Below are 72,089 nucleotides of genomic sequence, written 5' to 3'. Positions count from 1 at the left end.
ACCTACCTCAAAAAAGTGATCAACAATAGATGTCAGGATATATATTATTATCTTAAAAATCGGTCCCCTGAAGATGGGTTAAAGGAGCTCAGGGATGAAGATGATTACGTTAGGTTCCTTGATGTTGGGTTTGATGATGATGATAATCAAATCAATATCTACATTGATGACTATCATGAACCCTTACTAGATTGGATTGAAGAAGAGAAAGCTGAAGAAGGGGACAATAATACTGATACATATGAAGATGATGTGAACTCGGTATTTTCAGGTGATCTATCGGTGGACCATGAAACTGATGATGAGGACATTTAGTGGCTTGAAATTGTTGATCCTTTTTTTCTCATAAGAATCTTATTCCAGAAAGAGGCATAGACGTCGAAGCTGTTGATAAGGTAAAAAAAACATCCTATTCATGATCCTAACCAAAAATGGAACACTATGATGCCTGAGTTATGTCACAACTAGGAATTTTGATGCCTTGTAAACATTGAACAATGATAACAAATGTGAACCAACAATGTAAAAGCATGTAGGATGCTTATTCAATAACAACAAAATTTCAATCAAACATTTCATACAAGCACTGCAAATAGTCAACAAAGAATTGGAAACCCTAGAAATCCCGGTTTAAGTCCATTATGGACTAGGATTTCTTTATTGGGCCCAATGGGCCAATAAGCTTCCAATTTGACTATATTGGGCTTAGAACTCTTAAATGGGCTCTAATTGGACCCACTTCCATATATTTTAAATATTTTTGGCCATATTGGGCCTAGAATGAAATAAAATACCTAAATGGACCTTATTGGGCCATAACTAACCTAATTTAGCCCTAATAGGTCATAAAAATCATATTTTTATTTATTTGGGCCAAAAATCACCTAACTTAACCACAAAATGGGCTTAATCATTTAAAGCCCAAAAATCTTCTCTTTCCCTCTCCATTTTCGGCCCAAGCCCACAAAGAAAGAAAGAGTTGACTTTGTGGTGCCAACTCATTTTTATTTAGTGGATTTCCATGCATGCTCTCATACTTCCATGCAACAATGCCATCACCCTTCTCTCTTATTCTCCCTCTCTTCCTCTCAGCCGAACCCAAACAAACACACACACACTTCACTCAAAATTCTCTCAAGAAACTCTCTCCATTTCTCTCCAAATTTTCGAGATCTAAGAGGCTTTCAAAGAGATTCTTCCATAAAAATCAACATCCAAGGTAAGTTGATGTTTGATCCATGCTTTAACTCACTTCTTTTCATCAAAAATCATCTCTTAATCCATTCAAATTCATGATCTTGCATCTTAGAGCACACTAAGTTCGAGATCAATCCAAGAAACTTGCTAGGACCGAAAATAGCACCAAACTTCTCCCAATTTTCTTCAAAACCGAAACCACAACTCAAGGTGAGCTCCATTCCCCTTTCTTTTCGGATTATATGAGTTTTATGGGGAAGAATACAAGAAAATGTGTAGATCTATGTGTATGTGTATGTTATGTGTGATTTGATGCATGTATGTGTGTGATTTCAAGTGTTTTGTGATGAATATGTTACCAAAAGGGATGTAAACCCGAGATCTATGACATGAGAAAGGAAACAAACATAATCTAAGCTATTTTACACATAACAAGTCAATAATAATAGCTTATAAGGTCATGATGAACATATTCTAACATAAAACCCAATTTTGGGATTAAATTGTCAAAAATACAAAACTTGGGATACAAATCGACGAGTCACGATTTCTTGAAGGTCAAAAGGGTCAAAACAGTTTCTATAATCATTTTTATGAACATTAGAATTTTCAAGGGACTTAAAATGTTAATTTTTAGCTTAATGGGCTAATTTTGGGCTTTTCGGCCCAATAAGCCTCAAAATGCGAAAAATGATAAATTTTAGGGGCTTAAGTGAAACTTTATGTAAAACAGGGGGTAATTAGCATGAAAAAATAATTTTATGAGTCAAAAATACTTTTCACTATCAAAAAGGACCAAAAATGTAAAGTTTTTAGATTTTGGGCCAAAACTGTAAAAGTTGTGAAAAATGGGGCTCTAACCGAGAAACACTATTCTGGAAGGGCTGAAGCTGTCAACAAAATAAATTTTGGGTTAAAATTGTGTTTTCATCAAATAAAAATTACAAAAGTGTCAAAAAAAGGTTTTAAGGACTAAAAATGAAATTCTTTTATATAAGAGGACCAAAAGTGTTATTTTTATAAAAGAAGAGTAGTGAAAAGGTCAAATTCCACTTTTAAACAAATAAATTCATTAATACAAAATACAAGATCCACGACTACTGACGAAAAAGAAAACAAATACACTCTCAACAACAAATATCGTTACAAACGAAGTGATTCGGTCTCGAATCAATACAAAACAACAAGCGTTAAACCAAACCATCTAAATAAATACGCGATAACTACGATGAGCAAACTTACAAACTTTGGGCTTGGAAGTTTAAAATCATGCTTGTTGGGCCTTGCTAGCCCATTAACATGATCTTTTGGCCCAAAGGGAATATGCTTATGTGCTATTGGGCCTCCTATGACCCGATTTCATATAAAAGGACTTTCAATGGCTCTAATGTGTTATTAGGCCCTAGTGGCCCATTAGTATTGCTATTGAGGTCAAGAAATCAAATGCGAGTTGGGCCAACGTGCCTTTCGCATTCCCGACAGCCTAAATAACTCACGGAAAATAGCAGGATTTCGTACTCCCTTTTTCCTCGTTTGTTAGGCTTACGAGTAATCAAGGTAAATAGATTCAGGACGTTAATCAAAAGTAATCATGGTTGTTGGATTAAGTGAGTATTAACGGGCGATGCCTTTAAGGATCATTCGAAACCTGTAGTTATAAACTAGTCGTTTTCAAATGCATGATTATAACGACTCACAAACCCTAATTCATCCAAAGCCACCCGAGTAATAAAAAATCATTCGTCGTGACGGTATAACAAATTGAGAATTCACTGTGTTTTATGTAATAGGAAAACATCGGGTTTTCCTGGGAAGTTCAACATTTTCACTTGCGCGATCATTACAGAAGTTCAACAATTATACATGTTTTGAAAATCAACAAGCATATATTTACAGATCTTCACACTTTTTTTAAAACATTGATCTTTTCAGAAAATATCGGATTTTTTGGGTTCTACAAACTACAGCAAATCATTTTATCACAACATTGCTTATGAACTCACCAACATTTCATATGTTGATGTTTTTCAAAATTAACTTGTATTCTCAGGTAACACGTAAACCGAAGAATAAGTAACAAGTAATGTCTGGATGTTTTGCTTTTGATATCTTTCAGACAGTTTATGTTACGAAATTGTAATGTTTAAGACAATGTACTGGATGTAAACAATATCAGTTGTATTATTCCAATGCATGGTGATGATTTATGTTTTGATTCATGTATATTCATTGTGATGGTATTCAATTTAAGTCACCAGAGCCCTCGGACGTTTCCGCCATCTGGTTTGGGGGTGTGACTGTAGGGTTTTGAGCATTCTAACACTCCTAAGTGTACATGCAACCCTAAATACCTTGGATCTATGTTTTCTCTATTATACATGCAGATAAGAACTTCCAAGGTATTATTCTAATCTAGCATACAAAACAATAACTATAGCAAGATAGAATACATACCTCTTTGATGTAGAAAGTCTTCATGAAGCTTGAGTGCCTAGTGCCCCAAGTGTGACACCTCAAATGGAATCACAATCATCAAAACACTTAGAATAACTTGAGAGAATTCTTACAACTCATGAAATCGGCTAGCCCTCTCTAGAATAATACTAGTGCCGATTTTGCCAAGAATAATATCTTTATATAGTGTTACAATTAGGGTAAACTCTTAATTGTCATGGCTTTCCATTTCCTTGGATCCATGGGTTCAAATACACCATGGAGCATCCATGAACCATCTTATGGGTTTTAGCCCAACTTGATTATCCATGGAGCATTAGCCCACTATACAAGTATGGATGATTTACACAATCAACCCATATATTTAATTAGTCTTCTTTTGATCACTTAATTAATCCTAGATTAATTCTTGATCAATACTAATTAAATAATCTCATTATTCTTATTATTAATATACTAGAACTTATAATATATTAATAACCATAAGTGTCTTATTTCTCTCATTATAGTCTATCCAAGTGCATGATGGTATGCAACCCAAATGGACCATGCCGGGTCGGGTCAAGTCTTACCAATTATAGTTATGGACTTAGACATTAATCCAACAGTCTCCCACTTGGATAAGTCTAAAACTATTATTGCGTATGACTTCAGGAACCAACCGGCAATCGTAGCTCTCAAAAGCTTCTGTCGAACTCTGACCTTGTCGATGAACTCTGACCTTTGTCAATGACTTGTCCATTAGATAAGGGATCATATATTCCTCCATTCTAGATATCATATGGACTGAGACATGGATTATAATCATTCTCTCTGTCCATTTGTTGTTTCCCGATTTCCAATTTATGACGACTGACTAATTGAACAAATCAAATCAGTCCTGGCCCGGCCGAGCACTTCCATTTGTCATCATCAAATCATCGAGGGGCCCACAGATATCGCTTTTATCCCGAAGGTAAAAGGAATGGATAAACTTTGACTCATATGGCTTGTTCTACTACTTGTTGAATCACACACAAAGGCACGTTTTATAGCACAGAGTTACCAAATGCGGTTTCGTGCAATCAATGTACTATCAACTCATAGTAACAACTCATATCTCTAGGTTTGAAGAATATAAGATATTATCGTCTCATGATCACTCGTGATAAAATCCATGAAGTGATTCCAATGAGCGCGGGTTGAATCCAATACTCAGAACTTATGAGCACTCATGATTGCTGTAGCCTTGTCCAACACCTTAGACCTCTACAACCCATCATGACAGTCTTAATTCATATCTACTTCCAACATATGACCGACTGTGGATGGTTTGAATAACTTAGTCATTCCGGAAGAATAACCCAGTTTATTCGGGAAGTCAAAACATGCAAAGTGAAACACAATAATAATAGAATCCAATATGGTATCAACCCTTTGAACATAAATAAAACACCTTTTATTTATCACCATATGATTACACATTATTCATTGTATACTGTTTCAGCTATCAACTTTATTCTTGAATTTAAAACAATAGTTGTCCCATGCTCCAAGCATGTACACTATGTTTTCTTAAACACTAGTTATGCCATACACCAAGTATGCATACTATGTTTGTCTATGATCTTTACTTTGTGAACTAGATCCATTGAACATAACTTCAATGATTCTCTTTTCACACTCCCAAATCCTTACCGCAAATGCAGGAATTCCAAATTCATGCCATTTACTGAAATCTGTTAGATTCTAAACTTATATGCATTGATCCTCTCGTAATGATTATGCACAAAGTCATAAAGACTTGGCAACAATCATTACAGAGTATTCCAAAGGAGATCAACTCCTTGGAAATATCCTTCTTGCATTAAGTTTCCTTAATCTTACACAGATTTGAAAATCCTAACTTTGAAACATTTCCAGATTCCATTTTGACTATCACTTCTGAACAAGAGTTGCCTCCTTACAGATTATGTCAATATGGTCCTTCCAGAATTATCACTATACTTCCAATTGTCCTTGAGTAACCAATCTTTGGTAAACCTTAGATTGTCCTCGACAATTGTTTAATCCTTTTAGTCATATCCAGTTCTAAACCTTTTCCCTTCTTAATGCCCCAGGCATTTGGAAAATTTTAGAAAGGATGAATATAGCACATGTAATCGATCCTATATCCGAAGCATATGGGACACGATTCATGATGTCTCACATAAAGACTAAACCAGTCTTTTGCTATAACATTTCCATTTCTATTTGCCAAGTTCTCACAATTCAGATTATGAAAAGGGATGCCGTAATCATAATCGAATTTTAGAACGCAAATAATGGACCCGTATACAGAATTTCCTTATGTTGAGCCATTCCAACATGAAATTCATATATATCCTTGACTAAATGATTAAAACCTCACAATCTAAGCTTATAGATTTGAGATGAAGTATAATTTCCTCTCCCTTAATTATAGCAAAACAACTTTTTCCCAATTGAGACTTTTGTTTTCTATAATTAACATTGCTAGCTTGCAATACTTAACATAATTATCATTGCTCCCACTAACATGATGATTATTAGCATAACACTTATGCTCCCACTAGCTTTGACATGTTCTCAGAAATCAGCTGGACTTCTAGAAATCAATACTTCATTGACTTTCTTACCAAAGTTCAGATTTCTGATACTAGATTGTTTTGATAAGTCTTTATCAAAATCATACACCTTCCCTTAGATAGCACACTTGTGTATCTAAACAATTATGAAGAGGGATGCCGTAATCATAATGTTTAGACCTTTTTGCCACTTCTCACAAGTCCAGGTTAGTGTGCCGGTTAACCACACGCGCTCCACTAACGACTTTGAGAATGCAAATATCACAATTGCTATCTAGCTAAAATCTACTTAGTGAAAGTGTTTCCTCACCATCATTTTCATGAATCGGAGAGAAACCTTATGACACTTAGATTTACTGGTGTATGTGTTCTTATCCATGTGAATTGTCAAAATCATAGACACAAGACAAGGATAATGACAAATCCAAACTCATATGGACTGAACTCAATCTTAATTTCTTGCCACCTGGCAGCTCAAGGGCCTGCCATTGCTTCCAAGTTGTTATGCAACTAATTGAGAACTCTAAGAACTCATATGCAAAGCCAACTTTAACTGGAATGGGCACAGAATAAGTCAACACGATAGGTTATAAACCTCAAGTCGTGTGCTAGTGAAGAACTTCAGGTTTTATTCTTGATTAGTTCTTGAGACTTTCAAGACCTTTAAGACTCCCACTGTCCTCTTGACCTATAAGACTCCCTTGTCAAATATCCAAGAGATAGTGCGGATTCTAATCAAGACAAACACTTCACACAATTGGCCTAAGTTGGTCTTTGTTTTATCCAAAACATCACAACTTACCAATTTCAAATGTACAAGAGTAGAAAACTTTTACTCCTACATTTGACAAGTGTTTTAACCTTCTTTAAGACATGTCACTCAAAATACAATCTTAGAGTATGACTCTTAAGACTTGTATTGGAACGAAGTATGACTCATCTTCTTGATTTAACCATTTCAACAATTCAAGTTCCTCTTCTTAGTCATAAGAATGCACTAAGACTTCCTTAGAGAACTAATTGTGCTATGGTATCTTAATCATTAAGATGATCACAAAACTGATACTAAAGTACTCTCCCATCTTTTCAGATTTGAGAAACTTTTATCCTTCTGCCATATTTGATTCTTCTTATTCGCTCTTTTGTGGTGGACTTAATCAGTGCACAAGAATGTGTACTCGATCCCTAAGTCCTTTACTTGACTCACACATCCATGTGAACAAGTAATTAGTCTTAATTTTCCAAAACTTGAAAATTCTCATTCATCATGCTATACAACTTGCATGATTCCAAGTTCCGGTCCAATTGAAACTTGGGTGATGAGAATCTTTCCTTATTTGGTAAATCTAGACATTACCACAAATGAAAGACTCAATTTCATATTTCCACTCTTGCTCTTAATGGAATTATATAAGCAACAATTTTTCCTCAAATGCCATTGTAAGGATATTTTAAAATAAATAAAATCAAAAATTTTCCTTTTATTTTAAAACTTTGCGGAAAAACTTATCCTTACAATCCATATGAAAAACTTGTTGTTATCTATTCCTTAAGCAATATCTCATAACTCCTAAGAAGTAGCTCAAGAATCCGATCTTCAAACTATGCGATAGAAATCCATCTACGCCATCAGATTCAGCATATTCTTTCTTTAAGTTTCTTCACTTTTTCTTTGATTCTTAAAACATCACCATGTGACCCAGTCACATCATGTATCAAGAATCTCAGAATAGAAACTTAACAGAGTTAGATAGTGGAATTTACCTGAAGTAGAGTCAAACTTATTGACTTTAACATCCTTAGGTAAATTTGGCAGCTTCGTGACCAATGCCCCTTCCTTTGGCAATATAAACATATGAACCCTTTGATAATGGTACACGGGACTATCACAGACTTAGCTTTTTCTCTTTACCATTTGGTCAACCGAGTTGACTCTGGCCGATCCCTTTCCATTGGGAAGAGAATGCTTTACTGGATATCCAATGTCATCATTGTCAATGTCCATAAAGTTTTAGGAAGTTGATCTTAACAAATAGATAAGATCATTAAGGGTCTTGTCATAGTCTTTTTCATAGGTGTTCCAAAAGAACTCACTATATGACTTAGAAAGTAGTTGAACCACCAACTTTCTCAAGACTTTGACACCCAACTCTCCCGGCTTGTCAATATGTGACTACATCTCCAAGATGTGATCACACCTAGACCTTGCCTTGCCAATAGGGCTTGAGTGACCTTAAACTTTTTCAAGAACTTCTGGGTTAGGGAGAATAATTGGAGGAGGTGAAAGAAGTATGATATCCATGGGACATCATCTTTATTAGGAAACCTTGTTTCAAGAGATTTGGGAAGATCATAGGTGTCTAAACCAGACATCTTTTGGGAGATATTCAAGATAGTTGATTTAAAGTCCTTAATATGACACCCAATATGAAATATTAAGGCTAGGACCCAACAAACTATTTTATAACTTAGAAGAGGTATGCCGTAATCCAAGCTATAAAATATTTGAAGGTAGGTGAATGACGATTCACCAATTTCCACCAAGATAAACGAAATGTATTATTAGGTTTTAATTGGTTTTTGAAACTCCTAGATCTTTGAGATTCATTGAACTTTTCAAAGGCATGTTTCAATCTCGAGTGTGCCCTTCAGGTTTTGTGACTGGGATGCCGAGGATCACAAAACAAGGTGTGAAGTAACCATGCAAATCACTTGGTACCCTTAATAAATTACCCCTCAATCAATGTGCCGGTTAACCACACACGCTCCATCGATACTATGATAAATATTAAGTCACCCTTTACCTACCTTGTTAAGTCCAAGTTAGTGTGCCGGTTAACCACACACGCTCCACTAACGACTTAGACAAAGTGTAAAGTGTAATTTCATGGGTTAGCACCTTATTCACATTTTTCCTAAGTAACTAAGATTGGGTATTATTAAGAGTTTAGTTACTTAGTATTATCATTAATACTTTTAATGAAGGGAGAATTCTAGTCCTGTCAAACCCGTTCGGCTAACGACCCTCCACCAGTCAAGCAAGCGGTGGGTGAGAGTGGACACCCATTAAGTTGCCATTTTATAGGCAACAACCTTATACCCACCTTATAGACCGGCTTCGTGAATGAGGCGTACTAGCGGTAAGACTGACTTTACTCTTATACATATATATATTATTAACTTATAATATTATAAAGTATAAGGGTTGAATTTTAACTTTTAAAATTCTAAGGGCTAACTTGGAATTAAAGTATTCATAAGTGAAAACTTTACAAATTCCAAAACTTGAGGGCAAGTTTTGAAACTATTCAAAACTAATTAATTCCATAACTTATGTGTTTAAAGTAGTTTTAATCCAAAAACTCTTCAAGTTCCATAACTTGAGGACAAGTTATGGAAGACTTTAAACTAATAAAAGAATTAACTTTTCTTTATTTTATAACTTATGGAATTAGTTAAGGTTACACCTTTTTTTTATTTTATTTTATTTTATTAAATGAAGAGACTCTTGGTCCTCCATAACTTGAGGACAAGTTATGGAGTCATAAAACCATTTAATTAGAACTAGACTCTTCATTTTTGTAACCTTTGCCAATTTTTATGAGTTTTATGATTCTTAAATGTGACTTTTCATATAACTTGATGACAAGTTACAAAAACACATTTTAGAATCAATTCTTAGATTAATTTGGATTAAAACCAACTATCACATAATTTTATTCATTAATCTAAATTCACTCATAAAACAAGCTAACACAAAAAACTTTTGGTGATCCATAACTTATTCTTAAGTTATGGAATCCTTTAAAACATTAACACCAAATTTTGTAACTCCAAAAAAACTTTGAATCAATTTTTTTTTAAAACCTTTTCATATCCATAACTTATGGAGGTTTCAAAAAATAAAACTCTTTAGATCAAACTTTTAAAACTAATAAAATAATCATATCATTTTATCTTTTATTAAATTTGACCTAATTCAACTCATAAAGAAAATTATTCAAATTTTACAAATAATTAGTTTTTCACAAGAACAAGTAATTATATTAAAATTTGACGAACTTCATGTTTTTTTTTCCTTTTTTTTTTCCACTTTGAAAATAAAATATTTGCATCAATATAACAGAAAACAACCCGTGGCTCTGATACCACTGTAGGGTTTTGAGCATTCTAACACTCCTAAGTGTACATGCAACCCTAAATACCTTGGATCTATGTTTTCTCTATTATACATGCAAATAAGAACTTCCAAGGTATTATTCTAATCTAGCATACAAAACAATAACTATAGCAAGATAGAATACATACCTCTTTGATGTAGAAAGTCTTCATGAAGCTTGAGTGCCTAGTGCCCCAAGTGTGACACCTCAAATGGAATCACAATCATCAAAACACTTAGAATAACTTGAGAGAATTCTTACAACTCATGAAATCGGCTAGCCCTCTCTAGATTAATACTAGTGCCGATTTTGCCAAGAATAATATCTTTATATAGTGTTACAATTAGGGTAAACTCTTAATTGTCATGGCTTTCCATTTCCTTGGATCCATGGGTTCAAATACACCATGGAGCATCCATGAACCATCTTATGGGTTTTAGCCCAACTTGATTATCCATGGAGCATTAGCCCACTATACAAGTATGGATGATTTACACAATCAACCCATATATTTAATTAGTCTTCTTTTGATCACTTAATTAATCCTAGATTAATTCTTGATCAATACTAATTAAATAATCTCATTATTCTTATTATTAATATACTAGAACTTATAATATATTAATAACCATAAGTGTCTTATTTCTCTCATTATAGTCTATCCAAGTGCATGATGGTATGCAACCCAAATGGACCATGCCGGGTCGGGTCAAGTCTTACCAATTATAGTTATGGACTTAGACATTAATCCAACAGTGACAGGTTGGTATCAGAGCTCTGTTTATAGCGAACTAGCATATCTAACCATACATTGATATGCAACTATAAACCAAAAAGGGGGGCTAATGCAATGTAACGCCCCGTTCCTGGTACGTATTTATTTTGATTAAATGTTCTTTTGGGAAGAGCTACTCGGCGAGTTGTAGCCCTAACTCGCCGAGTAGATGTCGAGTGGATGCGGGCTTTAAGTGATCTACTCGGCGAGTCCACGCCTGGACTCGGCAAGTAGGCCAATCAGGAGGAGACCCTAAACCTTAGGGTTTGCACCCTATTTAAATGTCCTTACAGCCCCATCTCATCCCCCATCACCCTCAGAGCATTCCTTATCGAAAACCCTAGCCTCCATTGATAAGTTTGAGTGATTGTTGCCTTGTGAAGGGACTTTTGGTGCACCTTGGAGCAAGTGGAAGAAGGGAGAAGTTGAAGAGGTCAAGGAGGGGGACTTGGATCCAGAACACATTCATTTGTGGTCATCCATTCTGGTAATAAAGTTTCCATATTCATTATTGATCTATTAGATCTTGTTTGTCCCTAAATTGTTACTTTTAAGCCCTAAAACCCCAAATCCTTGAAGTGAAACCTTATGGTCAGGTTATACTTCAGATCTGGACTCTCATTACCTTCTTGAAGTGTTATGTTTCAGTCATATTGGTGATTAAGGTCCCTCTTGAGCTTAGAACCCCATTAAGAGCTTAGTTTGGACATTTGAAGCCCCTAAAGCTGTGCATGCACGTAAAGTTTGCAACTTTACGTGATAAGCATGCCCTAGAAGCCTATATCTGTGGTTTGGAGCCGCTGCATGGCTCAAATCAGGTCTGTATAGAAAAAGGACTGAATGAATTCGGCGAGTAGAACGATGGACTCGGCGAGTCCTATGAAGTTAGCCGTGGACTCGGCGAGTTGGATGAGCAACTCGGCGAGTCCGATGAAGATTGCCTTAGACTTGACGAGTTGTTCTTCAACTCGGCGAGTTAGATGAACTTGGACTTAGTATGTATGCATCGAGGAAGAACGCATCGAGTGTTCGCTAAGCTCGACGAGTAAGAACGGGTGTAGAACTAGAACATATGGAAGGGACTCGGCGTGTTGGCGAGCCAACTCGGCGAGTCCGGTCAACCAGGAAGTTGACTTTGACAAGGATGTTGACTTTGACCGGTGGGTTTAAGGCCATAATGCCGGCCCACCAATAGGAGACGTATGATAGATGATTGTCTCTGTGATATCATCTAGGTTTGCTACTACCTGATATGTTAAATGCTAGCATGATATGTTATATGTGACAGTAGTAGAGTTCGGTTGTTAGGACCGGAGGGTAGTCAGACACCCCAGATACGTCTGACAGTATGTGATGTTATGTTTATATGCTAGTATGATCTGTTATATGAGTTAGAGGTAGTAGGAGGGGAGCAGTCCCTGAGTTCGGTTGTTAGGACCGAAGGGTAGTTCAGACACCCCAGATATGTCTGATAATATGTTATGTTATGATATGTGATAGTAGTAGTAGTAGTAGGGGTGGAATAGTCCCCGAGGTTCGGTCGTTAGGACCGAAGGGTAGTCAGCACCCCATAACGGCTTGGCATGGGTAGTCAGCACCCCAGAATGGCTTAACACGGGTAGACGACACCCCAGAATGGCCACACGGGTAGACGGCACCCCAGAATGGCCGCACGGGTAGTCGGCACTCCAGAATGGTCGTACTGGGTAGTCAGGCACCCTAGAATAGCCTTGCAGTATGTATGATATGTGTTGTATGGTATGTGGTACAATGGGGGAACTCACTAAGCTTTGTGCTTACGTTTTTCAGTTGTTGTTTCAGGTACCTCTTCAGCTAGGGGAAAGGAGCCAGCGTAGTAGCGGCATATCACACACACTCTTGTTTCCGCAGTTATGAGTTTATTCTGGGATTGACACTCTGATATTTTGGTTATTGACATGTTGTGGATTTCAAATTTGGTTTCCGATGTGAAATGGTTTAATTAAACAATGTTTTTAATTATTAATGTTTTCTAAGTAATGTTTTAAAAACGAAATTTTTGGACGTGAAAATTGGGTCGTTACAAGTTGGTATCAGAGCCCTGGTTTGAGGGATTCGGACACACCTTCGGGGGTGTCTGAACTCAAATCGAGGGATTAAAAGATTTTCCAAAAAGAAAATGTTTTCTAAAAATTGAGAAAAGAGTTTTGAGAAAGAACGAAGTGTGTGATGTGCGCGACCGGCCGAGCTCAAGTAAGTATTCCCTAAAGTACCCATACAAGTTTATGTTCTGTTTATCAGCTTTTGTGGAACAGCATGCTAGAATAGGACTAAGGATCTAGGAGTGATGCCTTATGTTCCTGCTTTATATGTTTCAGCTGTATGAGAATTGCATGCTAGTGTTGAGTAGACAGCAAGTAGGATAGCCTGATTAGGTTATGCCTGATAGTATGAACTTAGCATTGTATGCTAGTGCAGTTCCTGTAAGCAGATAGAATTGATTGAGACTGTTACCCTTGTCTGAATGTTGCTTGCTTCGTGCTTTGTGGGACTCTGAATAATGGGAGTTAGCCATTAGGTGAATACATATGATGTGTGTGAAACCAACTAGTTTTAATCCTACTAACTTAGACACAAATAAACACACGAAAGGCAGTGTACCTATCAATTAGTAATATAGTTCAAGCAAGTAGGGTATCGAACACAGGGAACGGTAAACAATTAAAATAAATGCTAATATTATCTAAATAAAACAAGTAATAGAAAATGGGTTTTCTCTAGTTTTGCAAGACTAGAAACTTAAACAATTAACTACAATTTAAACTAAGAAACTAAGAACTAGATAAACAAAGATTCAACTAAATTCAATAACTAAGGGAACTTCTGTTTAGTTCAACTCAATTGATCCTATGGTTGATATTATGGTAATAGTGTAATGGATTAATTCTTTTATTGGCTACCGATTCAAGTGATTAGATTCACGTTCGCTACATTAATCCTTAGAGAACAAACTAACTCAAACAGTGGTCAGTTGTCTAATTTAATTCAATTCACTAGGTTATTTATTCGGGTTAATTTATACTTGTAATGGTTAACTAATTTGGTCCTTTAGTTAACCTCTTGTTGATGGTCATCACACAAGCTCACACATGAATTTACCTATTTTTCTTATTAATTCTAGTTTCATGTTCATTAATCCTAGACATATGATAAAGTGGTCACATAAACATATGAGGTTAACAACTAAGAGATGTTCATGCAGCTCAATTGTCTTCCTATTAACAGAAAAATAGTTATCATTCACACATAAGGTTCTTTAACAAGCTAGAATCAACAAAATCACCAATATTAAATCAATCCTACCATAAATCAAACCATAGTCACAAAATCATCTATCCTAAACAGAAGTTATGAGTTTTTAGCTCATATCTACAAACTAAAAACATAATCTAATGATTGAAACATGGTTTATGCAAAAGATTAAGATAAAAGTAGTGTGGTATTGCCTTTGATCTTCTTCCAAATTGATATCTAAGTTGAAATCTTGAAAACCACAGCTTCTAAGAACCCTTCTGGCCTCCAAAAATCGTCCTAAACTTCCCTCATTCGTTAGGGATCGAATGAGAAGCGTTTCTATATATATATATATATATATATATATATATATATATATATATATATATATATATATATATATATATATTATGAAAACAGGGGCTACTCGGCGAGTCCAGTGACCTACTCGCCGAGTACATCACTTAAAATCCCGTAAGAAAACAAATAATAATCTGGGAAGAATAAATTTTTTTATTTAACTTGTTGATTCATATTTATTTTGACTACTTTCTCATATTTTATCATATTCTATTCATTTTTATTCGACCTTCCCGGAGTTCATTCTCCGGGCAACTCTGATATACTAATACCTTACCCAGCCCATCTGGAAATCTTGGTTCAGGCTCTTCGCTGTTCCTATGCCCAGTCCAATCTTGTCTAACTTTGCTAACTCCCCCTTCTTAACCTGTATCTTGTTCGTTCTGGAAACACATCTTCTTATTCCATCTTTTCTCGAATCTCCTTTAACGGAAGAAATAGAAGCTCAAGATTCAATCCTTTACCTTTCAATGACACATTCAACCAACTCGCCGAGTCCGTTTGTAATCAGCATTTTCTCAAAACATGAAAGTCGTCCGAAATTGTGTCTAGTTTTCAGAACATTTTGAATCTTCTCAATCGGAGTTACGGTGCATGAGATATAGCCAAAACACTAACAAGGGGTCAAGCTGTCCAGCAACATCCTTCTTTCTTCAAAATCCAAGATCCAAGCCTCCAATCGCTAGTTCCGCTTCCTTTTCCATCCGAGCATGTATTTGTTACTGAAAATGAAATATTTAAGCTAATTAAGCACCTTTGGTTCATTATTTGAGATAAAATTAACATAAAGTATTAAGATCATGTATGAATTTTATAACTAAATATACTCATATCAACGTCATGTCACATGTGATCAGGGTTGAATAATCTTAGAGTGCTGGATTTGATCCTATTGCGCAACTCTTATTTGAGTCCAACCGTTGTAGGGACGAGTCTGTTACTCGAAGGATTATCTGAGCCTCATCACATGTGATGGTATTCAGGTAATGGCTAATTGGCATTACAAGGAGGCCTGCATCAGCTGAGGACTGGGTAAAGTAGAGTCAGAGATTTCCCTAGGGTCAGCCTAGGATGAGTATACCCATGATCAGCAATAGTGAAAGGGGTCTGGTAAAGTCAAGGCAGTCCTTGAAGAAGGTACAGATAGATGTGGAAGGTAGTATGGGCCCGTACTATTGAAAGCAGAGGATCCGTACCCGAACTAAGGAAGGCTGAGATAAGACCAGGGGACTTGTAGTAATTGTGATCCATCAAGAAGTAGCAGTATCACTAACAATTGTTATGCATGTATTGCAGAATGGTGGTACTTCGATCGAGGCCGATAGATGGCGGTTCAGGAGAGGGATCAGGTTCCGAGCCGGTAGATGATGGACTACGTGAGTTCATCGCGTCAGAGATCACCAGGGGTATCCTTGAGTCGACCCGCATCATCTTTGAGTCGATCAAGGAAGGGATAGTTGAGCTAATGGAGGATCGCCTCAGGGCGTTCAGGAGCGACATGGCATCTGGCCAGTCGGGATCTCGCACGCTGTCCTTTAAGGACTTCAGGGGCAGTGGTGCGCTGGATTTCCACGGGGTGAAAGACCCTATTGCTGCCAGGCGATGGATTGCGGACATCGAGTCTGCACAGTTGACTAGCTTCTGCCCCGAGGGGTCGAAGGTGAGGTATGCAGCAGGGTGTTTACGAGACCGAGCTCGAGATTGGTGGGAGTCAGTGGGTGACTCGTTGGGAGCCTCAACGGTCGAGGCTATGACCTGGTCGGACTTTGTGACCAGATTCAGGGCGGAGTTTGCGCCGGCTGTCGAGCTTCAACAGCTGGCCAGGGAGTTTTTGGATATGAGACAGACGACGGAGACTGTGGCGGAGATTGTTGGGTTTTGAGCATTCTAACACTTCCTAAGTGTACATGCAACCCTAAATACCTTGGATCTATGTTTTCTCTATTATACATGCAAATAAGAACATCCAAGGTATTATCCTAATCTAGCATACAAAAACTATGAATGTAACAAGATAGAATACATACCTCTTGATGTAGCTTGATGTCTTCAAGCTTTAAGAGCTTAGCCCCAATAGTGTGGAAGCCTCAAGTGGAATCACAAATCACCAAGACACCTTGGAATACTTTAGAGAATATGATTACTTGGTTCTCTCTAGTGAAATTGGCTAGCCCTTCTTTAGTGTATCCACACTAGTGCCAATTTCACCAACCAAAGACATCTTTATATAGTATGGAGGATTAGGGTTAAACCCTAATACCCATGACCTTTCATTTCCTAGGATCCATGGGTTAAACACTCCATGGACTATCCATGAAAGCTTAGCCCAACCTAAATGAACTTGGCCCATTCCATATATATAAGAGTCCATATTTAATTAGTTCCTTTTGATCACTTAATTAATTATAAATTAATACTTGATCAATACTAATTAAATAATATGATTCCATATTAATATATTAGAACTTATAATATATTAATATTAATCATAAACATACTATTCTCAAAAGATTATCCATATAAATTGTGTCGGTGAAGTGCAACCCAAATGGACCATGCCGGGTCGGGTCAAGTACATACCAAATATAGTTATGGACTTAGACATTAATCCAACAGTCTCCCACTTGGATAAGTCTAAAACTATTATTGCGTATGACTTCAAACCTAACTGGCAATCGTAGCTCTTAAAGCTGCTGTCGAACTCTGATCTTGTCAACGAACTTGTCCATTAGATAAGGGATCATATATTCCTCCATTCTAGATATCATATGGACTGAGACATGGATTATAATCATTCTCTCTGTCCATTTGTTGTTTCCCGATTTCCGATTTATGACGACTGACTAATTGAACAAATCAAATCAGTCCTGGCCCGGCCGAGCACTTCCATTTGTCATCATCAAATCATCGAGGGGCCCACAGATATCGCTTTTATCCCGAAGGTAAAAGGAATGGATAAACTTCGACTCATATGGCTTGTTCTACTACTTGTTGAATCATACACAAAGGCACGTTTTATAGCACCGAGTTACCAAATGCGTTTTCGTGCAATCAATGTACAACCAACTCATAGTAACAACTCATATCTCTAGGTTTGAAGAATATAAGATATTATCGTCTCATGATCACTCGTGATAAAATCCATGAAGTGATTCCAATGAGCGCGGGTTGAATCCAATACTCAGAACTTATGAGCACTCATGAGTGTTGTAGCCCTTTGTCCAACACCTTAGACCTCTACAAGCCAACCCATGACAGTCTTAATTCATATCTACTTCCAACATATGACCGACTGTGGATGGTTTGAATAACTTAGTCATTCCGGAAGAATAACCTAGTTTATTCGGGAAGTCAAAACATGCAAAGTGAAACACAATAATAATTGAATCCAATATGGTATCAAATCTTTGAACATAAATAAAACACCTTTTATTTATCACCATATGATTACACATTATTCATTGTATACTGTTTCAGCTATCAACTTTATTCTTGAATTTAAAACAATAGTTGTCCCATGCTCCAAGCATGTACACTATGTTTTCTTAAACACTAGTCATGCCACACACCAAGTATGCATACTATGTTTGTCTATGATCCTTACTTTGTGAACTAGATCAATTGAACATAACTTCAATGATTCTCTTTTCACACTCCCAAATCCTTACCGCAAATGCAAGAATTCCAAATTCATGCCATTTACTGAAATCTGTTAGATTCTAAACTTATATGCATTGATCCTCTCGTAATGATTATGCACAAAGTCATAAAGACTTGGCAACAATCATTACAGAGTATTCCAAAGGAGATCAACTCCTTGGATATCCTTCTTGCATTAAGTTTCCTTAATCTTACACAGATTGAGAATTCTAACTTTGAAACATTTCCAGATTCCATTTTGACTATCACTTCTGAACAAGAGTTGCCTCCTTACAGATTATGTCAGTATGGTCCTTCCAGAATTATCACTATACTTCCAATTGTCCTTGAGTAACCAATCTTTGGTAAACCTTAGATTGTCCTCGACAATTGTTCAATCCTTTTAGTCATATCCAGTTCTAAACTTTTTCCCTTCTTAATGCCCCAGGCATTTGGAAAATTTTAGAACGGATGAATATAGCACATGTAATCGATCCTATATCCGAAGCATATGGGACACGATTCATGATGTCTTACATAAAGACTAAACCAGTCTTTTGCTATAATATTTCCATTTCAATTTGCCAAGTTCTCATAATTCAGATTATGAAAAGGGATGCCGTAATCATAATCGAATTTTAGAACGCAAATAATGGACCCATATACAGAATTTCCTTATGTTGAGCCACTCCAACATGAAATTCATATATATCCTTGACTAAATGATTAAAACCTCACGATCTAAACTTATAGATTTGAGATGAAGTATAATTTCCTCTCCCTTAATTATAGCAAAACAACTTTTTCAACCCCTGCAACCTCACGAATTGAAACTTTTTGTTTTTCTATAATTAACATTGCTAACTTGCAATATTTATCATAATTATCATGCTCCCACTAACATGATGATTATTAGCATAACACTTATGCTCCCACTAGCTTTGACATGTACTCAGAAATCAGCTGGACTTCTAGAAATCAATACTTCATTGACTTTCTTACCAAAGTTCAGATTTCTGATGCTAGATTGTTTTGATAAAACTTTATCAAAATCATACACCTTCCCTTAGATAGCACACTTGTGTGTCTAAACAATTATGAAGAGGTATGCCGTAATCATAATGGTTAGACCTTTTTGCCACTTCTCACAAGTCCAGGTTAGTGTGCCGGTTAACCACACGCGCTCCACTAACGACTTTGAGAATGCAAATATCACAATTGCTATCTAGCTAAAATCTACTTAGTGAAAGTGTTTCCTCACCATCATTTTCATGAATCGGAGAGAAACCTTATGACACTTAGATTTACTGGTGTATGTGTTCTTATCCATGTGAATTGTCAAAATCATAGTCACAAGACAAGGATAATGACAAATCCAAACTCATATGGACCGAACTCAATCTTAACTTCTTGCCACCTGGCAGCTCAAGGGCCTACCATTGCTTCCAAGTTGTTATGCAACCAATTGAGAACTCTAAGAACTCATCTGCAAAGCCAACTTTAACTGGAATGGGCACAGATATGTCAACACGATAGGTTATAAACCTCAAGTCGTGTGCTAGTGAAGAACTTGAGGTTTTATTCTTGATTATTTCTTGAGACTTTCAAGACCTTTAAGACTCCCACTGTCCTCTTGACCTATAAGACTCCCTTGTCAAATATCCAAGAGATAGTGTGGATTCTAATCAAGACAAACACTTCACACAATTGGCCTAAGTTGGTCTTTGTTTTATCCAAAACATCACAACTTACCAATTTCAAATGTACAAGAGTAGAAAACTTTTACTCTTACATTTGACAAGTGTTTTAAACCTTCTTTAAGACATGTCACTCAAGTTACAATCTTGGAGTATGACTCTAAGACTTGTATTGGAACGAAGTATGACTCATCTTCTTGATTTAACCATTTCAACAATTCAAGATCCCTCTTCTTAGTCATAAGAATGCACTAAGATTTCCTTAGAGAACTAATTGTGATATGGTTTCTTAATCATTAAGATGATCACAAAACTGATACTAAAGTACTCTCCCATCTTTTCAGATTTGAGAAACTTTTATCCTTCTGCCTAATTTGATTCTTCTTATCGATCTTTTGTGGTGGACTTAATCAGTGCACAAGAATGTGTACTCGATCCCTAAGTCCTTTACTTGACTCACACATCCATGTGAACAAGTAATTAGTCTTAATTTTCCAAAACTTGAAAGTTCTCATTCATCATGCTATACAGCTTGCATGATTCCAAGTTCCGGTCCAATTGAAACTTGGGTGATGAGAATCTTTCCTTATTTGGTAAATTTAGACATTACCACAAATGAAAGAATCAATTTCATATTTCCACTCTTGCTATTAATGGAATCATATAAGCAACAATTTTTCCTCAAATGCCATTGTAAGGATATTTTAAAATAAATAAAATCAAAAATTTTCCTTTTATTTTAAAACTTTGCGGAAAAACTTATCCTTACAATCCATATGAAAACTTGTTGTTATCTATTCCTAAGCAATATCTCATAACTCCTAAGAAGTTGCTCAAGAATCCGATCTTCAAACTATGCGATAGAAATCCATCTACGCCATCAGATTCAGCATATTCTTTCTTTAAGTTTCTTCACTTTTCTTTGATTCTTAAAACATCACCATGTGACCCAGTCACATCATGTATCAGGAATCTCAGAATAGAAACTTAACAGAGTTAGATAGTGGTCTTTACCTGAAGTAGAGTCAAACTTATTGACTTTAACATCCTTAGGTAAATTTGGCAGCTTCGCAACCAATGCCCCTTCCTTTGGCAATATAAACATATGGACCCTTTGATAATGGTACACGGGACTATCACAGACTTAGCTTTTCTCTTTACCATTTGGTCAACCGAGTTGACTATGGCCGATCCCTATCCACTGGGAAGAGAATGCTTTACTGGATAACCAATGTCATCATTATCAATGTCCATAAAGTTTTAGGAAGTTGATCTTAACAAATAGATAAGATCATTAAGGGTCTTGTCATAGTCTGTTTCATAGGTGTCCCAAAGGAACTCACTATGTGACTTAGAAAGTGATTGAACCACCAACTTTCTCAAGACTTTGACACCCAACTCTCCCGGCTTGTCAATATGTGACTACATCTCCAAGATGTGACCACACCTAGACCTTGCCTTGCCAATAGGGCCTGAGTGACCTTAAACTTTTCAAGAACTTGTGGGTTAGGGAGAATAATTTGAAGAGGTGAAGAAGTATGATATCCATGGGACATCATCTTCATAAGGAAACCTTGTTTCAAGAGATTTGGGAAGATCATAGGTGTCTAAACCAGACATCTTTTGGGAGATATTCAAGATAGTTGATTTAAAGTCCTTAATATGACACCCAATATGAAATATTAAGGCTAGGACCCAACAAACTATTTTATAACTTAGAAGAGGTATGCCGTAATCCAAGCTATAAAATATTTGAAGGTAGGTGAATGACGATTCACCAATTTCCACCAAGATAAACGAAATGTATTATTAGGTTTTAATTGGTTTTGAAACTCCTAGATCTTTGAGATTCATTGAACTTTTCAAAGGCATGTTTCAATCTCGAGTGTGCCCTTCAGGTTTTGTGACTGGGATGCCGAGGATCACAAAACAAGGTGTGAAGTAACCATGCAAATCACTTGGTACCCTTAATAAATTACCCCTCAATCGATGTGCCGGTTAACCACACACGCTCCATCGATACTATGATAAATATTAAGTCACCCTTTACCTACCTTGTTAAGTCCAAGTTAGTGTGCCGGTTAACCACACACGCTCCACTAACGACTTAGACAAAGTGTAAAGTGTAATTTCATGGATTAGCACCTTATTCACATTTTTCCTAAGTAACTAAGATTGGGTATTATTAAGAGTTTAGTTACTTAGTATTATCATTAATACTTTTAATGAAGGGAGAATTATAGTCCTGTCAAACCCGTTCGGCTAACGACCCTCCACCAGTCAAGCAAGCGGTGGGTGAGAGTGGACACCCATTAAGTTGCCATTTTATAGGCAACAACCTTATACCCACCTTATAGACCGGCTTCGTGAATGAGGCGTACTAGCGGTAAGACTGACTTTACTCTTATACATATATATATTATTAACTTATAATATTATAAAGTATAAGGGTTGAATTTTAACTTTTTAAAATTCTAAGGGCTAACTTGGAATTAAAGTATTCATAAGAGAAAACTTTACAAATTCCAAAACTTGAGGGCAAGTTTTGAAACTATTCAAAACTAATTAATTCCATAACTTATGTGTTTAAAGTAGTTTTAATCCAAAAACTCTTCAAGTTCCATAACTTGAGGACAAGTTATGGAAGACTTTAAACTAATAAAAGAATTAACTTTTCTTTATTTTATAACTTATGGAATTAATTAAGGTTACACCTTTTTTTATTTTATTTTATTTTATTAAATGAAGAGACTCTTGGTCCTCCATAACTTGAGGACAAGTTATGGAGTCATAAAACCATTTAATTAGAACTAGACTCTTCATTTTGTAACCTTTGCCAATTTTTATGAGTTTTATGATTCTTAAATGTGACTTTTCATATAACTTGAGGACAAGTTACAAAAACACATTTTAGAATCAATTCTTAGATTAATTTGGATTAAAACCAACTATCACATAATTTTCATCATTAATCTAAATTCACTCATAAAACAAGATAACACAAAAAACTTTTGGTGATCCATAACTTATTCTTAAGTTATGTAATCCTTTAAAACATTAACACCAAATTTTGTAACTCCAAAAAAACTTTGAATCAATTTTTTTTTAAAACCTTTTCATATCCATAACTTATGGAGGTTTCAAAAAATAAAACTCTTTAGATCAAACTTTTAAAACTAATAAAATAATCATATTATTTTATCTTTTATTAAATTTGACCTAATTCAACTCATAAAGCAAATTATTCAAATTTTACAAATAATTAGTTTTTCACAAGAACAAGTAATTATCGTAAAATTTGACAAACTTCATGTTTTTTTTTCCTTTTTTTTTCAACTTTGAAAATAAAATATTTGCATCAATATAACAGAAAACAACCCGTGGCTCTGATACCACTGTTGGGTTTTGAGCATTCTAACACTTCCTAAGTGTACATGCAACCCTAAATACCTTGGATCTATGTTTTCTCTATTATACATGCAAATAAGAACATCCAAGGTATTATCCTAATCTAGCATACAAAAACTATGAATGTAACAAGATAGAATACATACCTCTTGATGTAGCTTGATGTCTTCAAGCTTTAAGAGCTTAGCCCCAATAGTGTGGAAGCCTCAAGTGGAATCACAAATCACCAAGACACCTTGGAATACTTTAGAGAATATGATTACTTGGTTCTCTCTAGTGAAATTGGCTAGCCCTTCTTTAGTGTATCCACACTAGTGCCAATTTCACCAACCAAAGACATCTTTATATAGTATGGAGGATTAGGGTTAAACCCTAATACCCATGACCTTTCATTTCCTAGGATCCATGGGTTAAACACTCCATGGACTATCCATGAAAGCTTAGCCCAACCTAAATGAACTTGGCCCATTCCATATATATAAGAGTCCATATTTAATTAGTTCCTTTTGATCACTTAATTAATTATAAATTAATACTTGATCAATACTAATTAAATAATATGATTCCATATTAATATATTAGAACTTATAATATATTAATATTAATCATAAACATACTATTCTCAAAAGATTATCCATATAAATTGTGTCGGTGAAGTGCAACCCAAATGGACCATGCCGGGTCGGGTCAAGTACATACCAAATATAGTTATGGACTTAGACATTAATCCAACAGAGATCACCGCCAAGTTCTGGGAGAGGGAACTGTTAGTGCCCCAGTACGCGGGTGATGAGGACATGGGGAGGACCCGCTATCATGACATGCTCCGAGCTGACATTCGGGAGCACGTTAGTTTTTCAGCTTGCCCCACCTTGGACTCTATGATTGCCAGGCCGAGGGAGAGGGAGATAGATTTGGAGCATATCCGAAAACGGAAGTCTGAGGAGGGACAGACCAGAGGGGCTTCGGGGAAGAAGCCCAAGGGATCAGATGGTAGGCCGAAAGGCCAGTCATGACCGGGCCGCTGCAGGAAATGCGGCAGGCCTCATGAGGGGGCGTGTTGACTGGGATCGTCAGGCTGCTATAAGTGCGGCAAGACGGGGCATTTTAGCAGGGATTGTACCACCCTTGCACCTGTGTTACAGACATTGGAGTTGCTGTGTTTCCACTGCAACCAGAGGGGCCACAAGAAGGCCAATTGTCCCCAGTTGACAGCCACAGCGCCAGTGAAGGCGCCAGCACCAGCAACCCTGCGGATTACTGATGGCCGGCAGGGCAAGGCAGAGGATCCAGTGGTAAGGAGTTGGGCATTTCAGCTAACTACCGAGGAGGCACGCGCTGCACCCGATGTGGTGATGGGTATGATTCTTTCCCTCTATTTTATTTTTATGAAGTTATGATATTAATATGTGCTCGATGTGTACATGTATTCATTAGGATCGTTCCATGTGAACGACATCCCAGTTCAGGTGTTGTTCGACTCGGGTGCCTCCTGATCATTTGTTTCCCTTGCGCTTAGCAAGAAGTTTCCTGAGTCTTCGGGCGTGTTAGATTGCCCATTAGAGGTAGAAATTGCTGATGATCGATCGGTGCGAGCATTGATGGTGTTTCGGGATTGTGTATTGCGTTTGTTTGATGAGCGCTACCTGGTAGACTTGGTTCCCATTCCGTTGCGTGGGAACAAGGTAATTATAGGCATGGATTGGTTGAGCCCTAATGGGGCGGTGCTAGATTGCGTGCAGCAGCTAGTGCGAGTCAGGACCCCAGGTGGGGGAGAGTTAGTGATTCATGGCTAGAGGCCACAGTGTGGACCCGCAATATGTTCAGCAGCGAAGGCTAGACGCTACCTTCAGCAGGGATGCGCAGGTTATGTCGCGTACATGATGGATACCCGAGAGGCGGGTAAGGTGACGGTGAGCGAGGTTCCGGTGGCGCGAGATTTCGCAGATGTTTTTCCAGAAGAGCTTCCTGGGATACCTCCAGAGCGACAGGTGGAGTTCAGGATTGACCTCATTCCTGGTGCGGATCCGATAGCCAAGGCACCGTATCGGTTGGCTCCTCCTGAGATGCAAGAGTTGTCTACACAGCTGCAGGAGCTGTTAGACAAGGGATTCATTCGACCGAGCAGTTCACCCTGGGGAGCCTCGATTCTGTTCGTGAGAAAGAAGGACGGGTCGCATCGGATGTGTATAGATTACCGGGAGCTGAATAAGGTAACGGTGAAGAACCGTTACCCACTCCTGAGGATTGATGACCTATTTGATTAGTTGCAGGGAGCATCTTGGTTCTCCAAGATCGATTTGCGTTCGGGCTATCATCAGATGAGGGTTAGAGAGGAGGATATATAGAAGACCGCGTTTTGGCCATTATGAGTTCGTGGTGATGCCGTTTGGGCTCACCAATGCTCCTTCCGCGTTCATGGACCTCATGAACCGCGTGTGCAGACCGATGCTGGACCGGTCTGTGATAGTTTTCATTGACGACATCTTGGTTTATTGCAAGACACAGGAAGAGCATGAGGAGCATCTGAGAGAGGTTTTGGAGACCCTGAGGAGGGAGAGCTTGTATGCCAAGTTCTCCAAGTGTGAGTTTTGGTTGCGCGAGGTGCAATTTCTCGGACACCTTGTCAACCAGAACGGGATTCTGGTCAACCCGGCCAAGGTCGAGGTCGTGATGAGATGGGAGGTTCCAAAGTCTCCATCCGAGGTTCGGAGCTTCCTGGGATTAGCAGGCTATTATCGGAGATTCATTCAGGATTTCTCCAAGATAGCCGTACCCCTGACACGGTTGACGAAGAAGACTGTAGTCTTTCGGTGGGGACCTGAGCAGCAGGCTGGCTTTGAGACGCTGAGACAGAGATTATGCGAGGCGCCAATCTTAGCCCTGCCAGAGGGCGTACAGGATTTTGTGGTTTACTGCGACGCGTCCATTTCAGGGTTGGGCGCGGTACTGATGCAGAGGGAGCATGTCATTGGCTACGCTTAGAGGCAGCTCAAGCCTCATGAGGCGAACTACCCGACGCATGATTTGCAGTTGGGGGTAGTTGTTTTCGCCCTCAAGATTTGGCAACATTACCTCTATGGGGTCCGGTGTACCATATACACGGACCATAAGAGTTTGAGGTACCTTATGGATCAGCCGAATCTGAACATGAGGCAGCGTCGATGGTTAGACGTGGTGAAGGATTATGATTGCGAGATCCTCTACCACTCGGGGAAGGCCAACGTGGTGGCCGATGCGCTTATCCGCAAGGCGGTGCCGATCAGGGATATTTGCATGAGGATGACCGTAGTGACTCCCCTGTTGGAGCAAATTCGGGAGGCTCAACAGGAGGCTATCAAGGAGGAACATCGGAAGAACGAGCGTGTGGTGGGTCAGGTTTCCTCCTTCGATTATGATAGCCGAGGACTATTGACACTACACCGTAGGGTGTGGGTGTCGTATCACGGAGGCGTGCGCCAGATCTCGATGGAGGAGGCGTATATCCTGATTCTCTATTCATCCAGGGGCGACGAAGATGTATAGGGATCTTCGTCTAGATTATTGGTAGCCCTGCATGAAGCGGGATGTGGCTTGGTATGTCGAGCGGTGCTTGACCTGCAGGAAGGTCAAGGCCGAACATCAGAGACCGCATGGCAAGATGCAGCCGTTGGACATCTCGTTGTGGAAATGGGAAGATATCACGATGGATTTTATCACGAAGCTTCCCAGGACCGCACGTGGAGTAGATTCGATTTGGGTCATCGTGGATCGATTGACCAAGAGTGCTCATTTTATTCCGATTAAGGAGAGCATATCGGCCGAGAAATTGGCTGACATCTATATTAGAGAGATTGTGGCGAGGCACGGGGTGCCGATATCGGTTATCTCGGACAGGGATGTGCGTTTTATTTCCAGGTTTTGGAAGAGGTTTCATGACGAGTTGGGCACTCGTTTGCATTTTAGCACCGCCTTTCACCCGCAGACAGATGGTCAGAGTGAGCGGACCATCCAGACTCTGGAGGATATGTTGCGGGCGTGCGTGCTAGACTTCGGTGGTAGCTGGGATACCTATCTTCCCTTGGCTGAGTTTTCATATAACAAAAGCTACCATGCGAGTATTGACCGCCCTCCTTTCGAGATGCTCTACGGGACAAAGTGCAGGACCCCGATTTGTTGGGGCGAGGTCGGTCAGCGCGTCATCGGGAGCACCGAAGTGGTGCTCAAGACGACAGAGTTGATCCAGCAGGTTCGTAGCAGGCTGCAGACTGCGCAGAGTCGGCAGAAGAGTTACGCCGACAGAAGGCATTCAGACTTGGAGTTTCAGGTGGGTGACATGGTCCTCCTGAAGGTATCACCCTGGAAGGGTGTCATTAGGTTCTAGAAGAGGGGCAAGTTGGGCCCCAGGTTCATTGGTCCTTTTAGGGTTTTGGCCCGGGTGGGTCGGGCCGCCTATAGGTTGGATCTTCCAGCAGAGCTTAGCCAGATCCACAACACTTTTCATGTTTCTCAGTTGAGAAAATGTTTGGTGTACGAGTCGGCAGTTGTACCCTTGGAGGATATTTAGGTCGATAGCAACCTGAATTATATCGAGAGACCAGTTGCGATCTTAGATCGAAAGACGAGGACCTTGAGGAACAAGGTGGTTCAGTTAGAGAAGGTGTAGTGGCAGCACCGAAGGGGTTCAGAGTGGACATGGGAGGCGGAGGAGGAGATGAGGGAGCACTACCCAGAGTTGTTTCTGGAGTCAGCAGACTTTGAGGACGAAGTCTAAGATAAGTGGGGGAGATTTGTAACGCCCCGTTCCTGGTACGTATTTATTTTGATTAAATGTTCTTTTGGGAAGAGCTACTCGGCGAGTTGTAGCCCTAACTCGCCGAGTAGATGTCGAGTGGATGCGGGCTTTAAGTGATCTACTCGGCGAGTCCACGCCTGGACTCGGCAAGTAGGCCAATCAGGAGGAGACCCTAAACCTTAGGGTTTGCACCCTATTTAAATGTCCTTACAGCCCCATCTCATCCCCCATCACCCTCAGAGCATTCCTTATCGAAAACCCTAGCCTCCATTGATAAGTTTGAGTGATTGTTGCCTTGTGAAGGGACTTTTGGTGCACCTTGGAGCAAGTGGAAGAAGGGAGAAGTTGAAGAGGTCAAGGAGGGGGACTTGGATCCAGAACACATTCATTTGTGGTCATCCATTCTGGTAATAAAGTTTCCATATTCATTATTGATCTATTAGATCTTGTTTGTCCCTAAATTGTTACTTTTAAGCCCTAAAACCCCAAATCCTTGAAGTGAAACCTTATGGTCAGGTTATACTTCAGATCTGGACTCTCATTACCTTCTTGAAGTGTTATGTTTCAGTCATATTGGTGATTAAGGTCCCTCTTGAGCTTAGAACCCCATTAAGAGCTTAGTTTGGACATTTGAAGCCCCTAAAGCTATGCATGCACGTAAAGTTTGCAACTTTACGTGATAAGCATGCCCTAGAAGCCTAGATCTGTGGTTTGGAGCTGCTGCATGGCTCAAATCAGGTCTGTATAGAAAAAGGATTGAATGAACTCGACGAGTAGAACGATGGACTCGGCGAGTCCTATGAAGTTAGCCGTGGACTCGACGAGTCCAATGAAGATTGCCTTAGACTCGACGAGTTGTTCTTCAACTCGGCAAGTTAGATGAACTTGGACTTAGTATGTATGCATCGAGGAAGAACGCGTCGAGTGTTCGCTAAGCTCGATGAGTAGGAACGGGTGTAGAACTAGAACATATGGAAGGGACTCGGCGAGTTGGCGAGCCAACTCGGCGAGTCCGGTCAACCAGGAAGTTGACTTTGACCGGTGGGTAAAATAGTCTTTTTACCCTAAGATTAGTTATCAGTATCTGACTTAGTGATTTTGGAAATTTTAGCCGGGGAGCTCCGGTTCAGCAGTCAGGCGCTCAGCAAGCAGACTTTCAGCAACTATTTCGAGGTGAGTTACCTTCCAGTAGCGGTGGGTCTAAGGCCACATTGCCGGCCCACCAGTAGGAGACGTATGATAGATGATTGTCTCTATGATATCATCTAGGTTTGCTACTACCTGATATGTTAAATGCTAGCATGATATGTTATATGTGACAGTAGTAGAGTTCGGTTGTTAGGACCGGAGGGTAGTCAGACACCCCAGATACGTCTGACAGTATGTGATGTTATGTTTATATGCTAGTATGATCTGTTATATGAGTTAGAGGTAGTAGGAGGGGAACAGTCCCCGAGTTCGGTTGTTAGGACCGAAGGGTAGTTCAGACATCCCAGATATGTCTGATAATATGTTATGTTGTGATATGTGATAGTAGTAGTAGTAGGGGGTGGAATAGTCCCCGAGGTTCGGTCGTTAGGACCGAAGGGTAGTCAGCACCCTAGAACGGCTTGGCATGGGTAGTCAGCACCCCAAAATGGCTTGATACGGGTAGACGGCACCCCAGAATGGCCGTACGGGTAGACAACACCCTAGAATGGCCGCATGGGTAGTTGGAACCCCAGAATGGCCGTACTGGGTAGTCAGGCACCCCAGAATAGCCTGACAGTATGTATGATATGTGTTGTATGGTATGTGGTACGATGGGGGAACTCACTAAGCTTTGTGCTTATGTTTTTCAGTTGTTGTTTCAGGTACCTCTTCAGCTAGGGGAAAGGAGTCGGTGCGGTAGCGGCATATCACACACACTCTTGTTTCCGTAGTTATGAGTTTATTCTGGGATTGACGCTCTGATATTTTGGTTATTGACATGTTGTGGATTTCAAATTTGGTTTCCGATGTGAAATGGTTTAATTAAACAATGTTTTTAATTATTAATGTTTTCTAAGTAATGTTTTAAAAACGAAATTTTTGGACGTGAATATTGGGACGTTACATGCAACTCTGAACAAAACAAGCAAAACATAACAATAAAACATCCTTGCTTGTGTTAATTAGGAAAAAGAACATAATACCGAACCAAACAAGATAATGCTAGCATCTCGGTTAAGCCAGGACTGTTCATAGTCGTATCAAGGAGTGGATGTAGCCTGATCAACTATATTTCCTCCAAGGTACAACTATCACATGTCCCGAGGAAATCGTGATGGCTAGGGAACCTAAAAACATACCCTCTATCACCAAGAAGAGAACATCATCTCAATCTATACAATAATTGTAGCATCTTAGGAATAATGTTAGCATATTTACACACTCTCGCAGACAAAATGGCTGGTTTCCACCACCCCGAAGATCCTTATTTCCCAAACTAGGGGAATAACGGATGGTTGGACGAAGAACCTGAAGAAGAGCCTGAGGAAGACCCCGAGGAGGAATCCGACGGGGAACCTGAAGCAGAAGTCGAGGGCGGACCTGCTGAACTAGTAGAGGAATAGGAGGAGGAGGAGGAGGAGGAAGCTGAAGGAGGTCTCGAGGAGGAACCCAACGATAACGAAGAGGGTGATTCGGACGCAGAGTCTGAAGTCATCAACCCCCCTTATCCGATTAGGGTGCCTGCTTACCGGGTGGGCCCCACTGGTCCTACACCTCCCTAGGGTATCGATCTTTGGAGATGGAGCAGGCAGCAGGGACAGCGACCCCCGTTCGGCATGTCACAGGAGCTCTTTGACCTGAGAGATGGAGGACCGGCCGATCGTGCCCTTCCAGTCATGGTGAGACGATTACGGAACACATGCGACCTAGCTCAGAGTACTGCCGATCAGGTACGCCAGATGTGGACTAGGGTTGAGCGTGCAGAGCAGGAGACGCAAGACGCGAGACGTCCTCCGATAATTACACATGAGGTAGGTTAGGTGGGAGTCCCGACTCCAGAATGCAGAACGACAGGTGGCTCGTCTTCAGGGAGCATCCACTTCCTCAACACCACCCCCTGGCACATCCCACCGTAACTAGGGTTAGCCGTATCAGTCCTTAGTACTAGTACTATGATCTAGGCTATGTACCATCGACTCTATGTTTAAGTGATTACACTACTCATAGAGCCGTTATGCTGCCAAACTTGTACCTCTCATGTATGCTCTTTCGAGCAAAATTTTCATGTATCAAAGTGCGGATAATATTAATGAAAATTTTTATATGTCTACTGTGATGTTTTAAATCTGCTATGTGTTACATATCCATGATTGTGTGCTAATTTGTGAAATTACTTAAGTTTGTGCCACACACCTAGTTTATAGGATCACAACCTCACAAAAACCACAGACACTCAACATCTTTCTGTTCCATGACAGAAAGATGCCTCCATGACCCACCCGCAGAAACCATGGGCCAACCCCTCCCGAAGTCGACTCAGCTGCATTCCAAGCAGCTGTATCCGCTGCGGTCACCGCAGCGATGGCACAAATTCACCAGGGGAACAATGGAGGAGTCAACGGACAAGGGGTTGGAAGCTCAAACAACGGGATGAATCAAGGACTTACCAAAACATGCTCCTACAAAGATTTCACCAACGCCAAACCATGAACCTTTAACGGCACTGGAGGAATGATTACCTTGAAACGATGGATCGAGAAGGTGGAATCGGTGTTCAAGATATGTGAATGCCCTGAGGAGATGAAGGTGAAGTTTTCCGCATGCACTTTCGTTGACCAAGCAATCACTTGGTGGAACGGACACGTGGAAGCCATGACACTCCCCGTAGCCAATTCCATGCCATGGGCAGAGATGAGAGAAATGCTGATGGCCGAGTACTGCCCTCGTGGCGAAATTTAGAAAATGGAACAAGAGCTATGGAATCTCACCATCTGGAACGCTGATATAGATGCATACATATCAAGGTTTAGCGAACTGTCTTTGCTATGCCCTGTCATGATCACCTCAGAAGGAAAGAAGATCGAACGATTCATCTGGGGACTAACCTCCCTGATCCAAGGAAACGTGATAGCTGCAAATCCCGAAACTTTCGACAGTGCCAAGAGATTGGCCAAGAAGCTGTATGACCACAACAACAAGAAGGGTGAGAAGCTAGTGGAGACAGAAGGTAAGAAGGAAAATGACAACAAAAAGGGAAATAACAACAAGAGGAAGGGACGTCAAGGCTCCGAATCATCCAAGAAACAGCAAACAGTGGCAGTTAATGCTGCAACCACTCAAGTTCCACCCACACCACATGCTCCAGCCTCAGCTGCTCCAAGTTCTCCTAGGCCTTATTCCGGTAATCTTCCTAAGTGCAATAAGTGCGGTCTCCATCATAATGGAGAATGCAGGTAGATGCAGTGCACCAGTTGTAATCGGAAGGGGCACACGGCAAAGTATTACAGGACCTACCCTCCTCAGAACCAACAACAGGGAAACAACAACAACAATAACCGCAACAACAACAACAACACCGACAATGGCGGGAACAATGCAGGACCAAGCCACACCTGCTATGGATGTGGAAGGACTGGCCATTTTCGTCAAAACTGCCCCAACAACAACAATCCCGGAAATGGAGGAGCAGGAAGGGTGCTGACCATGGGTCAGGGAGAAGCGGTTCAGGATCCCGCTGTTGTTACTGGTACGTTCCTCCTAAACCACACTTATGCATGAATCCTATTTGATACCAGAGCAGAACGAAGTTTTGTGAGCAATAAGTTTAAGCATTTGTTAAAACAACAACCCTAGAAGCTCAATGAAACCTTTACGGTGGAAATGGCCAATGGGTAAACAGAATCCACTGGAGAAATCTATATCGGATGTACCCTAGCCCTAAATCAACACGTCTTTCGAATAAACTTAATGCCTGTTTACATTAGGAGTTTTGATGTGATTATTGGAATGGATTGGTTAAGCCCCCACCATGCTGAAATTATGTGTCACGAGAAGGTCGTTCGCCTTCGCCTTCCAAATCATGAAACCCTAATTATTTACGGAGACAAACCCAACACAAATCTTCGTCTCATCTCGTGCGTCCAGGGACAGAAACATCTGCGAAAGAAAGATTTGACGTTCCTGGCGCACATAGTGGATAAATCCAAGGAAGAGGTTAACGTTCAAGACATTCATGTAGCATGTGAATTCCTAGACGTATTTCCTGAAGATCTTCATGGAGTACCCCCAGAAAGACAAATTGAATTTCGAATTGATCTTGTGCCAGGAGCTACTCCCATTGCTAAATCACCTTACAGATTGGCTCCTGCTGAGATGCAGGAATTGTCCAGCCAACTCAGTGAACTCGTGGACAAGGGATTCATCCGACCCAACTTCTCGCCATGGGGAGCTCCAGTCCTCTTTATCAAGAAGAATGACGGATCTTTTAGGATGTGCATCGATTATAGAGAACTAAATAAGCTCACTATCAAAAATCGCTATCCACTCCCACGAATCGACGATCTATTTGACCAACTCCAAGGAGCTAGTTACTTCTCTAAGATAGATCTGCGATCCAGGTACCATCAACTCAAGGTTCGGGAAGAGGATATTCCCAAAACCGCTTTCTGAACTCGTTACGGACATTATGAATTTGTCGTAATGCCCTTCGGTCTAACGAATGCCCCTGCCACATTCATGGACCTAATGAATCGAATCTGCAAACCATTCCTCGACAACTTTGTTATTGTTTTCATTGACAACATTCTAGTTTATTCTTGAAGCGAAGAAGAGCATGGCCAACATTTCTGAAAAATCCTGGAAACCCTGCGAACTGAGAAGCTATACGCAAAACTCTCCAAGTGTGAGTTCTGGCTCCGTAGCGTGAAATTTTTGGGTCATGTTGTTAGTCAGGAAGGAATACATGTGGATCCTTCTAAGGTCAAAGCCATTGAAGGATAGGCAGTCCCAACGACACCCACAGAAATTCGCCAATTCCTAGGTCTAGCAGGTTACTACAAGAGGTTCATTCAAAACTTCTCTAAGACTGCCAAGTCACTTACCTCGGTTACACAAAAGGGCGTACCCTTCAAATGGACGGACAAACAAGAAGCTGCATTCCAAACTCTGAAGCAAGCACTCTGCAGTGCCCTGGTACTATCACTACCAGAGGGAACGGAAGATTTCGTAGTTTACTATGACGTGTCAAATCAGGGTTTAGGTTGCGTTCTCATACAGCGTGGAAAGGTGATAGCTTACGCGTCCCGACAACTAAAGACACACGAAGTGAATTATACAACCAACGATCTGTAATTTGGAGCAGTGGTCTTCGCCCTGAAAATTTGGAGGCACTACCTTTATGGTACAAAGTGCACCATCTTCACGGACCACAAGAGTCTCCAACACATCTTGAATAAAAAAGAGCTGAATATGAGGCAACGAAGGTGGGTTGAACTATTAAACGATTATGAGTGTGAAATCAAGTACCACCTAGACAAGGCTAACGTGGTAGCTGATGCCTTGAGTCAGAAAGAGTAGTCTAATCGTCGTGTGAAAACTCTCTCAATAACCATCCAATCTCACCTAACCACTCAGATCAGGGCAGCCCAGTCAGATGCCATGAAGGCGGAAAACAAAACAAGCGAAGCGTTATGCGGAATGGAGAAAAATCTTGAGGTGAAAGATGGCGGAGTATATTATTTCATGAACCATATTTGGGTCCCTAAACTTGGAGGATTTAGGGAGGTAGTCATGAATGAAGCTCACAAGACGCGATACTCCATCCATCCGGGTTCGGACAAAATGTACTTGGATATTAAACAACATTATTGGTGGCTTAACATGAAGGCAGAGATTGCCACCTATGTTAGCAAATGCCTTGCCCAAAGTAAAGGTAGAATACCAGAAGCCCTCAGGGTTATTACAACAACCAGTAATTCCCGAGTGGAAATGGGAAATGATTACTATGGATTTTGTGACCAATCTACCCAAGTCGTCAGATGGATTGGACACTATATGGGTAATAGTTGACAGACTAACAAAATCTGCTCATTTCCTGCCAATAAAAGAATCCTACAAGATGGAGAGATTGACAAGAATATACATTCGAGAAATCGTGAGACTACACGGAGTGCCAATGTCTATCATCTCAGATAGAGATAGTAGATTCACTTCACGTTTTTGGCAATCACTTCAGAAAGCACTGGGAACTCATCTCGACATGAGCACTGCTTATCACCCACAAACGGATGGTCAAAGCGAACAAACCATTCAGACGCTTGAAGACATGCTTCACGCATGTGTGATAGACTTTGGGAAGCCCTTGGATACCCACTTACCCTTATTTGAATTCTCATACAACAACAGTTACCATTCGAGCATCAAAGTTGCTCCTTTCGAGGCGCTGTATGGACGTAAGTGTAGATCACCGTTGTCTTGGGCTGAGGTAGGCGACACCCAACTAGTGAGGGAACTAGCATCATACAAGACGTTAACGGGACCGGAGATCATACGTGAAACCACTGAAAAAATAGTTCAAATCAGAGCTCGACTACAAGCATCACGCGACCGACAGAAGAGCTACGCTGATAAACGACGAAAGCCCTTGGAGTTTCAGGTCGGGGATCGAGTTCTGTTAAAAGTTTCATCCTGGAAAGGAGTTATTCATTTTGGAAAACGGGGAAAATTGAATCCACGATACAATGGACCTTTCGAGATTCTTGCCCGAATTGGCCCAGTGGCGTACAGACTGCAGCTACCCGCTAAGCTCAGCAGCGTAAACCCCGATGAAACTCCAATTTAAAGAAGTGCCTATCCGATGAAACTCTCGTCATTCCCCTTGACGAAATTGAAATCAACGAGAATCTCCTGTTCGTTAAGGAACCAGTCGAAATCATGGACAGGGAGGTGAAGCGTACCAAGCAAAGTCGCATTCCGATTGTGAAGGTATGGTGGAACGCTAAGCGTGAGCCAGAATTCACATGGGAATGCGAAGACTAGATGAAGCAGAAGTACCCTCACCTATGCTCGCATTCTCAAATATAGCTTTCAAAAGAATTTCGGGACGAAATTCCCTCTAACGGCGGATGATGTCACAACTAGGAATTTTGATGCCTTGTAAACATTGAGCAATGATAACAAATGTGAACCAACACGGATGCTTATTCAATAACAATAGAATTTCAATCAAACACTTCATACAAGCACTGCAAATAGTCAACAAAAAATTGGAAACCCTAGAAATCCTGGTTTAAGTCCATTCTGGACTAGGATTTCCTTATTGGGCCCAAAGGGCCAGTAAGCTTCCAATTTGACTATCTTGGGCTTAGAACTCTTAAATGGGCTCTAATAGGACCCACTTCCATATATTTTAAATGTTTTGGATCATATTGGGCCTAGAATGAAATAAAATACCTAAATGGACCTTATTGGGCCATAACTAACCTAATTTAGCCCTAATAGGTCATAAAAATCATATTTTTATTTATTTGGGCCAAAAATCACCTAACTTAACCACAAAATGGGCTTAATCATTTAAAGCCCAAAAATCTTCTCTTTCCCTCTCCATTTTCAGCCCAAGCCCACAAAGAAAGAAAGAGTTGACTTTGTGGTGCCAACTCATTTTTATTTAGTGGATTTCCATGCATGCTCTCATACTTCCATGCAAAAATCCCATCACCCTTCTCTCTTCTTCTCCCTCACTTCCTCTCGGTCGAACCCAAACAAACACACACACACACACACACTTCACTCAAAATTCTCTCAAGAAACTCTCTCCATTTCTCTCAAAATTTTCGAGATCTAAGAGGCTTTCAAAGAGATTCTTCCACAAAAATCAACATCCAAGGTAAGTTGATGTTTGATCCATGCTTTAACTCACTTCTTTTCATCAAAAATCATCTCTTAATCCATTCAAATTCATGATCTTGCATCTTAGAGCACACTAAGTTCGAGATCCATCCAAGAAACTTGCTAGGACCGAAAATAGCACCAAACTTCTCCCAATCTTCTTCAAAACCGAAATCACAACTCAAGGTGAGCTTCATAACCTTTTCTTTTCGGTTTTTATGAGTTTTATGGGGGAGAATACAAGAAAATGTGTAGATCTATGTGTATGTGTATGCTATGTGTGATTTGATGCATGTATGTGTGTGATTTCAAGTGTTTTGTGATGAATATGTTACCAAAAGGGGTGTAAACCCGAGATCTATGACATGAGAAAGGAAACAAACATAATCTAAGCTATTTTACACATAACAAGTCAAGAATAATAACTTATAAGGTCATGATGAACATATTCTAACATAAAACCCATTTTTGGGCTTAAATTGTCAAAAATACAAAACTTGGGATAAAAATTGACAAGTCATGGTTTCTTGAAGGTCAAAAGGGTCAAAACAGTTTCTATAATCGTTTTTCTGAACATTAGAATTTTCAAGGGACTTAAAATGTTAATTTTTAGCTTAATGGGCTAATTTTGGGCTTTTCGGCCCAATAAGCCTCAAAATGTGAAAAATGATAAAATTTAGGGGCTGAAGTGAAACTTTATGTAAAATAGGGGGTAATTAACATGAAAAAATCATTTTATGAGTCAAAAATGCTTTTCACTATCAAAAAGGACCAAAAATGTAAAGTTTTTAGATTTTGGGCCAAAACTGTAAAAGTTGTGAAAAATGGGGCTGTAACCGAGAAACACTATTCTGGAAGGGCTGAAGCTGTGAACAAAATAAATTTTGGGTTAAAATTGTGTTTTCATTAAATAAAAATTACAAAAGTGTCAAGAAAAGGTTTTATGGACTAAAAATGAAATTCTTGTATATAAGAGGACCAAAAGTGTTATTTTTATAAAAGAAGAGTAGTGAAAAGGTCAAATTCCACTATTAAACAAATAAATTCATTAATACAAAATACAAGATCCACGACTACTGACGAAACGGAAAACAAATACACTCTCAACAACAAATATCGTTACAAATGAATGATTCAGTCTCGAATCAATACAAAACAACAAGCGTTAAACAAAACCATCTAAATAAATACGCGATAACTACGAAGAGCAAACTTACAAACTTTGGGCTTGGAAGTTTCAAATCATGCTTGTTGGGCCTTGCTATCCCATTAACATGATCTTTGGGCCCAAAGGGAATATGCTTATGTGCTATTGGGCCTCCTATGACCCAGTTTTATGCAAAAGGACTTTCAATGGCTCTAATGTGCTATTGGGCCCTAGTGGCCCATTAGTATTGCTATTGAGGTCAAGAAATCAAATGCGAGTTGGGCCAACGTGCCTTTCGCATTCCCGACAACCTAAATAACTCACGAAATATGACGGGACTTCGTACTCCCTTTTTCCTCATTTGTTAGGCTTACGAGTAATCAAGGTAAACAGATTCAGGACGTTAATCAAAAGTAATCATGGTTGTTGGATTAAGTGAGTAGTAACGGGCGATGCCTTTAAGGATCATTCGAAACCTGTAGTTATAAACTAGTCATTTTCAAATGCATGATTATAACGACTCACAAACCCTAATTCATCCAAAGCCACCCGAGTAATAAAAAATCATTTGTCGTGACGGTATAACAAATTGAGAATTCACTGTGTTTTATGTAATGGGAAAACATCGGGTTTTCCTGGGAAGTTCAACATTTTCACTTGCGCGATCATTATAGATGTTCAACAATTATACATGTTTTTAAAATCAACAATCATATATTTACAAATCTTCACACTTTTTTTAAAAACAATGATCTTTTCAGAAAATATCGGATTTTCTGGGTTCTACAAACTACACCAAATCATTTTATCACAACATTGCTTATGAACTCACCAACATTTCATATGTTGACGTTTTTCAAAATTAACTTGTATTCTCAGGTAACAGGTAAACCGAAGAATAAGTACCAAGTAATGTCTGGACGTTTTGCTTATGATATCTATCAGACAGTTTATGTTATGAAATTGTAATGTTTAAAACAATGTACTGGATGTAAACAATATTAGTTGTATTATTCCAATGCATGGTGACGATTTATGTTATGATTCATGTATATTCATTGTGATGGTATTCAATTTAAGTCACAATAGCTCTCGGACGTTTCCGCCGTCTGGTTTGGGGGTGTGACAAGTTAGGTATGAGATTCTCTAATCAGGATGAATTGAAACACATGTTAACAAATGATGACGTGTCTAAGGGTTATGCATTGTGGTATGAAAAAAATGAGGATAAATTGTTAGTAAGGTGCAATAAAATTGAAAAAGGGAAGCCATCTTGCCCTTTTAGTCTATGGGCTAGTCCTATGAACAAGGAAAATTCATTCCAGATTACTAATTGATAAACATAATTGTGCTAGACAATAAAAATTGGGGTGTCTTGTTACGTATAAGTGGATTGGAAAAATGTTAATACCTAACATTTTGGAAAGGCCTCGGTTTAGCTATAGGAAAATGGCAGAAGTGGTTAGAAAAGACTACGGTCTCAAGGTAAGTATTGGGCAATGTAGAAATGCCAAGTACTTTGCACTAGATGAGATTTCAGGCAGTTTGGTAAGCCATTATGAGAAACTGTGGAATTATGGTGTTGAGTTATTGAGGGTTTATCCTGCTTCAACAGTCTTAATTGAGACAAATCATACGCTTGATGCTACACACTACTGCAAAAGGATGTATATTTGCCTAAAGTTTGTCAAGGATGTCTGGATTGAAGGATGTAGAAGGGTTATCGGTGTTGATGGCGGTTTTTTGAAGGGTATTTGCAGAGGTAAGTTGTTAACAACCGTTGGTAGGGACACAAACAACCAAATGTACCATCTAGCATGGGCTGTTGTGCTAGTTGAAAACAAGGAAACATGGATGTGGTTCATTGATCTTCTACTCGAGGACATTGAGACAGGAGATAGTAGGGGTCTGATAATTATTTCAGACCAACACAAGGTGTGTTTTAGTTTAATTTTACTTACTACATTATGTGTTATTATGTGCTTTACAACTTAAATTTGTTATCACCTTGTAGGGTTTGATGGAGGCTGTTAAGGAAAGGGCACCATCATGTAAGCATAGGAATTATGCCCGACACATCTTTTCCAACTTTAAGAAGAAAGAGTTCAGGGTATCAAGTTTAGGAGGTTATTTTGGAGACCTGAATACATGAGGGAAATTCGTACAATGTCCACGGAAGCTTATGACCACTTGATAGAAAGAGACCTGAATACATGGTGTAGGACATTCTTTGACCCTGAGAGTTGTTGTGATGCTGTGGAAAATGGTATATCTGAATCTTTTAATGCATCAATCGTAGAGGCCCGGAAGAAACCCATAATAACAATGCTGGAAGAAATCAGGTTGTACGTGATGGAGAGGATGTACAATCAAAAGCTTAAGTGTAAAAAGTGGGACTTGGAAATCTTCCCTTCTATTAGAAAGAGGATTGAGAAGATGAAAGAACAACAAAGGTATATTCTTTAATTGAAAGTGAATTAATATGAAATAAATTACCTTCTTAATATGATTTCATAACAGGTATTGGGATGTTGTTCCAAGTGGCGAGCAAGAATATGAGGTGAAATTAGCGCATGAAGTTTATGCAGTTCACCTTGAACACAAAATATGTGATTGCAGAGCCTGGCAACTCAGTGGTATCCCTTGTGTGCATGCCATCACTGCAATAATATACCTGAATGGAAATGTAGAGGACTATGTATTTTTGTGGTTTAAATGAAGCATGTTTGGAAGTTGTTATAGGTATCCAGTCAAACTAATTAATGGAGCTAACATGTGGCCTGATGTTCTATGTGATCCCATATTACCACCTAGACATAGGAGAATGCCAGGAAGGCCCAAAGTAAACAGAAGGAAATGTCCTATAGAGAATGAAGGAAGGCATACAATTAACAAGACATGGATGCCCACCTCAAGATGTGGTAATTGTCATCAAGAAGGACACAACATCTACATTTGTATAATAATAAATTTATTTGTTTTAACAATGCATAAAATAAACCAACTGTTGGTGAAGAAGGGGTTGTTGAAGAAGGTGATGTTCAAGACCACCAAGTGGATGAAATTGACCATCAAGAAGATGAAATTGACCATCAAGAAGATCATGTTGAAGACCACCAAGAAGATCATGTTGAAGACCATCAAGAGGATGTTGTTCAAGATGAAGTTGACAACATTGAAGTTGTTGGTCAAGATGTAGTTGACCATCATGAAGTTGTTGTTGAAGTTGACCACCATGAACCTGTTTTTGATGAAGTTGACCACCATCAGCATCAACCTGTTTTTGTTTTAGCATTTTGTTGCCAATAAAAGGCGATTACATTTTGAGAGGATCACAAAACTTAAGTTAAGGAAGAAGGTGGTAACAAAAGATGGAAGTGGGGAAAGTCATGAAAATCCAGTCACTTTAAACTAGTGTAGGTGTTTTCTATTAGGATGATGTCAAACACTATGAAATGACACATCTTTTGGTGCTTAGTGCACATCTTTTGGTGCTTAGGCTTGTCTTTTGATGCTTAGGCTTGTCTTTTGGTGCTATGCATATTTACCAACATTTAGTGCCATGTGCACGTGCTTGATTCTCTGGTTTAATTATGCTTAATATGTAGTTGTTTACTTTTTACGCATATTCTAACAGTTTACCATTTTGCCCCTATTGTTAAAACCGTGTTAAAATTGGTAAAAGCAGTTTTGTGGGGCTTATTGTGTGGATCAATTTACTAATGAAAAACTGTTAAACAGTTTAAAACAATTTTATCGAAAATTATGTGTATTGCATTGTTGTTATCACTCAAAACTGTTTACTTTTTATGCATATTCTAACAGTTTACCATTTTGCCCTTGTTGTTAAAATTGGTAAAAAAGAAACTTTTATGGGGCTTATTGTGTGGACCATTTTGCCCATGAACAACTGCTAAAATAGTTTAAAACAATTTTATGGACAATTATGTGTATTGCACTGCTGAAACAGTTTTATGGACAATTTTGTCCCTGCCGTTATCACTCAAAACTGCTAAAATAGTTTGAAACAGTTTTATGGACAGTTTAAAACTCAATTTTGCCCCTTGTGTTGAAAGACCATTTGAAACACAAATTACATACATAATGTCAAACCGATTTATGGACTATTTTTCCCTTGCTATTTTCAATCAATAAAAGTATGATACTATTATGTGTATTTTTAATAAAAGTACCCTTGTGTTGAAAGACCATTTAAAACACAAATTACATACATAATGTCAAACAGTTTTATGGACTATTTTGCCCCTACTATTATCATTTCATAAAAGTGCAATGCTATTATGTGTATCAGTCTTTATAAACACCTTCTTTTCATACTCATATTACATGAGTTCAAAAAACTAAATTCAAAGTACGTTTCCTTTACATAATCACATTAACACTACGTCATGTACTTCACTACAAATAAAACAACAAACATCAATTAAAATCATTTAATTTTATCCAATTCCTTTCTAAAACTCTTACATTCCTTATCAGTCTTCACCTTGTACTCACTGAAATCATGTTCCAATATGGCAATCTTCACTTCAGTATTGAAATCATGTTCTTCGTCTTTCTTATTATTGTTCTTGGCTGTAATTTCTTCATCTTCATCAACCCATTCCCAGAAATCACATTTATCCTTTGCATCCTTTATCTTCAATTATAACATAAACAAACAATATTGTAGCATGAAAAACATCAATCCATTCCCAGAAATCACATTTATCCTTTGCATCCTTCATCTTCAATTATAACATAAACAAACAATATTGTAGCATGGAAAACAAGAAGGGCCCAAACAAAAACAAGCTTTTAGATACATTTACAAGAGAGTTAGGACAAACCCTAAATTTTTTACCAAGATTTGCCTCTGTTGTTGATATCCAGATATGATTACTAGGATTTGCCTTTGTTGTTGATATCCAGATACGAGAAGGAAACCTACAATCACAAGGATTTGCCTTATCAATTGTGCTCTTTGACTTGGAAATTTTTGACCTTGAGCATGAGTTGGAGGATCGAGACGAAGAAGTAATGTTGAAGAAGTCGATTGATTAAGGAGGAGCCATATCCCCTGTTATGCCCTAAATCTAGTTATAATATGTAACTTTCAGAATAATGCCATATATATATATATATATATATATATATATATATATATATATATATATATATATATATATATATATATATATATATATATATATATGCCAACTCATTTACCACCAATCCTCAATGTTTACCTGCAAGATGCAGATCACTATTATAAAATGTTAATTTAATGGTAATTTTATTTGGCTTTTTAATAAAAACATTAATTTATGTTAATTTTATTTGGATTTTTAATAAAAACATTAATTTGTTGGTGTAACCAGGTGTGAGACCCGTGTATTATACGGATTGATTTAAAAAAAACTTATATATTAAATTAAAGTATAAATAAAAAATATTTTTTAATGTACAATTTTAAAATAAAAAATAAATAAATATATTTATTGCAATTTAATATATATATATATATATATATATATATATATATATATATATATATATATATATATATATATATGATGTTTAATATTTTAAATGTATAAATATATGATTTTAATTTTAAAAATTCAAACAAACCTAAAAAAAACCGTGACAAAAAAAAACCGTTCATTTATTATTTATTATTATTTATTATGGAGGATATGAACAACAAAAACATAATTAGAATAATATGAACGCTTTTAAAACTTAATTAGTTTTTTAAGTTTTTTTCCCTTACTGAAATTATTAGGTTACATGTTGTCTTTGAATCTTTTGTTCTTTACTAATTAGTTACTGAAATTATTAGGTTACATGTTGTCTTTGAATCTTTTGTTCTTTACTAATTAGAGGTCTTCTTTACTAGAGGTGTGTTGGAAGTGTTTTGTCCCTTATAAATTAAGGCATAAGATTTTAATGAAATAGTGTTTTGAACATAGTCCAATCGAATTCCAAAACCGTAAAGAGTGTGACCTTGACCCTGTAACAAAGATGAATAAACAGTACACAAATACCAGTCAACGTGGTTCATTTTGTTAATAAATAAGCAAATTAACATGCATTCGAATTTACACAAACAGACGACCAAATCAAATAAAAAGATCAAACTCCAACCAAAAACACCGGCACTCCCATCGTCTCTTTTATTACAAAATTACAGACACATAGCATCAAACCCTAGCTCCAACTCCTGTTGTCCCTTTCACGCCTGTATCCGCCGGATGTGTCCCCATTCCGTAGTCTGTGTCACGATACCCCGGCCCATACCGGCTGCTGTAAAGTCCGGCATGCACCAGCAATACATAGAGAAGCTCCGTCACAGCCAAGATTATGATGAAAGCCTCCACCACCCTCAGCCTCCACCCTCTATGACCTCCGACGTTTATCTCCTTGCATGCCAACCTATATATACACCATTTTCAAAGGTCAGTTTCGGAATATGGAAGAAGATGAGATGAACTTATGAAGTATCAGTAGTAAAAACTAAAAAGATTACCCGAAAGCAAGAGCAGTGACGGCCCAGGCCACCAGAGACGATGATCCGGCGGCAGCAAGACTGTCGTTTCTCCAGGCTCTAAGGTGGTTCCCACCGGCGAACTTGGAGACGATTCCGAGGACTGAAGCTAAGATTGCGAACTCCAAGAAGAACTCCGTCGCTCCGTTGCCGCCAAAACCTACAGATCATGTTTAGTGATTAGTTTTAACAATCGATGTTGATCCTACAACTGAAAGTCTGAAACCGAATAAAGAACAAAATGATCATATATATAGATCGAGCTTACTTGGGTGGTTGGTTTGGTGATTGATGAGTCTGTTGAGACACCAACTAGCAAACCCTAAAGTGATGCAGTACATCACCAGGTTAAGAAACAGCAATGGAGCTGCTACGTTTCTTCCCACCGTCTGTGCCATGATTAGCAAGCAAGAATTTTTAGATTTCCGACAAAAAAACCTTGAAGTTATGTTAATTCTTCACTGAAACAAATTAAACACTGCTGGGACCTGTTGAATTGAATGATGGTTAAAGGTGGCGGAGGAATATATAGACAGAAGAGACGGTGGTGGGTGGTGAGTGAGTGGCAACTCAGGTGATACGTGTCGATCGATTCAAGATTTACGCTTTTGTTTACAGGTGTCGGGACACGTGTCAGATGGTTAGCCTACACCGGGAGAGCTCCCAACAAAGCTCTGTTCCACCAACCTTTTGATAAGCAAGATGGATTGTGGATGGGAGGAAAGTGTTCGTCGACTATACGACGTCACGGTGGTGCCGCCGTCGTCATCATCAGTAAAACGGTGGGTTGTGAGAGTTATCCTTGTTAGTGGGTCCCTACTGCTTTTGTTTGAAGTTTGGATAATGAACCTGTTAACGTGTGATTCAGAAATATTACATATTCGGTTGTCTGTTACGATTTCTTGGAAATTGTAAACTTCAACAGCAATGAGTCGCAGTGAAATATTGTTTATGTATCTTCTGATAATTGTTTATATTTGAAGGAACGCATTCTCAAAGTTCATTTAAAAGGTATTGTACGTTTAACTTTAGAAAAGTTTATAATCACATATTATTATATGCTATTATACGGTGGATTTATAATTTTTTTACGTACATGTTTTCAAAATGGGACTAATCTAGGGATGTCAATTGGGGCACGCAACGGGGATTGCATCTCTTGCAACCGTCCCCGCCCCCACGTTAGAAATCTCCATCGTTTCCACCCTGTCCAGTCCCCAAATTCCCATTCTTACCCCCGCCCCCGCCCCCGCTCCGGTTCCCCTCCCCTGTCTCCGATTGATTTCCGACTACTTTATTTGGGTTAAAAGAAGTTCTTGTTTTGACTAAAAGAAATTTATTTCACTACAAGAAAAGTCCTTATTAGTGACTAATTTTTAGTGACGACCTAAAATTTGGTCACTAAAAGCATCTTTTAGTCACCAAAAATTAAATGGTCACTGAATTTTGGTAATCCTACAAATTTAATGATTAATTGTATGTGGTGGTCACTAACTCGGTCACTAAACCACAAAAAAATTAAATTACTTTTAATTCATATCATAACAACTAGTTAGTGACTAAAAATAATGGTCACTATGTTAACAATATAGTGACTAAGAGTAATGGTCACTATGCTAGAAGCTTAGTGACAAAAAAATGTTCACTGTATTGAAGGTTTAGTAACCAAAAATAGTGGTCACTGACTACACTTATTCAAAACCACATGCTTACTCTTTCATTATTGAAAACTACTTAAATGGGAAAAACAATTAGTGATCATAAAACAATGGTAACCGACTATATATATATATATATATATATATATATATATATATATATATATATATATATATATATATATATATATATATATATATATATATATATATAATATTTTTTATTTTTGAAAATGACAACAACTTTGTTTTTTTACACATAATTTTACAAAAACTTGTTACATTGATCGGTCTGTATCAAAAATATTTACTATGATAATATTTGGAAAAAATTGAAAAAAAAGAAAAACATGTTAGAAAAAAAGCCTTGGGTTGTATTTATATTTTCAAACCGTACACATGGTGATGACATAATAGTTGTCAATACATGGAAAAAATTAGTGACTAGAAAATAGTGGTCACTAGTATAATCAGAAAAAGAATACAAACGATTTTTTTACATAGAGAAACAATGCGACAATAGAGTAATGGTCATTGGCTATGAGTTAGAACTGCGGAAATTTTCTGACTATAATATTACGGTAACTGGAAAATTACAAAAGAAAAAGAAATCATTGTTTTACAATTTCAAAGTCATAAACATCATTTTTATTTTTCATTAATTTCATCCATAAGAAAATTGCTTATAACTTATCAACGTAAAATTACAAAAATGCCTTTATTTTACTATTTTTGATTTAATTATATTATCCATAAGAAAAAATGACAGAAATATATGCGTTAAATTAGCTTTGTTTTTTTTTTGGTAAGATGGTATACTTTTCAAAGAGTGATTATATATTTGTTTCTTATACAAATTAAATAATCAGCCGTCAATTTATTTAATAAATATATTTTTATATAAAAGCCTTTTTCCAAGTAATAAAACAAGATTACGAGTCGGACCTTTTTACGATCCATTAACCCATCGTCGCCATCATCTGAAAATTAGTCTGAAGGGTATAATTGTAAATAGGCAACTATAAAAGGACAACTTGAGGGCAGAGTCTGTTTCATGCGTTGCCAAAAGGGCGAACGAAATAGAGCAAATTCCGTTATCTATCCACACAAAAATTCAATCTTTTCGCATTCTCTCAATCCTAGATATCCATCGTTTTCTCTGAATCGATATCTTTGCTCTTCGAGAAATTTTGCTTGTTTTTTTGATTCGGAGGTTTTTTCAAAACGAATTTTCTAGGGTTTTTTTTTTGAGAATTCATCAGCCATGGTTTACGATTCGATCGCCAACGCTTCGATCCCGACTTCGGTTTCCAATCCGAAGGAAATTGGCAAGAAAAAGCGGGTACATTTATTGAATTCTATTCAATTGTTCGATTTTATGATGTGTATCGTTTGATTGATGGATAGTTGCGACAGAAACGTGTTGATTTTTTCTTTTTGGGAAAACAGGAAGTTCTTCATGTTTTTTGTTACGATCTAACCTGTTTTTTTTCAATGTTGAAGGTGAATAGGACCGTCAAATTTAAGCAGAGCAAACTTCATGTTCGTCGTGAACAGTGACTTTCTCAAGGTGATTTTTCTCAGTTTTTTTTGTGTTTGTATGTGAATTTTTGTATCATGTGTATTTGATCTGATATGTATTGTATGTAGATGTATTGCTCTTATGGTTAATCAAAAAAAAATCTTATAGGGAAGAACAAGGGGTTTACGGAAGAAAACAAAGGCAATGTTCGTGCAAAAATGCCAGACATGCATACCCCAAACAAGGGAGATCGATCACTAGTAAAATTAGTGATTAATTATGGTGGTGAAGAGAACGATGGTCTGATGAATCATTACAGAGATTCCAATAACCCTACTAGTCATACAAGCAGCTTGGGGAGTAACAGATCAGTGACTAATTTCACAAGTAGTAGTAGCCGGAGCAGAAACAGTAGCAATGGTGGTTGTTATTCAGAAAGTATGACAGAAGAAGGTGATGGTGACGATGGATGCCACCATCGAATTGATTATCCCCACTCCTTCTGCTAGAATGTAAGTGGATATTTTAATTGTAATTGCATAATTGGCCTTTTTTAGGGTGTTTGTGTATTTTGTATATGGTTGTAACCATTCATGACAATTCTTACACCTTGGAGGTTTTATTATTAGTGGTTACAACAGCTAGTACATGCTTCGATGGCAAGTTTTTGCTTTGTGGTGGAAGAGACATCTTGTGGGTGTATCTATAATGCTCTCTACTTCCTTCAGTTATATCAGCATTGTCTTTACTCTCATGTCAAAGCCTTTATCTCATGCTGCACAAGAGCATTTGTAACTTATTCTACAACAGTTTCTTTTTTAAATGTAATTATCTTTTTATACTCTTTATTAGCTGATTATTCTGACATGCATTTTCTTTCGAATTTACAGCCTGCACCGGACAATTTGTGGGAATGTTCACTAACCTTAATGGTGCATGCAACGCTTATGTATCTTAATCAACACAAAGCTTGAGATCACTTCTAAAAGAACAAGTACATCTCATTACTTTCATCAAGGCTATTTTATTCTTTTTTCCCAACTTCTAACTCTTTTTGTTACTATGTATTGAAGGAAATCTCTTTCAATATGCCACTTTGCAATTCAAAGTTAGATTTATGATTATTCATTTATATAATAGCTTTTTTTTATATCTGATATCAGGTGGATATACAAGCACTTGCACATGCTGTTGAGCTTACAAGACAAGGGGCAGTTGACAGCTTAAAATTTGCAAAGGGTGATCTATTCCAAGCATTTCAAGTAAGCTTACATTATAATGGTCAATTAGAATTGCTACTCATTCAGTCATTCTATGAAATGTCGTTTTTAATCCTGGTTGTTAACAGAATGAAGTGTGTCGGATGAGATTAGACATCACCATGCTTGATGAACTTATTCATGAGTATTGTGTGTATAGGGGCATTGTCAGCTCTGGTGCTCCAAACCCTTCATGTAAGTAGATAAGACTCTGTTTGGTATGATGGAAATCATGGAATGGAATCACAATTAAATGGAATGGAATTGGATCAATTAATTTTTTTTTGCTTAGGTGAAGGAATGAAGATAGGACATGAACCATCGGAATCGGAATCCGCTTTATCTGTTGAAGCCAGAAGTGGATCCAATAAGCTTGTTGATGCTGACATGGATTCACCTGGCACTGAAGAACGATACCCATGTGGCACAATGAGCAACAACCATGAAGACTGTAGTACAAGTGGCAACAAGTGAGCAACAACCATGTTTTTTTAATGCATTTAGCTTATGAACTTTTAGGTTAAATACAAGGATGTAAGGAGAGTCAATCAACTTCCAATTCCTATTACAATATTGAAATAAAGGATGAGTATCTTACTCCCTGGATACTTAGTTGTAATTAAGTTGAATGGATATGCCATATGTAGGTGGTTATAGTCATGAAATACACTAGTTCTAGTAATATTTTGTAAAGAAAATATGAGCAAGTTTCAAGATAATAGAACACATTTATTGGAAGCTAATATGAGGTTTGATTGATTGTATTGGGTTTAGTTATTGTAATTTTATTCAAACATTATCACTGAAATAATTAAGTATTTTTTTAATTTATAGCAATTACATCAACATTGTAAGTATCGTCTTTTCTTGTATTTTTTTGATTAGTGACCACTTTTTTTGGTCTCTAACAGTAAATATTTAGTGACCACTTTTTGGTCACTATGGTCATTAATATGGTAATGAAAACCAGTGACATTTTTGTGGTCATTAAAAGTCGTCACTAAATGAATAAAACAGTGACGACTTTCTTCAATTAGTGACAATATTCAGTGACGAAACGGGTCGTCACAAATTTAGTGACGAGTATATTTTAGTCACTATTTAGTGACCATATTCAATTTTGGTCACAAAATCGATTTTGTGACGGACCTATAGTGACGAAAAGTGACGACTGTAATTTTCGTCACTAAATCATTTTGTGACGAATCGTTCTACTGTTAGTGACCATTTCGTTTTGGTCACTAATTGGCATTTTTTTTGTAGTGTTTTTTAAGTAACAAATAGTTATTTATACCATAATTCTATATGTTACAAACAACTTAAAAACCTATTTTTGATTGAATTTGAGTACGTAAAAATCATTCTATTGTGTATTATATTTATATAATTAATATAAGTAAATATATATAATTATTAACAGGCCCCTATGGGTAGGGGTGTTCAAAAATATCCGCATCTGAAATATCCGCTCCGAAAATCCGAAAATCCGATCCGAAATTATCCGGAATTTTGGATATCCGGATTTTCGGATATCCGATTTTTCGGATTCGGATACGGATAGTGAATTTATAAAGTTTCGAATATTTCGGATATCCGATATCCAAAAAGAATAATTTTTCTTTATTTTTTAATATTTTAAAATGAGAAATTAGAAACATTGACATGCTTAATGGACTAATGTTCCCCATCATTTTCAACTTTTTCATGACCATTCTTTCCAAACTTTTATTGCAAACTTTTCCATTTACAATTGTTATATATTTGTTTGTTATAATCCTAGTTTGTTGGCTTATAATAAAAAACGATTAAGTAAATGCTACATATATTTATTTGTTGTTATCGATATCCATCTATGTCGCAAGATTTAACATAGTTGTTATTATTAATTTTAAGAGTTGCGGTGATTTTACGGATCGGATGTTCAGATGTGGATATTTATTTAAAATTAATGAAATTCGGATATCCGGTTTAATATCCGAATCCGTATCCGAAATTTCGGATACGGATTCGGATATTAAACCGGATATCCGAATTTCATTAATTTTAAATAAATATCCACATCTGAACATCCGATTCGTAAAATCACCGCAACTCTTAAAATTAATAATAGCAACGATGTTAAATCTTACGACATAGATTGATATCGATAGCAACAAATAAATATATGTAGCATTTACTTAATAGTTTTTTATTATAAGCCAACGAACCAGGATTATAACAAACAAATATATAACGATTGTAAATTGAAAGGTTTGCAATAAAAGTTTGGAAAGAATGGTCACGAAAAAGTTGAAAATGGTGGGGAACATTAGTCCATTAAGCATGTCAATGTTTCTAATTTCTCATTTTAAAATATAAAAAATAAAGAAAAATTATTTTTTTTCGGATATCGGATATCCAAAATATCCGAAACTTTATAATATTCACTATCCGTATCCGAATCCGAAAAATCGGATATCCAAAAATCCGGATATTCGAAATTTCGGATAATTTAGGATCGGATTATCGGATCGGATATTTCGGATGCAAATTTTTTTGGAAACCCCTACTTATGGGGGTTTCGGGACGGAACTGCCAACCCACACCCCCGCTTTCAACCTCAATTGTTTTAGCATATACCCCCAAACGGGATGAGGCCCCACAAGATTGAGATCTCACGCGACTTTTTGACATGCCTAGACTAATCTATAGATTCATAAATACTTTTACCATATATATATATATATATATATATATATATATATATATATATATATATATATATATATATATATATATATATATATATATATCTGAAGTTTAAAGGGTCGTGATAATCACGACCTTAGAGAACTTATCTGTAAGTTTGTTTTAAGTCATTTCAAGAAAAACATGTATGAAGACTTGAGGTATTTAGCCCATGATTTGTCTTAAACTTTTAGTTTAAAAAATGGACGTAAGATGCTACAATTTAGTAAATTTTCAAACTACAACGTCATAATAAGAAAAAAAATGTATAATATAATTCAAATGCTCAAAAAGTTAGCAAATTCTTCTATTGCAGAAGCCAATTCACTTTCCAGATGTTCTTGGGTCACAAAAAGTGGAAACCATAACCATAGATTCAAACAAGTTATGTTAATTAAAAAAAAAAAACAAATAGCTAATACATGGATACCCTTGAGGCCTTGAACACGAAACAAGTTAAAGAAATTGTTGGACTTTAGCAGCAACAATAGAAACTTTACACCAAAATAGAAACATGGATAAGAAATCAACCTTCACAAGGGACAAAATTTAGAAGGGAAAAAATGGAATATCTATGTAGTTTTTGGTAATCTGAACAGGGAACAGGGTATACTGAAGCTTTAGAGGCTTTTCTTATTGAACCTAATACAGAGAAAGTGACACACAAGTCACATGCATAGCTAGACTATTTAAACAAAAAACTTGCATAAAAATAGGAACTAACTCCACTAAGCTAATGACCAGGACTTTCAAACACTAGTTTGATTTATTCCACATTAAAATAAAACACGTGAGCAGCAGCCTCTGAATTAACTCTCAATACTACCCCCCCTTAATTCAGAGACTTCAAACTTCTTGACTCCAATAAGATTTCACATTTCTTCATGTTTGATTCTTCCCAGTGTCTTGGTGAGTATGTCTGTTATTTGTTGCTTACATGACTCACTGTTATCTCCCCATTTTCTATACATTCACGAATAAAGTGGAATCTTATATCTATGTGCTTGCTCTTTCCATGAAAGACTGGGTTCTTCATGAGGTCAAGTGATGAACGATTATCAACCAATAGAGTTACAGGTGGCATAGTTTTCCATGGTATTTCCCTGAGGAGTCTTTTAAGCCATATTCCTTGGCAAACTGCTAGAGTGGTTGCCATAAACTCTGCTTCACAGGAGGATAAGGCAACACATCTCTATTTTTGAGAGGCCCATGTAATCAAATTTCCATTCACATAAAATGCCATTCCACTTGTACTTCTCCTATCATTCACATCATTCCCTAGACCACTGTTAGTGTATCCAATAATCACAACTTCTTTTCTTCCTCTTGAGTACTTCAGACCATAGTCAAGGGTGCCTTTCACATACCTGAGTATTCCCTTAACAGCTTGAAGGTGTTTTGTAGTTGTCCTTTCCATGTAGCAGCTTACTACTCCAACTGCAAATGATATGTCTGGACGGGTATGGGTCAGATACCTGAGTCCTCCAACAATGCTCCTGTATTATGTGGGATTCACCAACTCTCCTTCTTCATCCCTATGAAGCTTTAGCTTGTGTTCCATTGGGCTCTTGGTGGGGTAACAATCTAACATACGGGTCTTGATGAGTAAATTCTTAGCATAAGCTTCTTGCTTTAGTGTAATCACACCTTCCTATTGACTTACTTCAATGCCCAAGTAATATGATAAGAGACCAAGATCACTCATCTCAAACTTGGTATTCATATCGCTTTTGAAATCTTGAACTTGCTTGTGGCAGCTACCAGTTACAAGTAGGTCATCTACATATACCCCAACGATCAGTATGTCACCATTGTGTTTCTTGGTGTATATTGAATATTCATGAGCACAACGAGCCAAACCCAATTGTTTTAGGTATTGATCCAAACACGCATTCCAGGCCCTCGGGGCCTGCTTTAATCCATACACAACCTTAGTCAATTTGTACACCTTGTTCGTTTCTCCTTCTCTCTGGTAACCTTCAGGTTGTGAGACGTATACCTCCTATTCTAATTCTCTATTAAGGAATGCTGATTTCACATCAAGATGGTGCACCCATCATCCATTAGTTCATGCTAAAGCTAGAATGAGGCGTACCGTTACAATTCTGGCCAATGGAGTGAAAACCTCGTCATAGTTGATTCCGTGTTTTTGGACGTACCCCTTTGCCACAATCCTCGCTTTGTGCTTTATGATCTTCCCAGTTGGGTCTCGCTTCAACTTGTACACCCATTTTAAACCTATGGGTTTTCAATTCTTTAGAAGATCGACTAACTTCCAGGTGTTGTTTTTTTTTCAATTGATGCCAATTCGGCCTCCATAGCAGCTACCCATTCGTTTTTCTTCTTCGATTCTGATTATGATGTTGGTTCTCCATCATTATGAATCATCAGGAGTTCTTTTGGAGGCAAATTAATTTCATCAGTATTCTCATATAACTCTGTGAGAAGCAGGTATCGCTTCGGGGCACCATCGCCTGTGGAGCTTGAGGCGGTGCTGGGAGATGCTATCGAACATGGAGTATATTGTGTACCAGGTGAATTAGGTGTACCCGTTGTATCAATAGGTGAGTTATGTGGGCTTGACTCAGTTTTGACTTCAAAATTAATGCGATGAGAGTCTTCGACCCAATCATCATTACTTGGAGACCCAATTTCTTATTGTGGGGTATCCGACTCCCACTCGACTTCATTATCATAAACCTCATCCAGGTTAAAGCCTTCAACAGTGAAACTTATACCTGATACCACTTTAATTTTCTTACACTTCTCCCACACCCAACCTTGTTGTTCATCAAAGACTACATCTCTAATCATGTAGATCTTCCCGATATCTGGGTCCAGTAACCTATACGCCTTTGTTCCCTTTTCAATTCCCAGATTAACCAATTGTATACTTCTCTCATCTAATTTCTTTTGATGATTCTTTGCAATTCTCATATGGGAAATACAACCGAACACCCTAAAGTGTTCAACATTCGGCTTTCTTCCAGTCCACATCTTATAGGGAGTCAAGTCTTTGAAAGCTTTCGTGTGTGCTCTATTTAGAACATAAACTGAGTGAGTTACATGTTCACCCCACAAACTATATGGCATCCTCATAGTCTTCAAATTACATCTGACCATCTCTAATACCATTCGATTCCTTCTCTCCACAACCCCGTTTTGTTGTGGGGAGAATGGAGATGTATATTGTCTCTTCAACCCTGTTTCATTGCAATATGTGATGAATTTGTTTGACAAAAATTCACCACCATGGTCTGTTCTGAACATCTTCAAGTTCTCCCCAGTCTCTACTTCTACATTCCTCCTGAAGTTCTTAAAGACTTCAAAGGCCTCATCTTTTGACTTTAGCAAATAAACCAACATTACTCTGCTAAAGTCATCAACAAGTAGCATGAAGTAACGGTTCCTTGAGGGTGTGGGAGGTGAAACAGGGCCACAAAGATCACCATCAACCAGTTCCAGTCTCTACTTTGCTGTATAATTAGAGTGTAAAGGGAATGGTTTTCTTAATTGCTTTCCCACTAGGCACCCTTCATAGTGTTGCGATGGAATGGTCATCTTTGGTATTCCTTTTATTAATTGCTTCTCCTACATATACTTCATTGAGTTGAAGTTAACATGACCCATTCTCATGTGCCACAGCCATGATGGATCATTGAATTTTGCTATCAAGCATACTCCTTTGACCTCTTCTAACTCTATTTTATATAGTCTATTTGAGGACCTTCTAACCTTCATCAGTAATCTCCTAGTGACATTGTGGACCCACAGATATGGATCTTTAATTCTTATTTCATCTCCTCCCTCCGCTAGTTGTCCCAAGCTTATTATATTACTGCATAAGTCTAGGATATAATATACCTTATCAAGCTTATGTTGACTCCCATCCTTGAATTGAAAAGTAATTGAACCCTTTCCTTCTATACGTACTTTTTCTTCATTCCTAAACTTCACATATCCTTGAATTGACTCATTCAGATTTCTGAACTTGCCCTTATCTCCAGTCATCTGATTACTAGCCCCTGTGTCAAGATACCACATACTTGACTGGCTGAAGGTGTCACCTTGTGATCTTAACTGTGGGTTCACATTTTCTTCATTGAGAAACATTTCATCGTGTTCGAAGGTTGATAGAAGCAAAGCGGGTTCATTGTCATGGTGGCTTGTATCAGATTGTTTTCTTGATTTCTTTCTCTTATGGGATTCTTACACTCAGCTGTATAGTGTCCGAACTCCTGGCAGTTGTAACATTGGATTCCACTCTTGTCTTGGCTACCAGATGGTGATTCCCTTCCTTTTGATGATATGAATCCCCTCTACCACGACCTCCACGACCAATGGACCTACCTCTACCCCTGCCTCGACCACGTGAGTTTCCAACATTGCCCCTATTTGATTTCTGCTTAGTTTCCCCTCTGTTTTCTTCTTGTTCATCTCTGACCAGACCTTATGAGTCAAGAGAAGTTTTTTCTCGTCACTCTCTCCATGACCTTTCATCCGTTATTCACGGGCTTTCAGTCTTCCAATCACCTCTTGGACTATCATTGTCTCTAAATCACTAAATTGCTCCAATGTAGAGGCAATTTGAAAAAACTTGGATGAAACAGCCCTTAGCAGTTTCTTCACTACATAGGACTCTTCTATGGTGTCTCCAAGAGTGCGCATGGTACTAACTGTGTTGATCACCTTCACAGTAAACTCATTAACACCTTCCGCTTCCTTCATACTTAATGCCTCAAATTCAGCTTTCAATGTCTGAATTCTTGCAGCCTTTACCCTATCTGCCCCTACGAACATCAATTTTAAGGCTTCCCAAGCTTCTTTTGTTGTTTTCTTCTTAGCCAAGGACAATAGAAGTTCTTCTGGAATCCCTTGATAGATGGCTGCAAGTGCCATCTTGTCCTTCTTTACTTCCACCATAGTATTAATTTGCTGTTATGAGCTCCACTGCATCCCACACTCCCTGGGCTTGCATGAAGACCCTTATCTTGATAGCCCAAGCAAAGTAGTTACTTCTTGACAGCATCACATAGTGGAGAGAAACCAAGCCTACCTTCTCACAATTTCCATTGTTTCTTGTCATTTCTATATGTGGTTAGTACTTTGGCATACACCAGGTCTTTTGCTTTGATACCAAGTGTTTGACTTTAGCAGCAACAATAGAAACTTTACACCAAAATAGAAATAGGGACAAGAAAGCAACCTTCATAGGGGACAAGATTTAGAAGGGCAAAATTGGAATATCTATGTAGTTTTTGGTAATCTGAACAGGGAACAGGGTATACTAGAGCTTTAGAGGCTTTTCTTATTGAACTTAATACAAAGAACGTGACACACAAGTCACGTACATAGCTAGACTATTTAAACAAAAAACTTGCATAAAAATAGGAACTAACTCCACTAAGCTAATGACCAGTACTTTAAAACACTAGTTTGATTTATTCCACATTAAAATAAAACACGTGCGCAGCAACCTATGAATTAACTCTCAATAGAAACATTTATGTAGGAAGGTCTAGCCATAGTGTCCACTTGATTAATCTACCAACACCATCATCCAGGCCTTTAAAAAAACAAATTGACAGCTTATTAGCCCCACCAATCATCAGGTGCTTGTATTTATGGTCAATGGTAAATGCATGTTATGTACCAATACAATCAAACTCAAAATAGATGGGCTTGTTTTTTTTCGGGTACCATTTTCAAAAACTTAAACGAAAATAGCCCTCAATTGTAACTTTTACTAAATTATTTTGATGTATTCAAAATTTCAACAAAAATATTGGTAATCTGAGAGTTTCAAAAAGGATCAAATAGTATTTTGAATACCTTTTATCTGAAATCTTTCAAGGGCATTGTTTTCATCACTACTTGGATGTGTATCAAGGTCATTTTTTCATTATCAGGAACTCCAGTTTGAACAGGTATCATAAAACTTGGATGCAAACTTCTAGTAGCAGCTTGCAAACCAGTTGAGTTTGTAGCATTTAGGCCAACTTTTATTCCATGCATGATCCCATCATAAAAATAGAAAACAAACTTGTTACTTCAAACATTCTAATTCAGCAATTATTATTTTTTCAATAAAGAAAACATCAGCAAATTGTCTTAGCAAAACACTAGTTAAAAGTGTGTATATTACCTGAAACTTTCACAACAATATTAACCTCATCATCTTTCCAATATGTTCCGAGAACTTACACAAACTCCTACATAAAGAAATACACATCTTACAATGTTTAAACATCTTTAGGATGGGAAAAAAAGCAAACCAAATTTGTTATGCTTTGAGCACTTGTTGTTTTCTTTGTAAGATTTTGAATGCTATTGAGTTGAACCCATAAAGGGATCAATTTGGATCCCTTTCATGTAAATCATTATAGGGCTGTCATTGACATCTTACAAATCAGGTAACAACTTAACCAAATGAAAACTATAAATACCAACAGGGTATGCATCAAAATATGAAATCCTAATACCCGTACATGACTTCGAGTCCACAAGAATCAAGATACAGTCACTTGCAGCAAACTTCCTACTCAGTGATGTCTTTCAGAAAGACTCCTGAATTCTCAAGCTTATTAGTTGGCCTAAAATCATCATGTGTATTTGGATCATAGGGAATGATTTTTTATTGAAAAATGTTGAGAACTACTTCGAGTTTTGAATTATAAGATATAAATATCAATGTTTAATCGTCTAACAACTCAACTTTCAGGGGAAGCAATATTAACAGGTTTCTATCTATGAGTTTAAATGTTGCAATTTTCTTGGAACATCACCTAAAAATGGATTTTTTTGGGCAATTTTCAGTTTATAATACTTATCAAATAAGAATACGTGTTCAAAATAAAGAAGAAAACTAACTGAAGTATGTTGGAGATGACATGTAAAAACCCAAAAATCCTCATAAATTCATTCAAACTCCTTAGGCCCAAACTGGGAAATTCAATCAGATTAGTCCACACATGGCCCAAAACAAAAAGCCCAAACCCCAAAACCAAGTCCAAGATCAAAAGCCCAAAAGTCCACTGGTGACACGAATGTTGGGCGTTACCTTATGGAGCGTTGGGCGTTTGTCACTAGATCATCCATTGGGACACCAGATCGGAACACATGGCATTCCCCAGCTTTACGCACGACGTTCCCGTCCAGAAACCAAAAAATGCACAATTGGCTTAGTGGCTTAAACCCAACGTCCAGAACTTCCAAATAGGTCCATATCAATGTCTTAATCCATAATGTTGACCACTTGGCACATTTTCATGGTCGAAAAAGGACCTAAACATGATTCTAAACACTCAAACTTCCCAAAGTGACCAATAACTCAAACATGGGAGGGCTTAATGCATCAAGACTCCAACTTTAAATCAAAACCAACTCAGAAAATTCAAGATCTACAAATATTAGGCTCTTACAGTAACTCAAACTCACAAAGAGCCTCCAAAGACTATAACATGCATACCACAAGTCCCAACTTAGATCTATGATGTAGAAGCACCAAGATGAGAACTTTATACCTTCATTTGGCTGGAAGCGATGTAAAACCTCTGGATCTACAACCTCCCATCAATCCCTTGCTTCTTCTCTAAACACCTTCTTCTTCAAAATCACCCTAATATCACCAAAATGCTCAAGGTTGGATCAAAATGCATGCAAGAGGTTTAGGGTTTCGTTCTTAGGGTTAGAGAGGATGGAGGCTGAAGGAAATGAGGGTTGGAGGTGAGTTAAGGTGTTTAAATAGGGTTCAAGACCCGATAATTAGGGTTTAATCTGCCCAGACGAATGCAACACGTTCCCTTGGGGAACGCAGGGCGTTCCCAAATGCACCTGCATCCATAACACCCAAGTACGCCATGCGTACACATCTCGTATGCCCCGCATACCCCATTCGGCCCAAACCCTTATAACTTCAAATGGTCACAACTTCTTCGTTATAACTCCAATTTTGGCGTTCTTTATATCCACAGAAAGGTAACAAGAATCCCCACACTGCTATCAACTTTATTTAGCCTAAAAACCAACCGAACTGAAATCCAAAATTTATAAAAGACCGAACCAACGCCTTTACCGATACCCTTGGCTCTAAAGAACAACCCGAACCCTTTCATCACATAACCAACATCACCCACATCCAAATGGGTCCACACCTTTCTTCCATAAGGCCCTAAACCTTATGATAATTGTTGATTGGGCCGCAACCCCGAATAACAAAGCACTTTAGAACCGAGTGTTACAACTCCCCCACTTAAATTTGATTTCGTTCTCGAAATCATTCCTTACCATCCTTGGCACGCCAAACAACATGAGCAACACAATTACGTCCCAGAGCATGCCATAACCTTCCCAAGGGAACCAAAACCAACACTAACTTGGCTCTCCAACCCGAAGACAAGAAAATCCTCTCACCACCCAACAATAATCCCTTGCAAAATAGCCACCCTTACTCAATCTAAAATCTGAAGCCTCAAGATGGTCTAACTTCCTGGCAGACCGCCCACACTGAACCGCTACCATTTAAATTCCACTAGAAAATAGAATTACAAACCAATTATCGTTGCAGAACACTTATGCTTGACAGAAAGCTCAAATAATCCAAATTTCAAATGACGTAGCATGTCCCGAACCACAACATACTCATCCCACACGAATCCCAAATCACTAATACTGCTCAAACATCATTCTGCCTTCTAGCTTCTTTTCAAAAGCAGCCGAGACCTCCCTGATCCCAACTTGTCTACCAATTATCTAAACTACCAGATTCCTGCCCAGATGCTGAGTCAAAAGACATGACACTTTTCCATCAAAATATCTATTCAACTCATGATGATACCAATTCCATGAACACAATAAGATATAAAATACTTACTTCCTCAACTGTCGGACCGATACACTGCTGCTATGAGACTGAAACCTCATCACTTGCCTGACCTTCACAATGGTAGAACTATCCATTTGAATCTACCCCCAGTCCCAAACTGGGAAATTACCAGAACCATGAAGAATGATCCTCGAAACACACTAACCGCAAACTTAACTCAAAACCGAACCATATGATGAACCCAAAATCTCAACAACCCTTGACTCTTTTCTATGCCAATACCAACCACTGCTTCGTCGAGCAACGACAATCAAACCATGAATTTCTGCGATACATCCAACCCTTACCAGCTTCGGTGCACCCCCACCTGGGTACCCATTAGATATAATCACCAAGAACTTATGACTTACGACTTCATAAATAATTTCCAACTCAAGAATCACAAATCCAACAACAGCCTGCATATAATTGGATGTATAATGCGTACAGCTTTCTGAGACTTTATGATACCTGACTGATACTTTCCTCAATCCTTAAAGCTTCCCTTATCCAACCAACAAATTTACAACTCACCCGACCCCTATCAATGTGTCAACACCGAGAGCATTACTAGCAGAAGAAATAAACCATCATGATCACTAGGCCCACACCCTATGACTGGAATGGTTCCTATAACACACCGACCATGTCGACACTCTCACAATGCCAACTGAACACAACATAGCTGCTACCAAAGAAAAACCTTATGAAAACAAGGTCGCACATGACTCGCGGATAAGATAATGGTTTCCTTCTTGGTCCAATTCGGAAGCTAAAACCCAAGGAACCATGCACATAATTCGACGAAAAGCCCTAATGCCATATTGCCGAACTCACATGGAACACCCCCATACACATACTTAGGAAACCCATAATCTCATCCAAAGACAAAAGAAATACCATAGATAATCGAAACGTCATCTTAATAAAAAAAGAAAGCATCCTCATGATCGGTCAAAACATCCTTGATTGAGATTGAAGGGACTCCACCACTAGCTGGAGAAAACTTCCAAGATGATCCTGAAGGCCACCATAATCTGAGTCTGCCATGAACCAAGCTCCCATTCTACCACCGAGGGTAAACACACCTAAAGACTAAAGGAACATAGAATATACTGAACAGGAGGGTAGTTGATGCATTCCTTTACCTTTAACTGGCACCACTTAAATCCTTCGGAGAATTCCTGCTGAATAATGAACTCAGCAACCAATGGTCTCGAATACCTTGACATCTAAACCAGAGAAACCACAACCCACCTGAAGCTGAACATACCTACTTCTGAAAAGGGTTAACCGACTAACATCTTCCCAACAAATCTGAAAGCAACAAACCAAACAGTGAACTGATAGAACCCTTAACGACTGACGTTCAACCTGAGAATCCCAATACTCCCCCACTTAGAACTCGAACCACTACCCACCGGTGGTGAAACGAAAACAAAACCCAAGCAACCCATCCAGGTACAACCATACTTGACCATGAAATTGATGGGTTTTAGCCATAAGAACTTTCCTATGTGCGCATGCAAAACCCGAATGCTTGGATCTAGGCTTTCTAATTAAACATGCTTTGAATCCAAGACTTCTAATGACTATTTAGGTGTAATAACAATATTGAAACAGATCTAGAATCATACCTTTGAATTCCTTGTTGATCTTGTTGTCTTGGAGCTTCTAGAGTCACAATTGTCACTCCTCTAATGGCTTACAAACACCAAGTAGCAAGGAAGATGATTTGAGAGAGAGGAGAGGGGAGGAAATCGGCCAGGGTTCTCCTACTTTAGGTGAAGTGCCGATTTCCCTTAGCCATAGGGTCTATTTATACTTGTAGACTCCTTAAGGGTTACAACATAAACCCTAATTGGATAATCTTCTCTTAAGGCTATCCAAATCCATTCCATAGATAATCCCTTGGACGATTTTGAAGCTATCCTAGCTTCTAGAATCCGTCCATTATATATCTATATGGATTTACAGTCTAAAGTTTAACTATCAAATAATTGACAGTTTATACCCTCTTATTTAATTAATCTCTTTAAGTCACCAAATTAATTCCAATTAATTCTATGACTTATATTAATCAAATAATAATATATTATTCTTTATATTATTCTCATAATATATTAATAATATTTACTCTCTCTTAATAAATCATCCTATCAAGTTGCTATGGTGAAGGCAACCCAAAAGGACCATGCACAACCGGGTCAAATACTTGTCTAATATAGTTGCAGCCTTAGACACTATTCCAACAGTCTCCCACTTGGATAAGTCTAGTAACTATATGTACAAGTACAATTCGGTTTGCAATTGTAGCTCTCAAAGACGCTGTCAAACTTTGATCTAATCAATCTTGTCCTTTAGATAAGGGATCGAACAGTCCTCTGTTAGATATCATGCTGACAATCCTATGGAATGGTTAGTCAAGCATTTAGGTTTCTCGATCTCTGATTCATTTGACATAGAAATTAATCGAACACATCAATTCAGTTCTGACCGGGCCCGACACATAAGTCAAATCAAATCATCGAGCGGCCAAGATATCGCTTTTACCTTCTTAGATAAAAGTTACAGATAAACTTCGACTTATATGCATTTACTTATTCATTAACTAACTATACACAACAATGCGTTTTATAACACTGAGTTACTGATGCGTTTTCGCATTATCAATGTACAATCAATTAACAAATAACAAACCATATATCTAGGTTTTAAGAGTATATGATATTATCGTCTTGTGATCACCCTTTTATATCATATTCCATAAGGTGATTCTAGCAAGCGCGGGTTTGTTCCAATGCTCAAAACTAGTTCATAAGTACTCATGAATGTTGCAGCAACCCTTTGCTATGTCTAACACCATTTAGACAATCTACACACCAATTCATGACAATCTTCATTCATATCTACTTCCAACATATGAACGATTGTGGACAATTTGAACAATTCGATTATTCCTAATAAATTCAATTATTCTGGAAGTCAAAACATGCAAAGTGAAACAATAGCTAAACAATTAACATAAGACAGTAACATTACTCATAAATAAAACTCCTTTATTTAATCATCAAATGTTAATTACATTTATCTATTACACGTTTCTAATACTATCTAATCTATGCTAATATCATCCTTCAGCCCAATACTCCTAGCATGTTGCAAGTGCTTAACCCTACTCAGTCCCTTCGTAAGCGGATCTGTTGGGTTATCTTCTGATGATATCCTCTTCACTACGAGTTGTCCTTCTTCTACACGATGTCTAATGAAGTGATATTTTCTGTCGATATGTCTTGATCTACCATGATCCCTCGGTTCCTTGGTCAAGGCAACCACTCCTTCGTTATCACAGAAAATCTCCATGGGCTCCTTTATGGCAGGTACAACTCCAAGATCACCGATGAAGTTCTTTATCCATATTGCCTCCTTCGACGCTTCGCTCGCTGCAATGTACTCTGATTCGCACGTTGAATCAGCTACGGTTTCCTGCTTGGAACTCTTCCTTGTCACTGCTCCTCCATTTAGGGTAAAGACCCACCCCGACTGCGAACGGTAGTTGTCCCTGTCGGTCTGAAAACTGGCGTCACTATACCCTCGCACCTTCAAGTCATCACTCCCTCCGAGGCCTAAGAACCATTCCTTCGTCCTCCGAAGGTACTTAAGGATATTCTTCACCGCAATCCAATGTGCTCTGCCAGGGTTCCCTTGATATCTGCTAACCATGATCAAAGCGAAGGCTACATTAGGGCGAGTACAAGTCATAACGTACATGATTGAACCAACTGCGGAAGCGTATGGTACTCGGCTCATTTTTGCTATCTCAGCTTCGGTACTCGGACTTTGAGTCTTACTCAACTTGGCATTACTTTGTATCGTTAATTCTCCCTTCTTCGAGTTTTCCATACTAAATCGTTTTAGTACTTTATCAAAGTAAGTATTCTGACCAAGTCCAATTAGTCTCTTACTTCTTTCTCTTACTATCCTTATTCCCAAAATGTAAGAAGCCTCTCCGAGGTCCTTTATAGCGAAGCACTTCCCTAGCCAGGACTTAACCTCCTGCAGAGTCGGGATGTCGTTTCCTATGAGTAATATGTCATCGACATATAGAACGAGGAAGCTAACTATACTCCCACTGGCTTTGACATATACACATGATTCGTCTTCGCTTCGTACAAATCCAAACTCTTTGACTTTCTCATCGAAGCAAAGATTCCATTTGCGAGACGCTTGCTTAAGTCCATAAATAGACTTCTCAAGCTTACACACTCTATTGGGATGCTTCGGATCCACAAACCCCTCTGGCTGAGCCATGTAAACATCCTCAGCCAACTTTCCGTTAAGGAAAGCGGTCTTGACATCCATTTGCCAAATCTCATATTCATGAAATGCGGCAATTGCTAGCATCACTCTAATAGATTTTATCTTCGCAACTGGTGAGAAGGTCTCATCATAGTCAACTCCGGGAGTTTGAGTAAAGCCCTTCGCAACCAATCGCGCTTTATATGTGTGTACTTTTCCATCCACGTCGGTCTTTTTCTTGAAGATCCATTTGCACCCAACGGTCTTACGTCCGGGCACATAATCAACCAAATTCCAAACTTGGTTATCATACATGGATTGGATCTCGCTATCCATTTCCTCTTTCCATTTTGCAGACTCTGGGCCTGCCATGGCTTCCTTATAGCTATTAGGTTCATCAAGGTTTATTAGTGTACCATCACTAATATAAGTTTCCCCTTCGGTAGTAATATGAAAACCATAAAACTGGGGATGAACTCTAACTTTATCGGAACGTCTAAGAGGTAAGGACTCGTCAATAGGTTCAACCGGAGTTTCCTCCTCGGGTTGAGCGCCAGTGGTAGAGGTTCCTTCATCTATCGACTCTTGAATTTCTTCAAGCTCGATTTGCCTCCCACTGTCTCCTTGGCCTATGAGTTCTCGCTCTCGGAAAACTCCTCTCCTCGCAACGAAGACAACGTTGTCCTTCAGTCTATAGAAGATATATCCAAAGGATGTCTGCGGGTAGCCGATGAAAATACATCGCTCACTTCGAGGTTCGAGCTTGTCGTGAGTATCTCGTCTTACGAAAGCCTCGCAACCCCAAACCTTGATATGTGCCAACGAGGGAGCTTTCCCTGTCCACATCTCGTGAGGTGTTTTGGCAACCTTCTTAGTAGGGACTCGGTTAAGGATATGGGCGGAAATCTCTAAGGCATACCCCGAAAAAGAGATAGGTAGTGAAGCACGACTCATCATAGAGCGAACCATATCCAATAAGGTTCGATTATGCCTTTCTGCCACACCATTCAACTGCGGTGTCCTAGGAGGCGTCAATTGCGAAACTATTCCACACTCCTTGAGATAATCGTGGAATTCAAGACTTAGGTACTCTCCTCCTCGATCGGATCGAAGCATCTTGATTTTCCTGCCCAATTGATTCTCCACTTCATTCTTAAACTCTTTGAACTTTTCAAAAGTTTCTGACTTTTGCTTGATTAAATAGATATACCCATATCTGCTATAATCATCGGTAAAAGTCACGTAGAAGCGGTTCCCATCCTTTGTGGTTGATCTAAACGGTCCACATACATCGGTATGTATTAGGTCCAATAGACCCTCACCCCTTTCACATGTACTCGTGAAGGGTGACTTAGTCATCTTTCCAAGTAAACAAGACTCACATGTGTCATCTTCCCTAAGGTCGAATGACTCCAACACTCCATCCTTTTGGAGTTAGGCTATGCGTTTCTTGTTGACATGTCCAAGACGACAATGCCACAAGGATGCTTTATCCATACTAGTGGAAGAATCTATGTTCAAAACATCATTTCCTAAGTTATCAACAATCATAACAGTTTCATAAATTCCATTACATGGTATAGCTTCAAAGTAAAAGACACCATTTAGATAAGCTAAAATAGAACCAATCTCATTATTAAAAGAAAATCTAAAACCTTGTCTATATAAACCATGAAATGAAATGATGTTTCTAGCCATTTCTGGCGAATAGCAACAATTGTTCAAATCTAAACACAAATTATTCCTATGCACTAAAGAATACACTCCAATCTTGGTCACAGGCGATGATCTTCTGTTCCCCATGATTAGATTGATTCTTCCTTGCTCCACATCCCTACTTCTTCTTAGTCCCTGCACATTAGAACAAATGTGGTAACCACAACCAGTATCAAGAACCCAAGAAATAGCATGATTAGAATCGTTAGATTTAATTGTGTATATACCTGCGAAAGATGGCTTGATCTTTCCTTCTTTGATGGCTTGCAGGTACTCTGGGCAGCTTCTCTTCCAATGTCCTATCTTGTGGCAGTGGTGGCACTCTGCCTCCTTCGAGTTAGGGCAGGGCTTAGCGGGATCAACTTTGGTCCCACTAGAAGAGGCACCATCTCGGTCGTTAACCTTGTGATAGTTCTTAGACAAAGCCTTCCTTTTCTTTCCCTTTCCTTGACCAATAGCCAAGACAGGAGCAGCAGGTGGATTGGGAGTTAGTGCAACAGACTTGTCTTTGAAGTTGCTCTCAGCGACCCTCAAGAGACCTTGGAGTTTGCTTAGGGTGACCTCCTCTTTGTTCATGTGGTAGGTCATCCTAAATTGATTGTACATCGGAGGCAAAGAGTGAAGCACCATGTCGATCGCCAAGTCTTCCCCAAAGTCAACATTTAACTTGTGAAGGCGGTCAACATACCTTTGCATCTTTTGCAGGTGCACGGTAAGAGATTCTCCATGACCCATTTTAGCGGAAATCATGTTAGTGAAAATCTCATAACTCTCTTGTCTCGCGTTTTGGTGGTATCTCTCTAATAAGTCTTGATGCATCTCGTACGGGTACATGTCCTCGTAGGACTTTTGGAATTCGGAGTTCATGGTGGCAATCATGATGCAATGTACGTTCGTTTCATCTCGCTCATGAGTTTCAAAAGCGGTGATTTCAGCCGGAGTACCGATTTCAGGGTTGATCTTCTCGAGCTTCTCATCGAGGACATACTCATTATCCTCATAGCGAGAAATGTTGCGAATGTATCTTATCCATTCGCTAAAGTTCGTTCCATCGAAGGTGACCTGTTGGCAAAGGCTCATCAACGTGAAAGAACTAGCAACAACGTTGTTTGCGTTCGACATCTACAAATAGAAAGGACAAAGATAGATTAGAATAAGAATCCCTAATTATCACCCAATAAGAAAAATTAGGGCTAGGATCCAACAATAACATTTACATACTAGAAAAGGGATGTCGTAATCTAACATGCAAATAAATTGAAGGTAAGTGAATGACGATTCACTAATTCTCCACCACATAACCTAACTATTAGTCCTAAATGGATTGAGAATTCCTAGGTTTGGATGAGATTCATTGAAACTATTCAATGGCATGTTAAAATCTCGATATGCCCCTTTTGTTTGTGACTGGGATACCGAGGATCACAAAGCGGGTGTGAATTACCATGCAAATTCACATGGTGCCTTCATTGTAACGATCACCCATTCGATGTGCCGGTAAACCAAACACGCTCCATCGAACTATGATAAACAACGAATCACCCTTTGCCACCTTTGCTTAGAACAAATTAGTGTGCCGGTAAACCACACACGCTCCACTAACTTCTTAGCAAGGGTGCAAAGCGTAATTTCATGGGATTGCATCAATTCACTTTTCCTGAAGTAACTAAGATTGGGAAATTTTAAAATATGTGTAGTTACTTTGTATTACTTATTATACTTTTAATGGGAGGATGAGGTTGCCATATCCTACCCGTTCGGCTAACGACCCTCCACCAATCAAACAAGCGGTGGGTGTGAGTGTACACCCATTAAGCACCATTTTATAGGCCGCAACCTTATACCTACCTTATAGATCGGCTTTGTGAATGAGGCCTACTACCGGTAAGATTAGCATTTAGTTATATATATATATATATATATATATATATATATATATATATATATATATATATATATATATATATATATATATATATATATATATATATATATATATATTATTCTAGTAATATCATATTAGTATAGGGTTGTATTTTAAACCTTTTAAAATCTAGGGTTTGAAATTTAAATTGTCTTTTAATCACAAAATATAAATTTCAAAACTTGAGGGCAAGTTTTAAACATTTAAAACATGGAGGATCAAATAACAAATAATTCCAATTAACAATTAATATCCTAATTATCTATATTTGATTTTATTCAAGATTTCTTTTTGAGATAATTACCAAAATAATCAAAATAAATAATTAATTATCATATAAGGAAATTAAATATTTTATTAGTTGATAAATATCTTTAATTAGATCAAGATAATAGTCATATATATCAAAAAATCGGATTTGGGTTGATCTAATATGATTAAGGTAAGTTACCATAAGATAATTATGAAGAAATCCCGAATCTGGCGATTCCTGACGCTTGGACTCGCCGAGTGCACAAAGGGACTCGCCGAGTCAGGCCAACTCGCAGAGTCCACTTTGGAACTCACCGAGTCCATGAACCAGAAACACAAAAATCGAATTTTGCAGTTATGTTTCATACAATTAAGCAACAATTTAGTGCAAAACCAAGCTAGGCTCTGATACCACTGATGGGTTTTAGCCATAAGAACTTTCCTATGTGCGCATGCAAAACCCTAATGCTTGGATCTAGGCTTTCTAATTAAACATGCTTTGAATCCAAGACTTCTAATGACTATTTAGGTGTAATAACAATATTGAAACAGATCTAGAATCATACCTTTGAATTCCTTGTTGATCTTGTTGTCTTGGAGCTTCTAGAGTCACAATTGTCGCTCCTCTAGTGGTTTACAAACACCAAGTAGCAAGGAGGATGATTTGAGAGAGAGGAGAGGGGAGGAAATCGGCTAGGGTTCTCTTACTTTAGGTGAAGTGCCGATTTCCCTTAGCCATAGGGTCTATTTATACTTGTAGACTCCTTAAGGGTTATAACCTAAACCCTAATTGGATAATCTTCTCTTAAGGCTATCCAAATCCATTCCATAGATAATCTCTTGGACGATTTTGAAGCTATCCTAGCTTCTAGAATCCGTCCATTATATATCTATATGGATTTACAGTCTAAAGTTTAACTATCAAATAATTGACAGTTTATACCCTCTTATTTAATTAATCTCTTTAAGTCACCAAATTAATTCCAATTAATTCTATGACTTATATTAATCAAATAATAATATATTATTCTTTATATTATTCTCATAATATATTAATAATATTTACTCTCTCTTAATAAATCATCCTATCAAGTTGCTATGGTGAAGGCAACCCAAAAGGACCATGCACAACCGGGTCAAAGACTTGCCTAATATAGTTGCAGCCTTAGACACTATTCCAACAGAAATGAATATCATCTGCAGAATGGTCCTCCAGATATGGATCGATGAACCCCATGAAAAACCTGAAGTACAACTTAAAACCTCGGAACTTCCCATAATAACCACTTACAAAGCATTAGTAACTATTGATCTACGATCCAACATACACCCCTGCATGCAACCCACACGCCAATCCGGTACATGGCCTTTCCATCTCCCAAGGATACAGCCCTTGCTCACATCGCTAAGGTACTCGTGTCACATAAACCACTTACGCACACCAATGTTGACACACTGTCGCCGACTACTGCGACCAACATACCCCAAGCCAAGAATTTGTAACACCCGCGTTTCCAGGCTAGGCATTATCGTTGATGTAATAGTCTAGGTTAACCCATGTAACTCTTTTGAAGTATTAATGATGAAATATTTGAGTATTATGTGAATTATGTGAATCATGTGAATCATGTGTTTATTTTCTTAATTATTATAATTTAATGAATTAAGAATAAAATAAGCTTCAAAATTAATGTATGAGGTAAGCCCGATATTTTTTCATAAAGTTGTAGTGGCCAAAACGAGGTTTCCGAATATATATAGAACGCCCAAATCTAACTTCATATAAGGAAGTTATGATTTTCTGAAGTTTCGACTTGGCAGTATGCAGCCCGAATACTCGATTTGAGATCGAGCGGTTGTTAGCCGAAACAATCTAAACGAGAATCGAAGATCTCGTTGTTAGTAGCGAAACGATTAAAAGTTAGGCGAGAACGGACGTCGGACGAAGAAGTTATGAATTTATAACGAAGTTTTCCTGTCTGGGCCAACTAAAAATAAATAATAAAAATAAATTCAAAATTAGCCGACGGAGTCTAAACGAAAGTTGTAGAGCATAGTCTCACCTACGCGTGGATATAAAGAATGTCGAAAACGGAGCTCGTATGCGAAAGTTATGCAATTTATAAGTTTGACGAGTCAAATTACATCGAGCGTAATTTGAGTACGCCCAGCGTACTCAGAAGGGTGCAAGTTGTCTGACCAATACTCGAGTGCCACCAATTGACGCATGCAGTGACGTCAAAGTACGCCCAGCGTAACCAAGTTACGCCCAACGTACTGAGTACGCCCAACGTAAATTGAAATTATGCCCAGTGTAATCCCAGACCCCTAGCTTATAAATAGAAACCGAGATCAGCCATTTTCTCTTGTTCAAACTCTTTCTTCTCTCTAGTTTTTGCCTCGATTTGCTTTCCAATCATATCCCGAAGCCCCGGTATCATTCCCGATCCCCGAAGCAAGATCCGAAGCCCCGAGGATCCCGAAGAGCGTTATTCCTGAGCCAAACCCCTGCTCGCGAGGAGCCCGGTGTTTGTGAAGATCTTCCAGATCTACGGAGAAAAACTACTTCTGCAAGCCGTAGTGTTGTCTGATCATCTTTTGATCAAGTGAGTGTGTAGTTACTTTCTTCCCATACATTATTATGAAGTATTTTATATAAAATACGTGCTATGTGTATATATTTGGTTGTTATATGTGTGAATGTATATTCAATTTCTTCTATCTTATAGATCTGATTTATTCTCTATGAAATATGTGTTATGTGGGTGTGCCTCATCTGTTATGTGGACAAATGTATTGATTAAGCATGCTATACAGGTTTTAAACTATGTATGAAAATGTATATTTTTATCTACTAATATGTTGGGTAGAACATGGGTAGATAGTTAGTGTCTAATAAACAGATGAGAGGCCTTGATGTTGTTTTGATTCAGTCATCTAGCGGAGTTTAGATGACGACCACGGACTTTTCTAGACAGTCTTGTGGAACACTAG

At 38.2% G+C, this 72,089-nt stretch overlaps 1 protein-coding gene and 1 long non-coding RNA gene across 5 annotated transcripts; one reads left to right on the top strand and one right to left on the bottom strand.

Moving 5' to 3' along the window:
* Positions 1–44,372: 44,372 nt before the first annotated feature.
* Positions 44,373–45,384, bottom strand: LOC111917364 (membrane protein PM19L). Its single transcript, XM_023913059.3, has 3 exons — positions 45,144–45,384; positions 44,858–45,035; positions 44,373–44,763 (listed from the first exon to the last, which is right to left on the bottom strand). Exons 1-3 carry the CDS (start codon positions 45,271–45,273, stop codon positions 44,532–44,534), a joined length of 540 nt encoding a protein of 179 aa, XP_023768827.1. The 5' UTR covers positions 45,274–45,384; the 3' UTR covers positions 44,373–44,531.
* Positions 45,385–47,570: 2,186 nt separating this feature from the next.
* LOC128134167 (uncharacterized) lies at positions 47,571–50,151 on the top strand. Of its 4 annotated transcripts, none has more exons than XR_008232500.1 (7): positions 47,572–47,875; positions 48,037–48,103; positions 48,224–48,567; positions 48,685–49,049; positions 49,219–49,317; positions 49,404–49,509; positions 49,607–50,151. It is a non-coding gene; the product is annotated as an uncharacterized LOC128134167 (long non-coding RNA). The 4 variants fall into 4 exon arrangements; XR_008232501.1 differs by having other exon boundaries at positions 48,224–48,846; positions 48,946–49,049; XR_008232502.1 differs by having other exon boundaries at positions 47,571–47,875; positions 48,184–49,049.
* Positions 50,152–72,089: the final 21,938 nt, after the last annotated feature.

This window comes from Lactuca sativa, chromosome 1, assembly GCF_002870075.4.
Source record: "Lactuca sativa cultivar Salinas chromosome 1, Lsat_Salinas_v11, whole genome shotgun sequence".
In the NCBI taxonomy this organism is placed as follows: Eukaryota; Viridiplantae; Streptophyta; class Magnoliopsida; order Asterales; family Asteraceae; genus Lactuca; species Lactuca sativa.
This window is presented reverse-complemented; position numbering and strand designations above follow the sequence as displayed.

Bases quoted from the DNA above. Each gene is read 5' to 3' on its own strand.
- LOC111917364 (XM_023913059.3), bottom strand. From the start codon at position 45,273: ATGGCACAGACGGTGGGAAGAAACGTAGCAGCTCCATTGCTGTTTCTT. The intron at 45,036-45,143 runs GTAAGCTCGATC...CATGATCTGTAG, and splicing joins TCACCAAACCAACCACCCAA to GTTTTGGCGGCAACGGAGCG. The intron at 44,764-44,857 runs GTAATCTTTTTA...GTGTATATATAG, and splicing joins GTCACTGCTCTTGCTTTCGG to GTTGGCATGCAAGGAGATAA.